The sequence below is a fragment of the Benincasa hispida genome, chromosome 1 (assembly GCF_027475165.1).
Source record: "Benincasa hispida cultivar pf3 chromosome 1, pf3_genome.v1.1, whole genome shotgun sequence".
NCBI lineage: Eukaryota > Viridiplantae > Streptophyta > Magnoliopsida > Cucurbitales > Cucurbitaceae > Benincasa > Benincasa hispida.
The window spans coordinates 21672380-21744468 of NC_143478.1; the positions used below are offsets into that span (position 1 = coordinate 21672380).

General features: G+C 31.9%; 6 protein-coding genes across 11 annotated transcripts in view; 2 read left to right on the forward strand and 4 right to left on the reverse strand.

Moving 5' to 3' along the window:
- Positions 1-7459: 7459 nt before the first annotated feature.
- Positions 7460-13841, forward strand: LOC120084927 (BTB/POZ domain-containing protein). 2 transcript variants are annotated; one of them, XM_039040740.2, is made up of 12 exons: positions 7460-8080; positions 8503-8686; positions 8790-8858; positions 8946-9044; positions 9496-9575; positions 9686-10499; positions 10798-11483; positions 12070-12154; positions 12258-12309; positions 12588-12637; positions 12839-12886; positions 12986-13841. In XM_039040740.2, the coding sequence occupies exons 1-12, from the start codon at positions 7821-7823 to the stop codon at positions 13160-13162; spliced, it is 2604 nt and encodes an 867-aa protein (XP_038896668.1). In that variant the 5' UTR covers positions 7460-7820; the 3' UTR covers positions 13163-13841. The 2 variants fall into 2 exon arrangements, 1 of the variants encoding a protein (XP_038896668.1); XR_016531299.1 differs by lacking the exon at positions 12986-13841 and having other exon boundaries at positions 7633-8080; positions 12070-12182; positions 12839-12868.
- Positions 13842-16461: 2620 nt separating this feature from the next.
- Positions 16462-19016, forward strand: LOC120090990 (universal stress protein PHOS34-like). 2 transcript variants are annotated; one of them, XM_039048747.2, is made up of 4 exons: positions 16462-17027; positions 17430-17521; positions 18326-18447; positions 18675-19016. In XM_039048747.2, the coding sequence occupies exons 1-4, from the start codon at positions 16862-16864 to the stop codon at positions 18769-18771; spliced, it is 477 nt and encodes a 158-aa protein (XP_038904675.2). In that variant the 5' UTR covers positions 16462-16861; the 3' UTR covers positions 18772-19016. The 2 variants fall into 2 exon arrangements, with proteins under 2 accessions (XP_038904675.2, XP_038904684.2); XM_039048756.2 differs by having other exon boundaries at positions 16477-17027; positions 17427-17521.
- A 404-nt stretch (positions 19017-19420) lies between these two features.
- On the reverse strand, positions 19421-21223 carry LOC120070356 (translationally-controlled tumor protein homolog). The gene is made up of 5 exons (XM_039022293.2): positions 21125-21223; positions 20579-20652; positions 20339-20467; positions 20106-20263; positions 19421-19761 (listed from the first exon to the last, which is right to left on the reverse strand). Exons 1-5 carry the CDS (start codon positions 21150-21152, stop codon positions 19644-19646), a joined length of 507 nt encoding a protein of 168 aa, XP_038878221.1. The 5' UTR covers positions 21153-21223; the 3' UTR covers positions 19421-19643.
- A 7917-nt stretch (positions 21224-29140) lies between these two features.
- Positions 29141-30608, reverse strand: LOC120086972 (uncharacterized). The gene is made up of 2 exons (XM_090311722.1): positions 30119-30608; positions 29141-29537 (listed from the first exon to the last, which is right to left on the reverse strand). The coding sequence occupies exon 1, from the start codon at positions 30484-30486 to the stop codon at positions 30127-30129; it is 360 nt and encodes a 119-aa protein (XP_090167848.1). The 5' UTR covers positions 30487-30608; the 3' UTR covers positions 29141-29537; positions 30119-30126.
- Positions 30609-50500: 19892 nt separating this feature from the next.
- On the reverse strand, positions 50501-51837 carry LOC120090052 (phylloplanin-like). The gene is made up of 2 exons (XM_039047542.2): positions 51617-51837; positions 50501-51094 (listed from the first exon to the last, which is right to left on the reverse strand). The coding sequence occupies exons 1-2, from the start codon at positions 51798-51800 to the stop codon at positions 50808-50810; spliced, it is 471 nt and encodes a 156-aa protein (XP_038903470.1). The 5' UTR covers positions 51801-51837; the 3' UTR covers positions 50501-50807.
- Positions 51838-71166: 19329 nt separating this feature from the next.
- LOC120083252 (Transducin/WD40 repeat-like superfamily protein) overlaps positions 71167-72089 on the reverse strand; it is a 9044-nt gene continuing 8121 nt past the window's right edge. For all 4 annotated transcript variants that reach the window (XR_005483392.2, XR_016528457.1, XR_016528447.1 and 1 more), the window contains exon 17: positions 71167-71644. Coding sequence is in view for 1 of the 4 variants with exons in the window: in XM_039038928.2 (XP_038894856.1) it covers positions 71627-71644 (18 nt within the window). In the remaining 3 variants the exon portion in view is untranslated. The remainder of the gene's footprint in view (positions 71645-72089) is intronic.

A 72089-nucleotide genomic window follows, 5' to 3' on the forward strand; every position in this document is an offset into this window, starting at 1 on the left:
CACTTTTCTGGTGTTGTATATCGATGATATTCTACTCATTGGGAATGAGGTAGAATATCTAGTTGACGTTAAGAGATAGCTGGCTTTACAATTCCAAATGAAAGGTTTGAGAGAAACACAGTATGTTCTTGGAATCCAAATAGTTCGGAATCGCAAGAATAGAACATTAGCATTGTCTCAAGCATCTTATATAGACAAGATGTTGTCTAGGTATAAAATGCAAAATTCCAAGAAATAATTTTTACTTTTCAGGCATGGAATTCACCTGTCTAAGGAACAGAGTCCTAAGACACCTCAAGAGCTTGAGGAGATGAATTGAATTCCATATGCATCAGTAGTATGGAGTTTAATGTATGCAATGTTGTGTACTCATCCCGATATATGCTATGTCGTAGGAATTGTCAGCAGATTTCAGTCCAATCCTGGTCATGATCATTGAACTGTTGTTAAAAACATTCTCAAGTATCTTCGGAGAATGAGAGATTATATGCTCGTGTATGGTGCTAAGGATCTGATCCTTACTGGATACACTGATTCTGACTTTTAGACCGATATTGATTAAAGGAAATCAACTTCGGGGTCAGTATTCACTCTAAATGGGGGAGCAGTTATATGAAGAAGCATCAAGCAATGTTGTATTGTTAACTCCACAATGGAAGCTAAGTATGTAACTGCAAGTGAAGCAGCAAAAGAAGCAGTATGGCTCAGAAAGTTCTTGACAGATCTGGAAGTATTTCCAAATATGCACCTTCCTGTCACTCTCTATTGTGACAATAGTGGAGCAGTTGCAACTTCAAAGGAACCACGAAGCCATAAACGAGGAAAGCATATCAAATAGAAGTACCATCTTATCAGGGAGATTGTACACAGAGGTGACGTAATCGTCACCCAGATTGCTTCCCAAGATAACTTAGCTGATCCATTTACGAAGGCCCTCTCGACTAAAGTGTTCGAGGGTCACCTAGTAGGACTAAGTCTACGAGTTTTGTATCACTAGGGCAAGTGGGAGAATTTATGGGTATTGTAATGCCCTAGTTTATTGTATTTGTACATTTTATTCTTTCCATATAAACTCAACATTGTATATATTTGTATATATTGATCCGCTGGAGTTTTAGTCCAAGTGAGAGTATTGTTGGGTTTTATGTTCTGAAACTCGCAGTTTGTAAAATGATAAATATTTTCTATAATCAATATACTTATTATTGATTTGATAAATTGTATGAAATTCTAAATCCAATAAACTAAGACAATGACTATTGTATGAGTACTTGAACTTTATGTGGAGACATAAAAGTGGATCAGATTCGAGCAAATAGTTAAAATGATCTATGGTACATGAATAAGGTTGGGTACCTTATTCTGTTAACACCATTGGATGTGGCTTACTCTGTAGTTGTTACAAAGAGTTGTAAAGTGCTACATACGATGTGATCCAAATTCGTACATGTTATGACATGAGGAGCGGGGGTATCCTATGCAATGAGTTTGCATAAGATCGGGACCAAGAAATTAGTCACTCTTACTTTATAATGTTGTTTACTATATAAGACTGACTATTTCACCTAGATGACCTAGGTAACTCAATCTTAATCCTGAGCTAAATATGAACTCCTGTTTATTCGGGATTATCCTTAGATTTGCATAGGTGAGGGTTGGCTCAACTGCGCCGGCTCAATAAGACTCCCACTTTAGGGGTAAAACCTAATAGATAGTTAGGGATATAGGGTGCAAGACGAAGTTCACGCCTACCCGATTTAGGGATAGGAGAAAGGTTATTCTCTCAAGTACTGAATCCAAGTCTTAAACAAGGGGCCCCACCCTCTCACTGGGCTGAGAAAGTTTGGTTTAGTGATTGGATCACAAAGTAGTTGTTCATTAGAGGATCAATAGGGACTTGAGGAATAAGACGTAATCTCGGGGGTAAAACAGATATTTGACCCAGCCGTTATTACGAACAACTTGTGAAGGGTCGACTTGTTGATTATGGTTAAATCACGTGGACATAATATATCTACAGTGAGGGGAGTGCAACTATGAGTTTTAGTGGAGTGACTCATGAGTTAACGAATGGAGATTAATCTGGTCTAATGAGTTTACCCAATTAATCTCGGATCGTTGGAGCCCATGTTTTATAGGTCTGCAAGGTTCATCTACTAGCTCGTAACAGACTAACTCTAGAATAGCATGACAAGTTAATTTGAAGCGTTCAAATTAGAATTAAGGGAATTAGTAATTATATGAGATATAATTACATGTTTAATTTGAGAATTAAACGGAATAGGAGAATTTATATTTAAATATGATTTAAATATATAAAAATGGATGTGTGTAAAAATTAATTTGATATTTGATATTTAATTAATTAAGTTTTATTTTAAAATTATTTTTCAGCTTAAAATCAAAATGGAATTTAAAATTCAAGTTTTGATTTTTGACAAAATTGGAAAATAGAAAATCAAAACACAAAATGGAAAAACTTTGTTTTCCATTATCCATCCTAATTTGCTCACACAAAAGCCATCTTCTTTGCCTTATCTTTCTCCAAGCATGAGCTGCAACTCATGCTTATGCAACTTTCCTCCTTGCATGTTGATCTGCAATATAATAAAGAGTTTGGAATGAAATTCGGGCATGCAATCAAGAGAGAATTTTAGAGAAAATTTTGGTTGAAGAAAGAGTTCTTCAACAAGATTGCTACAATGAGCATTTCTACTTCATCCCTTGATTCAAACTTGTTTTGAGTCCCACCACTCAATCTAGAGCACCAAGAGAATAGTGGGAAAGATCTTGGGGTGGTCTGCAACAAGATTTGGAGAAGATTGCAGTTGGAGAACAAGCTTTGAAGAAGTTCTACAAGAGGCATGTCTTGAAACTCACATGTTTTCTACAAGAGCATACTTTATATTTTACCAAAATTAATGAATTAGAGTGCTTAAATGATCCTTGTACTTCCGTTGTTGCTAATACATTCCTATGGTTATCATATATATATATATATATATATATATTAAAGTTTTATTAAAATTAATTTTATTTTTTTAAAAAAATACTTTTTTTTTAGGGAGGAAGTTATAACTCCCTCTCCTTCTTCTCTCGATTACGTGGGAAGAGGGGAGATTGCAGTTGAGAGATAATCTTCTTCCTCTATCATCCAGAGAAAACTTACAGAAGGTTTCTTAAGTTTTTTTTCCTGTATGGTTTTCCAAGCCCTTGATCTCATCCTCTATAAAAACTCTCTACTCCTCTTTAAAAAAAAGAGAGAGAGAGAGAGAGAAAAATTCCCTCTCTTCCAAAATAGTCAGATACCACAAACTCTTGGGTTCTATTCTCAGAGAACATAGAGATTTATAACTGGTGGTGCCCAATTTGGAGTTCATGTTATTCGTGATCGTTCTTGGGGGGGGGGGGGGGGGGGGGGGGGGGGAATTACGTGAAGATTAAATCTTCAAAGGTAAGGGTTTCGAACCCAATTTTATTTTTCCTGTATTTTAAGCATGTTGTAAATTTTTGAATTAAATGCATTTTTTTGTTCTTCTTCTATAAAGTTTTATATATTGTGAAAATTGGGAGATTTGGACGATCCTATATTCCGTTCAAGGACCTTTAACTTGGTTCCTTCAATTGGTATCAGAGCGGGCTTTTGATCCAATTTCTCATAATTTTCCATAATAATTTTTTACAGTGTTAGTGGGTTGTTGCATTCTGCATGTTCATTTGATGTTCAACGTTTGATTGTGGTTTGTAATCAATGGATGGTTTCAGGATTGGATTTCATAGATTCATTGTTTATTTACAAAATTGGTTTTGTAAGGGCCCATGTTTTTAGGACATTATTATGCGATCAAGTCTATATATTTGTTTTGAGTCATTCGTGAAGTTTCTAGTTGGATTTTAGAGAAACGAGGCAAAAATAGGTGAAGTTTCGAAGGAGTACGAAGCAGTACAATGGGCGACTGTATTGCAGCATCACAACGTTGTGCCCTAGCGTTGCGACGCTGCGATGCGGCGAACGAAAAAAATCTGCTATTGTGATCAATCAATTTCTCTGCTATTATGATCAACCAATTTCTTTGTCGTAATGTGCCTAAGAATGTGAGAGAATAATGTTATTCCTTAAGAGATTTGGTGTTTGAGTTGATTGAGGGAGCTTGTTCCACTTGGCCACATAAGGTTCAACTATCTACAATTGTCTTAAGTTTTAAATATGCCATTTTGCATAGGATTGGAATTTATAATTGAATGTCCTTCTTCACAAAAATCTGGTTTGTCCATTGCTCTTGCTACTTTGATGTATCAGATTAGGACTAGATCATGTTCAATTATAGTGTGTTTGTAAACATCACATTGGGTCCACATCTCTAAAATTGCCTATTTGTTTTCCTCGCTTTATCTATGGTATCCTATTGTCTTAGAAGCCTTATCTTCTCACCGTTTTAGTTGTTGTTAGCCCATCTCTAAGTCTCTTCTCCATCAATCCTAAACTTTTGCAGGATCACCATGTTCCTGATCTGGATACTACCACGACCACTTATAATCTTAATGGCTCAAGTGGAGATTTAACAGCTTCTTCGTTTGGTGTCGCATTCTTCAACTGTTTTCCACTTAATCTCATGATCTTGAGTCTTTAGTGTGCCAACTTTAGGAGAGAAAGGTTGAACTGGATGAGGTGTTACTGATCATACAGTCTATTTTATCTAGAGATGCAAGTGTTTCCTCTTCTCAACTACAGAGTTTGTGCTTTTGTTTTTTTACAGTCAGAAAGGGGAAGTGGTTTGTGGTTGGTTTTGGTTCTGAATTGGTGGTTATCTAGATTCTATATGTTTTGGCTTGTTTTGTGTTGTAATATTGTTGTTAGTATTCTTGTCAAGACTTTTTTACAGACATCTGTGCTTATTGTTGAATGTTAGTTTGTTTTGTGTTCTGCCTATATATATATATATATATATATATATATAAGCCAAAGGGGGAGATTATTGGAGATTTGGTTTTTTGGCTTTATAATTTTCTTTAAGGCAGTGATTCTGCAGGTGTCTCAAATAAAGTCTTAATATCCAGTTGTGACGTCAGAATATTTTCCTTATCTGGAAATATCCATCTGTGGTATTTAGTCTGATTTGTTCCTTTTGAAGTGTGACTTTTTACTCCAAATAAGGACTTATTTCCTTGATTGGATTCAATTATTTAAAGTGAATTTTGCAAACCTTTTAGGGTAACCGCATTTGTTTAATTGAGTAAGACATTTTATATACTTCAGCCAAACTATTCTATATCGTGTTCTTGCTCGTTTGCGCATTATTTTGTTGTGCATATTCTTCATCCGTTGAATGTAACATTTCAAAGAGTTTCACGGTCTTAGGGGGAACCTAAGCCATTGCTACCAGAGAAGGGATTCTCAGTCTTAGGGGGAGCCTAAGACTCAGCTTCAGATTTGTCAGTGAAAGGAGTTCGTTGATCCAAAAGGAAGATAATCAAGTTGAGAGGAGTCTCACACACTATCGAGTACTGATGTCAGACCCTAATATTAACATACTTAGGGGGAGCCTAAGTTCAGTTGGGAGGAAGTCTCACATTTAGGGGGAGCCTAGGTGACGTGTGAGTTAAGCTCTACGTGAGCCACTATAATAGTTGGTGTGTTATAGATGAGTACTACGTTGTAAACTGTTTAACTCTTTAATATTAGTTGATTATCTTTCCTAGGCACTCTGTCCTGAAGACGTAAGTATTTATCACCGAACTGGGTTACCAACTGCTGTGTGCCTTTATTTGTTTACTTGTTGTTGTTACAGTTGTTGTCGGTGCTTTCTGTTTAACATTCACATATCTAGTGATGAGTCATCATTTTGCCTTTTTCAATGTTAATATGTAAAAGAATTTGATTAATTATCTTCACATATTTAAATAAGATTATCAAATTAATTTTTGGAGAAAATACCTTTTTAGTCTCTTAGTTTTGAGGAATAAGTGCATTTAATCACTATGTTTTTAATTTGCCCAATTTTGTCCCTAAGTTTTGAATAATAGATTTAAAGGATCTCTCTTTTTATTAATTAGATTATTTTTATTAATTTAAATGGAATAAGAATAATTAAAATATTAATTAAAGAAAAAAAAATCTTCTTCACCCTCCTTTCCCTAACCCAACCGGCCAGCCCCCTCCCTGTAAGTTGCCGGAACCTTTTTAAGGATGAGAAGTAAACAATCGTTGTCATCATTGCCGGTAGCCATATTCGCCAAAATCAATGATAGTAGAGTAAATCTCCACTCTCTTTCACCTTCCCTTCCCATCATCCTCAAACACTCTCCTAATTCAAACCCTTTTTCCCATATTCCATATCGTCCTCACAAACCCTTCTCCAAAACTCCCCTCTCCCTAACAGCTATTCTTTCTCAAAAGCCCTCTAAAACCCAAGCCCAATTTCACTATTGTTTCTCCAGATCCTCAGATGGGTTTGTTTATTGTGAGGGAATTAAGGTGCAGGACATGGAATCTGTTGATAAGCGCCCTTCTAGCGTTACAGCAAGCCTCAGATAACTTGAAATGTTGAGGCTTACAAAGAAGTATTAGAGGGGCTGAGTTCGATCATTAGTTATGCAATTAAGGCCAATAATAATTTGAAGGTGTTGGGGCATTTGAGAAAGTTGGGTTGTGGAAGTTTGACTCTTCATAACTTGTTTGTCGAACTTGCATGGAGTGGTTTTGAGAAATCGGCGAATATGGCCGCTGGCAATGATGTTTAATTCTCATTCCTAAAAAGGTTCTAGCAACCTGCAGGGTCGGGGCTGGCGCTGGCCCGCTAGGTCGGGGAAAGAAGGGAGAAAAATATTTTTTATTCTTTAATTACTATTTTAATTATTGTTGTTCCATTTAAAATAATAAAAATAATTTACTTAATGGAAAGATTGACCTTTTAAATCTATTATTCCAAATTTACGGATGAAAATAACAAAATTGAAAACATAGGACTAAATGCACCTATTCCTCAAAACTCAAGAATTAAAGAGGTATTTTTTTTCTTAATTTTATTTATATTATGAAAAACTTATTTCCATGTATTAAAAAACTATTTTAAATTGTTGGTGAAAAATAAATAATCTAAAAAAAATCATGAAATGAAGTGAAATTAAAATTAAAATATATATATATATAATCGTATTGGAAGTAGAAAAAAGGCATACTTTTAAATATTAATAATGAGTTTGTGTTAGTTCTGGTTGACTCAGGTTATTTTTTATGAATTCATAAACTAATCCAAACTCATAAAATTTTTATTTATTTGAATCTAACTCAACCTAAATAAATTAATAATCCGACCCAAATTGTTGAGTTGATCGAATTTTTTGGGTCATCGAGTTTTTTGAACAAGATCATTTATTTAGTATAATTAAAATCTTATTTTAAAACGAAAGTGAGATTAATTTTCAACCATAACTAACGACGGTCAGATAATATGAAGATAACTCAATTCTTTTGTTGGGTTATTCTCACCTTTGTCAGTTTGTTGTATTATTTCTTTTAGTTTTATTTGTTAGAGAGAGGGGAAAAAAAATCAGCATCCTATTTCTCTCACATGGTGGTCAAAAGGTCATAAATAAGGGGAGAAGAAATACCATCTTGTTGTTATTATTATTATTATTATTATTATATATTTATTTAAAACAGAATTATAATTGCAAAAACAAATACAAATCCGGGGCAAGCAAATCCGGAATCGGCCCCCTTACATTCGTCCTTTGTTGTGCAACAATGTCTTGGATCATCAACAACATTCCTTAATTCTTCTTCTTCTTCTTCTTCTTCTTCTTCTCCTCTGAGATTCATGCATATGGAAACCCAGTATTCTGCTGCTTCACATTCCTACAGTTCGGCGATGAAGATGACAATTCCGCCGTCTCAACATGCCGACAATGACCGGAGCACCACCGAGCTTCGCGCCTTGGACTGCAACCTCACCTCCCTTTGCGACCACATTCAGATTGAGGGCTTTAACTCTGGCGCATTCTCTGACATCATTGTCCATGCCATGGGCTCCACGTACCACCTCCATCGCTTAATTCTCTCGCGCAGCTCTTACTTCAGGTCTGGATTGTTTCAATTGGACAAAGATGGAGTTGTTTTTTATATGGGTTTTCGAAATTTCATTGATTTTGTTCACGCTTGAGTGTGGCTTTTGGAAGATGGCGCTTATGTGATACTATTGGGATAAACCTATTCTATTGATTTCGTTGTTTTTATGACGGAGTTAATGTTTTGGTTAATTTTATTTGCCTTGAGAAATGGGATTTTTTGCTCGTTTAGTATATGAGCTTCCTTGATTTGACGTCGTTGCTTAATTTCCAGGCGTTTTACTGGTTATCTTGTAGTTTTGTTATTTTTCAAATTTTCTTGATGATTTGTTGATCCATGGTTATAATTAATGATTGGTTTATTTTATTACTCAGTTATATATGCTGTTATGGGTTTGCTTCTGCAATCTCAGTAGCTTACGTTATGACTTGCAGGAATATGCTTCACGGGCCGTGGAAAGAAGCCAGTGCTCCTGTTCTGACCTTGCACGTTGATGATAAGAATGTCAATGGGGAGGCAATTGCTATGGCTTTAGCATATCTCTATGGACATCATCCTAAGTTGAATGATAATAATGCGTTTCGTGTTCTTGCTGCTGCCTCTTTTCTCGACCTTCAGGTATCATACTGTCTTTGTTACTGATATATATTTTTTGTTTGATATATTTTGCTTTTTGTATTGTGGATTTGATTTAGTATTGTAATTTATTTTCTTTGTTCAGGATTTGTGTGCAATATGCACAGATTTTATTATAGCTGAACTGTGGACTTCAAATTTCTTGGCTTATCAGGTTCTAAGAATGTGAAGGTGCTTTGTCTAATTCCTTCTGTTATTCTGAGCTTCACACATAGTGCACACGTATTTTACTTTGATTTAGGTATTTGCGGAGAGCCAAGATTATGGAATACATGGAGAACGTGTGAGAATTGCTTGCTGGGGTTACCTTTGTCAAAGTGGTGCTATTGAGTTGAAAGAGGTATTTTAAGTTATATATCATAGCCTTTCGTTCTTCTTCTGTCATGTAGACATGGAAATGCATTGAATTGGTGATACTTTTCCTCTTCCTCATGAAAATGGATGTCGTCCTCAAGTCCACTTACTGGTAATTTGATCTAGTATTGAATTTATATTCAAAAGAAATGTATCAAGATTTTAGTAGGTTTGTTGTTTTTAACTCTAGATTTTCTGTGTTTTATATTACATCTTTGGGATGTAGGTAATATAAAACAGACTTTGTATTTGGCACATATTCTTATAAAACAGACTTTTTACTTGACACATATTGTGGTTTTACATCCATTGAACATGAGTATCATTCTGATTGTTAGGCAATAGGTCATACCATCCTTGATTGAACAAATACGTTAGGTGTTGGTTTAAAAATGAGATACATCATTTCAATTTTTTGTTATATTTATTGTGAATAGGTGCTTCCAAAGCTTTCATCTCAGACATTGTATGCTTTGCTGACCTCTGATGAATTATGGGTGCCTAGCGAGGAGAGACGGTGAGACTGAGAGATATGATAATTTTTGCTTATGATTTGCTGTTAACAATTTTGAGTTCCTTTCTAATTCCTTGTTTTATTTTTCGGTATTCTTTTGGTCTTATCAAAAGGTTTGAACTGGCATTATATGCGTTCCTTGCTAAAGGGGCTCTTTGTAAGGAGGAACCTTCTGGACCAGGTTGTTCCAGTTCTGAGACTGAGAATTCCAAGGCACAAGAAAATTCTTCAGTAGATTCCACTAATGAAAGGTTGGAATCAGAGCTTGGACATTTAAGTTTGAAAGATGGCCTAGAGGTCAATAGAACTGCTTCTAATTATCTTGGTCAGCTTCCCGACTCTGTGGTTGACTTCCAAACAGGGGCCTCCAACTCTAAACAAAAGATGCAACAAGTTGCATACTCTCAGTCAAATTTAAAACCACCATTTTTGTGCAATGTGGAAGGGTCATCAGCTTTAAATAATTCATTCTCTGATACGAATGGAATTCTAAGCTCATGTTCCTATATTAACTTGCCAATTACAGTTGGAGTAAGTGGACTTGGTGCAAGTGGAGTTGCCATGGAAGGGCCATCGGAAGAAGGCTGCTATCAATTGGATAACAATACTTGGCTTGCCACAGACCAAACAAGCCATTGTTCCACTGCAAACTCTTCTGCCAATGGACTCCCTTCAAATGATTGGGGAAGATGTGGCATGCCTGCTGTTTCATGGGGTGGCAGGGTTGTAGGTAGAAGGCAACTTAAAAGTTATGCTAAAGGCAACTTAGGTGCAAGGGGAGAGGATTATGATGTTTTTGATAGTCTATTTGAAGGGGGTTCACTTTTGTACTGCAACATGACTTTTGAAGCTCTTCTAAACATGAGAAAACAACTTGAGGAGTTGGGTTTCCCTTGCAAAGCTGTTAATGATGGTCTTTGGCTGCAGGTTTGATGTTTAAATATTACCTCTGTTAAATTTTGCCACATTTTGAGGCTCAGCGATTTATGTCTTCCAAGTAGTTTAGTCAGTAAACTGAAACTTCATATATAGTGAGTTATGAAAATGGTGTGCCAATTACAATGGAGAACTTGGTATTCCTGCTTGAATTGAGCTTTCAGCTTTAGCTCAACTAGCTGGGATATCTATAGGCATCTTACTTTAATTAGCAGGTTTTTGAAGTATGTTGTCTGTGATTCCCTTAGATGCAAACTTAGCTTCTTTCAATTATATAATTTATTTGCAGATGCTTTTAAGGCAAAGGGTACAAGAGATTGTTGCTGATACATGCAAAAATTGCTGCCTTACAAGTTTAGCATGTGCATGCCGACAGCCATTTGCATTTGCACGTGGAGTCAATGCCTCAGGATACTATATCAATGAACATGATCAGAACAGTTCTCCTGGCAGTGTGGGAAACATATATGTTGCTGAATCTTCTCAAGGGGATGGAAATGGCCCATCCAAACCTGTCCGAGTACACGTTAGGGGGCCGGTTGAAGGGCTTGCTGGAATTGGACGTGGAACCACTTTTGTGCCAGCGAGTGCCTTGCCTCCAACACGCTTTGTCTGCTCCCGTGTACCCATTGGCGTGGGCAACAGAAATTGTCATCAGTTGCTGGCTAATGATGATCCAGAGGCTAGAGCTGAGCACAGTGGGGACTTGTCTGGAGATGGATTGACGGCATTGGTTGGATTGAGCCAAGGAGGGGGTGGCAGTATGAATGCTCAGGGAGAACCGACAGAGAGAGGATATGAGATGGAACTGCAAAGCAGAATATCTGCCTGTATGGCAGGTCCAAGTGCCACTGGTATTCCTGTTCAGATGCTTCAATCTGATCATGCTCTTGGAATTGAGTGGGAGAATGAAAACAGTACAATTGCATTGGATATGAAAACACCTTTAAGCCACTTCCCTCCTTTTCGCTTTGGGTAGGTTCTCTTGCTATATTAAACAAAGGCTTCTTTCCTGTTTGATACTCAAAGTTAGTTTTGCAGCTTTCTGAAATTGTCAAGAACTTAGCTTTTGGCCTTCGTGGTTTTCCATCCTGGCTTTAATTTGTGATTGTGTTAGTGCTTTGATACTTGGGTGCCATTAGTTGCCACTGGCTCCGTGTTTAAGTTTTCCCCATTCCTTTAGATGCCTTTAACTCCTTTAGCTTTATCTTGTTTTTATACTAAATGATTCTTATATGCAATAGTAAAAAATTTCTCGAACATTTAATGGCCACTTCTTTCCGTAGATTCTTTGAGAGGAAAGTCTGTGCATTTTCTTAGGCTTCTAGGTTGCTGTTGTAAACCCTAGGTTCCTCCTTTCATAGGCGTAGCAATTCTCTTTCATTCAATTCCTCTTGTTTTTAACATTGTGCACCCAGAAGTGGAGGCAGGCATCATGGTAAATTTCTTATATATTTTGTAACTCTAATCCTTTTGCTCGCAAGTATGCAATTGGGTTTTCACTCCAGTATCTGTTTTTGGTTGATTATTAAAAATTTACGATGGATCTTTGGTTTTCCAGCGTGCAATTTGAGGACGTTCATAGGCTTAATGATGGCCAAGTCAAGCATTCACCTGAGTTTTTCTATGCTGGTTCTTTATGGAAGGTGTAAATACAAGCAGTTACTCTACTCGGTATTTCTGAGATGTCTGATTCTGGATTCCATTTATTTTCCAATATTTTATAGACTTTATTTCTTTACTTTATAGGTTAGTGCTCAAGCATTTAATGACGAAGACCCTCAAGGACGTCGAACTCTAGGTAACCTTTTGCTACATGAAGTTTTGAAAGACTTTATTATTCTGATATGTTTCTCTACAAATACACAACTTTACCTATTTAAAGAGGGGAATTGGCTATGTAAGGAACGAAGGCCAACGGTAACAAGGGAAGAAAACAAAACAAATGGAAAGAATGGAAAATATAAAAGAAGGAAAAAAATAATAATAAATACTGTGAGGAACTTTCCTATTTTCAACACTACAGAATGATGAATTCAATACTTTCATTGACTGAACTTCTTCATGTATTTATTTCAGGATTATTTCTTCACAGGCGGAAGGCAGAAATATCTGATTCTCTCAGAAAGGTCAGCCTCAATCCCCGTTATCTAATCTGGAAATGGTGCAACATGAGTTTTAAAAATCTTCTATTCTTTAAACATCTATCACTTATGATGCTTTGATTTCTGAATTACCACTGGGGAGTTGACCTTGTTTGATTGATGAAATAAACTCTGAAGCGAGTAGATATGCCTACAGACATTCTTAATTGGCAATTAATCTTTCAGGTCCATATGTTTGTGGATTCTCGTGAAAAAGTTACTGCGCGATATCAGGTACCACATGCAATGCAACTGTAGTTTCCAACAATTTGCACAATTGTGTATTGGAACATTTGGTTAAACACATTCTCACCATTTGCCTCAATTATTCAGCTGATATGTCCATCAAAGAGGGAGGTGATGGTGTTTGGCAACTTCAAACAAACAGGAACGCTTCTACCGAAAGCGCCCAAGGGATGGGGTTGGCGCACAGCTCTCCTATTCGACGAGCTTGCGGATTTTCTTCAACATGGAGCCCTGAGGGTGGCTGCAGTTGTGCAGCTTGTTTGAGCAACGGTATGTATGTATTTATTATTATGATGGTACCCCCCCCACCCCACCCCACCCCACCCCACAGTAGGTTTTTCTTTCTCTGAGAGGTGCCTCTAAAAAAGTTGAGCCAGTCTGCACACACATCTTTGGGGGGAAAAAATGCCCTTTTGGATTTGGTCTGAAGGTTTGAGTAAGGGAAATGTCTTACTTGGCCTTTTAAGTTTAAAAAATGAGACAGTTTAATAAATGGTTCAAATTGATCTCTGGTATTAGCTTCTTGTTAGTGACACTAATGAAAAAGTGATATGGCATCCCCATTTTTTAATTAGTTGGCATCTTAGATGGCATCTCTGAGACAGGGGAGAGCTTGTAAGGAGAGAGAATAAGGAAGAAATAAAACGGCACGTAAGAAGTATGTAAAAAACTTGTAGAATACTTACAAATCGACATCAGCACATTATCAACTACTTATTCAGTCATATTTTCAATAGTTTCATTAATGAAAGAGTAATTTCAGAGACCAATTTGAATCATTCTCTTAAACTTGTAAGAGTTAAATGTCACATTTTGAAACTTGGGCAAATTTTGTCAAGGGACCAAAAGAATGTATCTTTCCCACATGTGTATTATTGTAGTCTGATTGTAATCCTAGATTTATAACATTTAATCTATTGATAATTCTTTTGGCTTTGAAGAACTGTGGTCTGGATCTATTTCTTCTTGACAAATCATCATCGTAGTCGTTATTACACCTCAGTTCTTTAAGAATATTGGGATTCTGGATTGTCTTTTACAGTCATTGTTTTCACATTAAACTTTGTACATGATCATTGAACCTAGAGCTCAAATATTATTTGGAAATTTAGTGTGAATTTCCACACTAATCAGGGTTGGAGAGAGGATTTAGGGAGACGTGAGATTTTCTAATTTGATGAATGTATTATGTATTTCCAAAACATTTTTAATAAAATTCACTGTGAGGATGCTTAATTAACTTGTTAAAAATTTTGTAGGATTTTAATATTCTAGATAGGTGGTCTAACATGAAATGAAAATATAATTTTATAGTTGGTATATCTTTTTCTTGTTTCAAAAAACATGAATTTCTAGACTTTAATAAGGCTTTTTTTCCCCTGTTTTTGGTGAAACAGTGAATAAAATTTGGTGTGTATTTATTTTTGTTAAATTTAAAGGTGGCATTCAAACTTTCTAACTTTTAGAAAGATGAGTATTGTTTTGATTTTCATGTCCGCATTTAATGTTTAATCAAATTTCAAAGTTATTGTAAATAGAAAGGTTATGAGATGTTTTATTAATAGATTAAATTATACAAAATATCTCCAAACTTTGTATTTTGTATTAAAAATCTTTTTGAATTTTCAAAAGTTTCAAAAATATTGTTAAACTTTCAAAATGTTTGAAAATATTATTATTGTTAGTTTTGAATAAAATCATTAGTATTTTGTATAAAAAATACTTTGAACTTTTATGATTTAACCTAACTAATATAATGAATATATAGTTTCTTTATATAATTTGGCTCAAAAAGAAGAATATAAATAATTCCAAAATAGAGACATTTGATTTGGAATGGAGCACCATCGGACTTCATTCACTTGTCTATACAATATTGCGCTCTTATCAAATTTTCAACTTTTTTTTTTCTTTTTATGAAAACAATATTTGAAAACAAAAGGAAAAAAAACGGAGAGAAAACTTTAGTTGTTATGTTTGTGAAGGTTTAAGATTTATGTCATTTCAAATAAAATAGTTCGAACGTCATATATTTTAGGGTAATTATTTTAAATGGTAAAATTAGTGAAAATATTTTCAAATATCGTAAAATATCATTGTCGGTCAGTATGTCTATCAGTATTTATTACTAGTAGATATTGACATTTTACTATATTTATAAATAAGTTAACTCTTTCTATATTTAAAAATAATCTTATATTTTAATCTAGATCTTAAGGCATTAATTAAATTAAATAGATTTGTAGACTAATAGTACTAAGGGTGATAGTTCCTTTCATTTTGAGCTTAACTAAGAATCAAACCGAATTGATTGGTTTGGTAAAGATGGAAACTAAACGAATATTTATGATGATTCAACATTTAATTGGTTCAGTTGTTGATCGGATTGATTTTTGTTTTTGCTTATGAGAGAATAAAATTGCAAAAGGCTATGTGGGAACAAAAACCATGTTTAATAAATTCATAAATTTTAAAAATATTTAATATAATGTTGAGGGTTACCCGAAGCAAGGCACAAAGGTGATGGACAAGTCCAAGAGGGAAGTGCACATCCCAAAAGGGAAAATATCATGTCTTGGAGTTTGGGCTGACCAACTGAGCTAGTGAATTTATACCAATAAAAAAATAACCGAACTATACTCGGACCAATACCTTGCAACCTCGAGCGCTAAAAATGGAAGAGGAAGTAATCTCCGAAGGAGAGACCCAATCTTACTTATTTTTGTGCTTAGCAGAATTAGTCACTCCTTATAATAACTTACATAATAGAGTGCAGTAGACTCAACACTACGATAGTGCAAGGATCTCTTACGCAAGTCAACTTGGAGTGTCTCGAGAGTAGATCAGAGAGAAGTAGGTCAGAGGTCAAATCCACCAGAAGCCTACAACGGAGCTCGAGGGGATGAGATCCAAGCGTCGATGTATAATATTTTTCTAGACTTTCATGGTTGCATGTAATGAGTTTTTAAACTCTTCTCAAAACTGTAATAAATTATTTAGAGGGTTAAATTATACAAATGCCCTTGAACTTAGGGGTTGTTTTTATTATGACACTAAAATAATCGTTACCATTCTTTAAGGACAATCATTGTTAGTATTTATTTCATCTCAAAGATCTATTTTATATTTTGTTTTTTTTATTTTGGGCAAAATGCACTCTTGAGATGTGAGATTAGTGTCTATCTGGTTTATGAAATATCAAAACGAACACTTCAATTAATCAAAAACACTTTAGTTTCTATAGTTTGAAAATGTTTTTATATGATCCATAAATTAATATTGCTATCAATTGACTTTTAACATGTTGGGTTGACAAATTTTAATTAGGTCACAATTTTTATGAGAAAAAGGGAAGGGAGTGAGAAATAGATAGAGAAAAGAGAGGAAAAAAAATACATAAAAATTTTGGGTAGAAATGGTAAGAGAAACTAAAAAATTTGTTAAATCTCATTTGACAGAGCTTCTTAGGTTATTTGTAAAATTTAAAATATCGTCTCAATGTTAAAAAAAAAAAAAGTAATGGAAATGTCCATAAGAATATAGTCATATGCCAAAAGAGAATTAGAAACGTAATTAGGCAAAATGACAAATTTTATATTCAAATATTGTGTCAAACCAGGTTCAACCTCCCGGAGACCACCAAGAGTCCGATCAACATTCCGATTCCGTCGCACCCAGAAACCTCTCGACAGTTGCGAACTATGGGGCCATTCTTTCACCAGAATTTCTTGCGCTCTACAACTGATTTCTCCACCACTGAATGTCCTCCAACAACGCCTTCTTCGAATCCAATATTCCTTCTTACTCTAATATTGCCTTTACAAGTTTCTCGCCATTGGAGGGTGACAACACTTTTCTCTCTACACAACCAAAAACTCCTTCTCCAAGTCTCTCGGTCGGTATTCTCACGGTTTGTGTGATCTACGCTTTCGAAATTTCTTAAGTTTCGGTGTCTGTTCGACAATGGCGGAGCAGGTAATGGTGATTGGCGTCGATGAAAGTGAGCACAGCTTCTATGCCTTGAATTGGACGCTCCAACATTTCTTTGGCCCTAACGCTACTCCTTACAAGCTTGTTATTGTCAACGCTAAACCACCTCCCTCTAGCTTTCTTGGAGTCGCCGGCCCAGGTATAAACAAACCGATTCGATTCTCTCGAACTATGCTTTGCATTTGCTTTTTTACCTAGTTTATTGTTCCATTTGGTTCCTCTGAAATTGAAGAATAAGTTAGCATTGATGTCGATTCTTGAATGATGGTATCGACCATAGGGCAAACTGAGTTTATAGATCTTTATTTTGGGTATCAAAATGTGATGGGAGAGCGAAATTATTTTGGAGTCTTGCTATGTGCAATTGCAGCAAATCAAGGAATCTGTATACCTTTTGAAGTATGCCATTTCTTGATGGTTTGTAAACGATTCGTTTAGGGGATGGTATTGAATGAAAATCGAATCTATATACCCTTGTGTTTCTTCTCATAATCGAGTTTAACATTTTCCCCAATGATTGTCAAATGTCGAGATACAGCAGCCCTGGATGTGTTGCCCATGCTCGATGCAGATTTGAAGAAAATAGCTGATAGAACTGTCCAAAAAGCGAAGGATATATGCATCGAACACAAGGTAATTCTGGCTTTCACTTAGAAATTTTATGGTTGCACCATTGATCCCCAGATATCACCGTCAACTTAAAAAGCTGTCTTCCATTCTCGTTGACGAGTGAATTACTTGTTTACAAAATCAAATCTGGACTTGAATCTTGTACATTCTGCACAAATGAATTGTCAAGAATGTTCTTGCATCACCCAAAGAAAGTGGGTGATTAATTCTCACCATCTGCGTACTCGTACATTGTGCTGATCTTCTTACCCTTGTATTGAAAACATGTGTTTTTAAGGACTTAGGATGTCAATCCAAACAGAGTCTCAAACCCTCTAGACCACCTGCCCTAAATATTATGTTAACTTATCGATGGACCAAATAGACCTTCAGACCTTCCCAGACTACCTACTCTGATACTATGTTAACTCATTGATTAACCCAAAAGCTTAAGCTGATAGGTGAAAATAAATTTAATATTATACTATCTAAGACTCTCCCCTACTCGTGGACTTGAAGAAATATGGAGAAGACCCAACAAGTAGAAATCATATTAATTAGGGAAGAAATAACAATGCAGTTTGAACACAAAACCACTTGAATCACCTGCTCTAGTATCATATTAAATCACTAATTGACAAGCTTAAGCTGATGGATGAAGACAAATTTAATATTATATCATCCAACACTTATTGAGTTGAAAATGGTTGAGACTCGTGTCTCTGCTATCTAGAATTTGAGTTGAAACTGGGAGTACCATCTATTGTGCAAGAATTTTAACATAGCCATTTAGCATATGCTCATTGAAATATACTTTCTGCCATGTAGGTTCAAAACGTGCAGACTGAAGTTTTGGAGGGTGATGCCAGAACTGTAATGTGCGATTCAGTAGAAAAATTCCATGCATCCATTTTGGTTGTTGGAAGTCATAATTATGGAGTAGTAAAAAGGTAAAGATTCCCGTACTATACAAGAAATGGGTTGATTTATTACTTAAATAGGTAGTTGTTTGCCGTGCTTTCCAGCTCGAAGTATTAGTAAATATTGATTGAGTTGTAGTTTCAAATTCTCAATTCTCACCCATTTGAATGGAAATACTCTACAAAGAAGAAAAGAACTAAGTGGTGCTCTGATCCAACAATCACAAGTGATTTATGAAATTGTTTTTGTTGAACAGGATGGGACTGGGCAGTGTAAGTGACTTCTGTGCTCACCATGCCCATTGCTCTGTCATGATTGTGAAGAGGCCACCCAAGCCCATGAGCATCAGCTGAACCTGATCTACATATCTTCAGAACTTGGAGGCTCTGTGACTGAGCTTCGTTACTCATCTCAAAACTAAGTTAAAGATATTTCTTGTTATTTAGTAATTTTGAAAATGTATTAAATTCTAGAAACTAGACTCCAATTCAACTATTTTTGGTAAAATGTGATTGACAATATATTCATAAGCCTATAGTGTCGTTACCAACTATATATGAAGTTGAATCTCAATTAATATTTAATTAATTTGTAGACATAATAGATTTTGTAACATGATTTATAATTTATTATATTATACATATTTTACTTTTTATTAATTAATAATTTTTTTAATATAAATAAAAGGCGAGGAAATTTGAACCGTGAATCTCTAGTTTCTCAGCATATACAAAATGTGAATCAAAACCCCTAAAACATAAAACATAAACACCATTTTGAAAATGATTTTGAAAATTGAAGATTTAAGATCCAAATAAATATTTATCTCAACTCACAATTAATCCAAATAGAAACTTATCTCAACTCATAATTCACCCTTGAATTAAGTCAATTTCTGAAAACAAAACTAGTTTTTTAAACACTTCTTTTGGTTCTAAAATTATAATTTAACTTCGATAACAATTTTTTTATACTATGGGAGTAAAAAATTACTGACAGCGGTTGACATAATAAAAATAGAGATTCATTAGGCATAAAAATAAGGTAAACTTTTGCACTCACCAGAACATAAGCTCCCAGTAAACAAGGCCAAAACAAGGAAACCCAAAATAAACGAAAACAAAAACAGCCCAAACCATCCAAATTCAAATGTCATGAGAAAAAGGCAAACATAGTAGGAACGACTAATGCTACATGAAGCATTCTGCTTCAAAGATTTCTTCTTTCAGCACTTGACTTCCTTCAAACCTGGGGCAAGGTATAAAAATGTCGGGTCAGTGGCTCCTTCCTTGTAGTATGCAAATACGATAGAGCTATCGTCAGCCATACTCTCCCCAACGAAGCTGCAAAAGAGCATAAAGTATGTAAGGAATAGTTCTAATGATACCAAAACTTGAACCAAAATGACAGTCCAGGCAAAAAGAGTTCAAAATATCAAACAAATTAAGAATTAACATACATGTGAATTAGTTTTATTAACTATGCTCTGTTAGTGTTGGTATTTGAGTGCAGATCTTTTTTCATATATAAATTTTAGATAAAAAGTCAGTTTAGAACAGACTATTAGAAGGGTAAAAATTCTTCAAACACTAAAAATCACTTAGTTGTGGTTGTTGCCGATAGTTGTTAGAAGAAAAATGTTCGGTTTGACAGAAATAGAAAAACAGACAACTATAGAATTACTTACAATTGCAAGTCCTTGAGCTTTGAAAGCAGATACTTAGTTGCTCCCTCAATGTTCTTCTTAAATGCCTCTTGTTTCTCCCCTTCCAGCTTAGGTGTCACCGCTTTGATATACTTCTTAATGTATGTAATCAACGTCTTCTTGTCCATGGGAGGTTGCTCCTGGAGACCCAAAATCGAAATAAACAAAGTAAATAAATCATCCTTAAATGCTTACATTACGAGAAGCAGGTCTACCTGAAGACGGAAGGTGTCAACAATGTCGACCACCTTCACAGCCTGATCATCAACACCTTCGTCGTCACCAGCACCTTCAGCAGAAGGATTAGCACCAATATCCACATCAATTGCTCCTTGAACGACCCACTATAGTAAAAACGGTGTACGAAAGGAGTAAGGCATAGTGCTGAATACCCATCCAATTTAATAAAATTATTCCTACCGTGAATAAAAATACAGTAAACAAAAATATCTAACCTTTCCATCGACTTCCCAAATCATTCCATTCTCGATTTCCTTGTATGGAAACGAATCCGAGAGAAGCTCATCACCTGTATGAAAATTTCAATAAACCCATGTATTAACTCTCGGTCCAATGGAGAAAAAAATCCACAATGTAAACGAAACCTAAGAAACATTACTACAATCTAGAAAATAACCAATCATGAGGAGAACACTTCTTCAGTCATAGAATGAAAGAAGAACGAAACCAACTCTCAAATCTTCAATATACAAATTTTCTTTTTCTAGTCTCTACTATTCATATTCATAACTCCAACCTCAAAACAAAATTCTTAAATATTCTAATAAAATTTGCAAGGCCACAACAGGGAGCATATATATATATAATCCAACATAATCAGATTGCTAATAATGAAACAAAATCAGATTGCTAATAATGAAACAAAATCGATCTAGATCCAAACGGTAATCACAGATCCAAAAAAGAAAACCCTAACCGCGGAAGATAACAAAAACAGAACTACATAAAATCATTGAGAAAGAAGAGATTAGAAGAATTACCAGATAAAAGGTCGGTGTAAACCAACATGATTGCAAAATTATTGACTCCCGGATCGCTCCTTCAAAGAAAATTTATTGGGCGAGAGAGTACGGCAACCAGGAGCGCAAGAGGGTTTGAGACAAGGTAGGCAGCAAATTTATAGGCCAGGGTTTTGGTTAAGAACTTAGTATAATTCAAGGAATATAACTCTATTTCTCTCTAGACTATTTTTCTATTTTTCTTTTTTAATTCTTGCTCTATCCTTTTATTATTTATCTTCTTTTTTTGTTTTAATATTTATCCTTTTTAATTTTAGTCTAATATTTTAATTAAATAGGATAATTATTTTATTTTTTAAAATATATTTTTCAATAAAATTAAAAATAATATGATTATTATTTTTGTTCAATTATGTTTTGACAACATTATGATTATTTATGATTATTTTAAGATAATTGATTGATAGTATAATTGTTTTTTTAACTCAAATAAAAATTTAAATTTTAAGTAAATCAATATTTATTACTATATGTATAAGAAAAAAATAATGATTTTTTTTCAAAAATAAACTTGTATTCACATAAATTTATATTAATCACATGGTTTTTTTTTAAATGAATTGTTTTTTAAATTTACACTAATCTTTTTATTAGTTTTTTTTTTCCATTTAGTCTCATAATATTTAAATATTTATGTACATGATTTAGCCTATAATATATCTTTGGTTTTATACAATTAAAAGTTAAATCATAAATTAAGATAATTAAATTAGGTTTTATTGAATTATATATATCTCTATAATTTATAAATTATAAATTATATTAGTTATTTTACATTTAAAACTATAATATTACATTTTAAAATATTATTAATTATGAAAGATAGAACTTTAATATTTGATGATTTAATATTATAAAAAATATGTCATGATTTGATTATTTAATTATTTGATATAATTCTTATGATATATATTTAATATTTGTAATATAAATAAACCGTTGTTATAAAAACTAAGTATTTTAGTCCATAATTGTGAAAGATAGCATATTTAGGGTCAATAATTGAGTGAATATTAACATATTAAAAGAATGGCAAATATAACAAAATTTATATGTGATATATCATATACTTTTATTAGCGAATTCTATCAATAATGGATAGATCCAAACAGTAACAGAGAATCCATACAAATCACATATCCAAAAAGAGTAAAGAAAAACCTAACAGTAAAAGATCGAACCCCTAGAACCAAAACAATAATATTCGGATAACTATATAAAATCATTAAGGAATAAGAGACTAGAAGAATTACCAGATAGAAGGTCGGTGTAAACCAACATGATTGCAAAATTTCCTTGTATTCACATAAATTTATATTAATCACATGGTTTTTTTTTAAATGAATTGTTTTTTAAATTTACACTAATCTTTTTATTAGTTTTTTTTTTCATTTAGTCTCATAATATTTAAATATTTATGTACATGATTTAGCCTATAATGTATCTTTGGTTTTATACAATTAAAAGTTAAATCATAAATTAAGATAATTAAATTAGGTTTTATTGAATTATATATATCTCTATATATATAACAATCTTATCAATCATGAGTTAATTATAAATTATAAATTATATTAGTTATTCCACATTTAAAACTATAATATTACATTTTAAAATATTATTAATTATGAAAGATAGAACTTTAATATTTGATGATTTGATATTATGAAAAATATGTCATGATTTGATTATTTAATTATTTGATATAATTCTTATGATATATATTTAATATTTATAATATAAATAAATCGTTATTATAAAACCAAGTATTTTAGTCCATAATTGTGAAAGATAAGCAGTGGGGAATTTTCTCGGGTCGTGACAGTATCTGGGGAATAAGCATCGGCTAACTCTGTGCCAGCAGCCGCGGTAATACAGAGGATGCAAGCGTTATCTGGAATGATTGGGTGTAAAGCGTTGCTTTTTAAGTCCGCCGTCAAATCCCAGGGCTCAACCCTGGACAGGCAGTGGAAACTACCAAGCTGGAGTACGGTAGGAGTAGAGGGAATCTAATCTCACATATCCTGCTATTTTCCACGGTAATTGTAAAGAGGCGAAGAAATGGATTCATCATTCAATTTGAATCACTTCAAGAACGAGAAAAAGAAGTACCACCTCCTTCCGGTATTTCAATTGAAATACCCATAAATGGTCTTTTTCGTAGAAATAGTATTCTTGCTTATTTCGATGATTCTCAATGCAGAAGAAATAAAAATTACTAAATATGGGACTATAGGGGTGCATTCAATCCTCAAAAAAGAGGATTTAATTGAGTATCAATGAGCCAAAGACTTTCCAAAATACCAAATGCAAATGAAAGTGGATCGATTTTTTTTTTTTTCATTCTGGAGGAAGTGAACAATAGTATCATTGAAGTAGTTACACGACTATTAAGTATAAGAAGCCGAGTAGGCGGATTGGTCAGTGGAGAAAAAAAAATTGAACTCAAAATATTTTCTGGAGATATATATTTTCCTGGAGAGATGGATAAGATATCCTGACACAATGACATCTTGATACCCTTAAAAGAGTAAAAAAAATTCTAAGAAATCAAAAAAATAAATTCATATGTGATATATCATATACTTCTATTAGGGAATTCTATCACTAACGGATAGATCCAAATAGTAACATAGGAATCCATTCAAATTACATATCCAAAAAGAGTAAAGAAAACTGAAAGATTGAAGCCCTAGAACTAAAACAATAATATTTGGAGAACTACATAAAGAAGAAGAGACTAGAAGAATTAACAGATAGAAGATCGGTGTAAACCAACATGATTGTAAAATTGACTTGTATTTAAGTAAATTTATATTAATCACATGGTTTTTTTTAAATGAATTGTTTTTTAAATTTACACTAACCTTCTTATTAGTTTTTTTTTTTTTTTTCATTTAGTCTTATAATATTTAAATATTTATGTACATGGTTTTAGCCTATAATATATCTTTGGTTTTATACAATTAAAAGTTAAATCATAAATTAAGATAATTAAATTAGATTTTATTGAATTATATATATCTCTATATATATAGATTGATAAGTTAATTATAAATTATAAATTATATTAGTTATTTTACATTTAAAACTATAATATTACATTTTAAAATATTATTAATTACGAAAGATAGAACTTTAATATTTGATAATTTAATATTAGGAAAAATATGCCATGATTTGATTATTTAATTATTTGATATAATTCTTATGATATATATTTAATATTTATAATATAAGTAAATCGTTGTTATAAAAACTAAGTATTTTAGTTCATAATTGCGAAAGATAGCATATTTAGGATCAATAATTGAGTGTAGAATGACAAAATAACAAATTCATACGTGATATATCATATACTTCTATTTGCGAATTCTATCAATAACGGATATATTTTGTGAGTTGAATCTTAGTTTTGCTACAATTTCTTTTATATCACGCTATATTTACTAATACTTTGAGTCTATGTGTTATATCAGCAACCATCCCCAAACATATATTAGGTTAGACCTGGCCCAACAATGATTTGAAATTGAATTGATTTATAATTTTGTTTGGATTAACTTTAAAACAAAATATTTTTTAAACAAACTAGATTTTTCTTCTAAGTAACTTATAAGAAAAAATAATAATTCAGAGTGTATTTAATGGAATGTATGAATGTGAATTTAGATAACTAAAACTTATTTTTATTTTTTAAAAATCTTAATTAAAATAATAATTAAAAGGAATAAATTAATCTAAAAACTTTGCTTTAATAAACATTTTGGAGGATCAAAATATCATCGAAAATTAAAAATATATATATATATATATCAAGAAGAATCTTGTAAACTAAACTTTTAAATTATAAATGCAAAACATTTACCTGAAAATAAGGCATTTTTTAAATGAAATATATAAAAATTTGTTATCCATTATGGAAATAAAAACAACGAAATAATACTTTTATCTATGTTTTGAAAAAAATATAGAAATAAAAATTAGACACTTATGTCTCTTAAAAAATTAACTCAAAATTTACCTTAATATTAATTAGTTATTAGACTAATATTTTATAAATATGAACTATTATTAGACTAATATTTTATAAATATGTTAGTTCATTTTGATCCATGATCTTTCAAATTAATTTCATAATTCTTTATCAATTATTAGATTGATATTACATAGGTAACAATTTTTTTTTTTAAAAAAATATTAACTGATTTTGATTCTCGATATTTCATATTAATTTTATTATCGTTTCTCACACTTTCAAAAGTTTGGTTTTTTTAATCACTATTGCACATGAATATCATTAAGCTTTTTTATATAGTACTAAAAAACCAAAAAGAGAGGAAAAGAAAAGAGAGAGAAAATCAGAGATGGACTATGTATTTTTCTCTAAAAATAATTAAATGCAATCTAATCACATACAAATAATCTAGGATGAAATCGATTAAAGTTGATAAAGTATTACAAAATACATAGTATTTTCATAAACACAAGCAGCTCTCAAATCCAATCTCAATGATTAAATTATTCTCCAATCCCAAGAAACAGCTCTGTTTAACAATAAACTAACCTCAAAACAAAGTTCTCAAATATTCCAATGAAATTTGCATGGCCACAACAGGAAGCATGTATATAAAATCCAACATGAATCAGATTGCTAATAGTGAAACAAAATCGATTGGTCTAAAATATGTTATAGATCTGGTAATAGAGGAATCATAAAAATCACAGATTCAAAAAGAGCAAAGAAAAGCCTAACAGCGAAAGATCGAAGCCCTGGAACCAAAATAATAATCTTTGGAGAACTACATAAAATCATTGAGGAAGAAGAGAATCTAAGAATTACCAAATTATTAATTTGTTCCTTTTTTTTCTTATAATTTTCAACTATCTCTCCTTTCACTCACAATATTATGTATTATTTTTAATATCCAAACATTCTCTATGAACCTCACTCAATGATGCCTTAGTTTTGGTTCATATTGATCGAGTGCTAGTATGGACAATCATATCAATCTATAAAGTACACCAAAATTATAAGTTTTTAATTTATCGACAGATCAAATGTGACATCCAAAACTAATTTGCACCATAATATGAGACTTGATTAAATATTTATTTAACATATTATCAAAGCAATAGATCATACGTTCAAATTCTTGTTATATGATTCTCTTCCTAATATCTTTGCTTTGTTATCCGCGGTTTATCGAGTATAAATTCATAGAATAATAATAAACTTTTCCACCATTCAAATGAGATCTAGATCTTATTTATACAATATTAACAAACATGCAAATTAAATATATATATTTTAAAGAATTCTAAAGAATTTAGCTCAACTATCATTATCTTTTAAATCCACATTCACTACAAAATTTCACGACTTTCTCATGCTTAAGCGCACCTTTGTAAAAAAACCATAAACTTAAAATCTATTTATATAGAACTATAAGAGAAACTTTTAATTTTCTTTTCTGTCCCTTTTAGATGAGATCATTAGATAATTTGATATTTAAATCATTATATAAATTTTTTTCCTATTTTTAAGTATCACATAAAAACTATTTTTTTTTTAAAAAAAAACTTAGCTTAAAAGATTTTGTTGTTATTAGCATTACACATTAAAGAGATTAAAAAAAGAAGATCACATCTGATTTATAACTAATATCTACTTCGTTAAATAAAGATTTTTTTTTAAAAAAATAATATTTTATCTCTAACTAATATCTACATTTTTAAGAGAAAAGTATTTTTTTTAAAAATACATTTTATCTCTTATCTACTTCTCGTTAAATAAAGGAAATTGTATTTAAAAAAAATCACATTTTATATCTAACTAATTTATAAATAAATAAAATATTTTTAAAAAATCACATTTTTGTTCTAACTAATATATAGATAAATAGTAATTTTTTTAATCACATTTTATCTTTAATTATCATCTATTTTCTTTTAATAGAAATTTGTAATATCTACTTCACGTTATATAAAGAAAAATCACATTTTATATCTAACTAATATATAATAGAGAAAATAGTTTTAAAAAAATTATATTTTTGCTATAATTAATATCTAAAACAAAAAGAATTAAAAAAAACAAAATCATATTTTATCTCTAACTAATATCTACTTTTTTATATATATACACATTTGTAATATATACTTCGCGTTATATAATAGAAAAATATTTTTTTAAAAAAAATACATTTGATCTCCAACTAATATTTACCGACTTTAAATAAAGAGATTTTTTATAAGAAAAAATCACATGAGTAAACTTAAATAAAAAATAAAATCACATTTTATCTCTAACTAATATCAAGATTTTTCTTTTGTCTTTTTTAGAAATTTGTAATTGCTAATTCACTCTAAAAACATTCTTTTTAAAAAAAATCACATTTTATCATTTTATCTCTAACTCTACTCTGTGTTGAATAAAGAAAATATTTAAAAAAAAACATATTTTATCTCTAACTAATATATACTTTACGTTAGATAAAAAAAATTTATTTAAAAAGATTACATTTAATTTATAACTTATATCTAATAAAGATATTTTTTTAAAAAAAATAATCTCTTTAAATTATTTTTAGGGTTCTGTATGGTAGGCCTAAAGAAAATCCTATATTTGATTTTTTTTTTCCCAAAAAAGTCTTTATAAATTTTGGATAATTATATCTTTTTCATTTATTTATATTCATATATATATATATATATATATTCCTATATTCGAAGCTACTTTAATTATGAGAAGAGAAAATACATTTATTATAAAGAGAAAATGCATTTTAATGCAGTTTTTGACATATTATTTTGTTAGGTAGTTGAAAATATTTAAATCAAAATATAATTAGAAATTGACTCCACATAAATGTATAAACCAATATATGAAATACACCACAATATATAAACCTTCACAAATTTCATTTACACCATACTATATATATATCATAATAAGTCTACATAAAAAAAACACTCTCGTTTATATCAAATAAATGAATACATATACCACAAAATATATTAAATTTCTTATAAAAGCTAAAAAATATGCATATATATCACAATATATATAAAAAAATATGAAAAAAATAAAATTAAAAGTTGAATTGAGCGAATCCGTCATTGTCGTTCGTCTGCTCCGAATCCGTCTTTGTCTTTGCTTGTCTCTCATGCTTGCTCCACACCATTCTTCTCCCTCTTGTAATCAGAAAAAAAGAGAGGGGAGGGAGAAGGAGAAAAGAGAGGGAGGAAGAAATGGTTTTGAAGCATAGAGAGAATAATATATATATATATTAGTGAAAATAGGGATTTTTTATTTTTTATTTATTTATTTATTATTATTTTTTTTTTTTGTAAAAAATGAAAGGTTCAATATAGACCTATTTTAAAGGTTTTTAGTTGAAATCTTATAAAACCAAATTAGGATGTCAAATACAAATTTCCTTAAACCAAATCTCTCTCCAAAATTAACCCGCCTCCATTTTAAAATTTGTTTAAGGTATATTATCATTTTTAACTATTTCTTTTTCTCATCATTATTTTTTAAAAATTCGTGTAGGATTGAAATTTTGATTGAATAGGACTTTCATCCTATACATATATTAAGTTTTCGATTTTATATCCTATACATATATTAAGTTTTCAATTTTATGAAACATGTACGGAGTGAAAACAAATGATTTATATTTACTTTCGTAAATATTTATGGACCACACGTTAATATTAGTAGATTTCATCTAATTATTCATAGTGCCATACTCGAAATTTTTCCTTTAAACAACTCCACTTCAATAGTAATTCCATTTCCCTCCAATTTTATTTATTACATTTATTGAGAAATTTCACTTATCTTCTCTCTTTACGTTTTTATATTTATTAAATAACTCTATTTTAACCATCTGCATCCTAAACCCAAACAGAATAATTGTAATAACTTAAATCCAAATATATAATGAGTTTAACATGAACATTGTACCATTGAAGTCAATTCTAATGTATTAAATCCAAACTTATTATGAGTTTAACATGAATACTATTGAAGTGGAGGTCAAAATTTTGATTTTACACCACGTAAAAATAAAAAAATAAATAAAGATAAAAAAAAAACTCACAATTCTAAACAGAGTAAAAGTAACACAGTACGGTGTAGAGGCTTCAATGGGATCACTGGTAGCAGATTCTGTCTCGTAAAGATACAAAACAGTAAAACAATTAATGGGTGAAATTGGACAGAACAGAGAAATATCAGCCTCCCCAGACCCTACACAATCTCTCTTCAACACATACACAAGAGATTCCATCGTCACATGCTTCCCTGACAGTCGCCGGCACCCATCACCGCCCAGCTACCCGGAGCTTTTCGACCTCCGATCGCCTTCAATCAATTTTTTTTTTTAAATCCAACCAATAATAAGTTAAATAAATAATAATAATAATAATAATAAAAGACCCAGATCTCATCACACTATTAGATTCCCAATTCCCATAATTTTTCTTTTAAAATTGCATGCAGAAATCTGATTCCAAAACTCCATAAACAAAGAGGAAATGATGTTTACAGGGACACGAGGATGAAGAAGAAGAAAAAGTAAAACGCCACCGCTGATCGCCGACAGTCAAACAGAAATCTGAACCGATGAATTACTTTCTCAAGGTATACAAAATGACGAAAATGACCTCAATGACAACGACATAGAAAGTCAGAGACCAATAGGAAAGCAAGAAGCCAGCAAAGTAAAGGCAAATTCGAAATTTCAATATTTCATTCCACCAATCAAAATGCTCCGTCTAGAAGGGGCATACATGTAAATTACAACCCACTCCTCGTTCATCAAGCAAGCTTTACACAATACCAAAAAAAAAAAAAAGAAAAAAAAAGAAAAAAAAAAAGAAACTGGGGGCATGGAAGAAGAATAAATCGCAGAGAAGACAGATCTAAGTAAGTAAGTAACTAACAAACAAATTTAGTCGCCGGAATCATCGTCGCCGCCAAAGATGGAAATCCGATTATAGAGGAGAAAGAGAATGAGAACGAGGAAGAGAGCAACGCCGACGGGGGATCCAGTGACGCGGTGGATGGAGTCAGGCTCGCCGGAGGAGAAGATGGCGGAGACGAAGGAGCCGCGATCGGAGGAGAGGAACTGGATAGTGAGAAGGAGGAGGATGGGGAGGAGGAGGAGACCTAAGGGGCTTAAGAGGTCGGAAATGGCTTCGGTGAGGGCCTCGCCTTGGTCGCCGAGGAGGAAAGGGACGACGATGACGATAGCGACGACCACCGCCAGTAGAATGGCGTGGGGAGCTCCGCCTTGCCGTTCTTCAATCATTTCGCTACAGTTCACAGAGCGACCGCGTTTTTCAATTAATTCAACTCAGTGTTCTTTTAGGTTTGAAATAGAGAAGGAATGACTGAAGAGAACGAGGGATTTGTTAAAAAAATAAGTGACAGAAGCCGAAGAGACACTGCTCAAAATAGGGGGTTTTATCTGGTGTGGTCAAGTCTCATATTAGCTTGATTGCTCCCTCGATATTTTTTCTTTTTAATATTGCAATTTTCAAACTTTTTATAAAAGTATTGTGATTTTCAAATTCACAAATGTACCAAATACGAATAGAAAATTGTATGTTGAAAAAATGACACGCTTTTTTGAAACCTAAAATTCTTTACCTTTTGTTTATATCATCATCAGTAATTTTACAAAATTACTCCCACTTTTTTTTTTTCACTCTTCCGCCATCTTCTTTTTGTGTTTTCTTCTTCTTTTTCAATGAGTAGCCATATCCGACAAGCGATGTTTGATTTTCTTCTTCGATGATTGACCAATCAGATCCTACGATGTTTTCTTTTCTTCTTCGACAAGCGACCAGATTTGACAATGTTGCAGAATGAGACAAAACTCAGAGAGCAAGAAAAAAGAGGGAGAGCGAGATCGTGAGAGAAAAAAACGAGATCCTAAGAAAACGGGAATGATGAAAGCTATATGTGAGATAGGAAAGGGAACGAGAGGATGAGAGAGAAGAGCAAAATAACGAGAGAGAGCCAATTCACATGCGCTAGGTTTTTCGTTTTGGTAATTTTACTGGAATTTGACGTCAGCAAATAGTAAAAATCTCCATGTTTCAAAAAACAAGATAAATATAAATTTTTCTTCTTAATTTGGATCATCCATACAAAAACCTCAAATACAAAATCAAAACTTCATAATCGTATAACATAAGTTAATACTTAAACTTTACAAATAAAAGAAAAAGTTAATTTTTAAAATTTTTGAAGATGTCAAGAGCTACCTCTAAAGTTAAAAAAACTTATATATATATTAACTTCTAACCATTTTTTAGACACAAACTTTAAAGTTGAATAACCAAACTTGTTTCTCATGATTACAAATAAAAGAAAAGGTTAATTCTTAAAATTTTTGAAGATGTCAAGAACTAAAAATAACATATGATGAAATGGTTATACTTCCACCACCACCACACTTTAGAAATACTCTTGCAAGTATTTATATATACCCACTTGTCAAACCTAAATCTTTCAATGTGGGATAACTTCTACCTCTTTTCTCTCCAAACTATTTTATTTTTTCTTTTTGCTATGGACCAAAAGCCCAAAGTCATTTCCAATAATCCCCATGAATGACTGGTATAGCAAACAAAGAAAAACAACAAAAAGATTTTGAAAATTAGTTTTTGAGCTAAGAAAGAAGAATAAACTTAAACATAAATATCTTACGATTTGATTGATGCATAGTGAAGTGAGGCAACAACCTTATTAGGGAGATTGAGTTTACCTCATGAACTTTCACTAACTATGGTTGAGACCCTCACAACAAGTTTTTACTCTTTAAATTTTCCTCGATTCCGCGATATAAAGTGTGCTATATAAGACCATACACATAAACCTCAAGTCACAGTGAAAGCTCTAGAAAGAAACCCTTAAACGACCACACTTTCACATTCACGTTTATTGCTTCATCAAGTCTATCACAACATACCACTCAAAATTAAGCTATGAAGACTTTACATATAGTCTATACCTGGACCAACTTCATCAAGTCTATCAAAAGACAAACCACTTAAAACTGAACTAAGAAGATTTTTTCAACTATCCATCAAGTCCATACCAGAACCATCCGAAGAAAGGGCTATGGATATTTAAGGTTTTAGTTATTTCCATCAAGTTTGTATTAGAACCACCTAAAGAAAGGGTTCTGGAGTTTTTACGGGTTTGAGTTCCATGCACAATGAAGATTCCTAAATTATTCTCTTTGTTAGGCCTTTCATTAGAGGATCAGCTAAGTTCCTCTCCAACCTCACAAACTCCAATGAGATAATTCCTCCTTTTAACAATTGTTTCACAACTCTATTTCTTAGACGTATATGCCTCATTTTTCCATTATATACATTATTTTTGGCAATTCCTATCACAATGTAAAGAGACTAGTATTGATGCCCTCCACAATGGTATATCACTCAATAGGCTTCTAAATCACTCAGCCTCTTGTCCTACTAATTATAGAGCAATAAAATTTGACCCCATGTTGGACCTAGCTATACAAGTATGTTTTGCAACCTTCCATGATATGGCTCTCCCTCCTAGTAAGAACACATATCCATTAGTGGAGTTTACTTCGTCGTTGTTTGTTACCCAGTTTGCATCACAATACCCTTCTAATACAACAAGAAATTTATTAAAATGCAAACAATAATCTATAGTACTTTTAAGGCACCTTAACAGATGACGAAGTGCAATCCAATGATCTTTATCAGGATTATGTGTATATCTACTCAATCTATGCACAACATAGCGATATTAGGTCTAATGTAGTTCATTAAAAACATAACACTTCCTATAATCTTTGTATATTCAGTTTGTAAACAGATAAACTGAAACAACTGGATGATAGAAACTGAATAAGCAATTCTAAATCAAAGCATGGTAGATCTAAGTAGGAAGCCGAAACCCATTTATGGACTGGAAACAGGAACTCATGAACTTCTAGGTTGGAAACAGAGACCTTCATAAAGATCTAAAACAAAACCCACGAACTTCTGAGCTGAAAATAGAGATCCACGAAAATATCCAAAGATACAATGAAACAAAGACTCTAGAAAATCTGAAAATGAGCTGACTAAATGAAACCAAACCAAGTTGATTGAACCCAATTGGTCCATCTGAACCAAACCGGTCTGACTGAAATGGGATTGGTTTAAAAACTAAGGCATGAAAGACACAGGGAGAGGAGAGGATTTGGACAACGAAGATCTCGACGAACGAGTGGCAGAGGAGCAACCCATCTGACTCATGGTAGGTCTTCATCGGAGCTATCTGGGTAAGGTGGATGTGGAACGGATCGAACAGATCTATGCATGACGAGCATCACAGATTAGAGCAGAGGCGAGCATCGAGTAGGGGAGCATTGAGTAGGTGAGCATCGAGTGGGTGAGCATCGAGTAGGGGAACATCGAGTGGGGGAACATCAAGTGGGTGAGCATCGAGTGAGGGATCGAGGATTGAGTTCTGGATCGGATCAAGACTTGGATCAAGTTCGATCGAGGATCGAGTTCTAGACCAGATCAAGACTTGGATCGAGTTCGATCGAGGATCGAGTTCTAGACTAGATCAAGACTTGGATTGAGTTCTAGATTGGATCAAATTCTTCACAGTGGGGATCAAGGATCGAGTTCGGGACCAGATTGAGTTTAAATAGCCGAACACCAACACTAGAACGAAGTTTCACACATAAACATTCAAATATGAGTAGAACGCATAATCTGGTCAACGACGAAAGCACGTGCGATTAGACAAAAGGCAGGAAAGCTTTGGATTTGTGCATATGGCAGAGCAGTGTAGATTAAGGGTGTTCATGGGTTGGGTTAAGTTGAAAGACTTTTTAGCCCCAATCCAATTGTTTGAGTTGTAAATTTCTTCAACCCAAATAACCCTTATTAAAAAACGAACCCAACCCAACCCAGTCATGAAATATATTGGATTGGGTTGGGTTGGTTCGGGTTAATCGGGTCATTTATTTAAAATTTTGTTAAAAAAAGAAGCAAAACTTAAATATGTAAAAATCTAATTTATTATTTTCATATATTGAATTAAGTTTAACAATTCAATTTCAATTTATATAGTGAAAATTTTCTTTCTAAAGTGCAAAGAAACTACATTTAAGAGTTGTTGAAGAATAAATTATTCAAAAAATATTGAAATTAAATGTAAAATTAAAATCAATATATGTATAAACAATCGTGTTATGAGTAACAAAAAAAAATATTTTAAAGTTAATAATAAATCTGAGTTGGTTCAGGTTGATTTGAGTTATATTAGGTGAACTCATGAACCAACTCAACCTGTAAAATTTTCATTTATTTGAACCCAACCCAACCCAGATGTGTTGATAACCCAACCTAAACCGCACAGGTTGGGTAGGGTCGATCGATTTTTTTGGGTCATCGGATTTTTTGAACATTCCTAATGTAGATCAGAGATGGATCTGCCTCCGTCAACAACTGTTCGACGGAGGCAGAGAGCTGACAAAAGCAGTGGATTGAGAAGTATAAAACCCTAAGATTTGGGCTCTGATACTATGTGGAAATAATATTTGAATGAATAATTTCCTGAAAAGATATGCATAAAATTTTTAGACTAGAGTTACAGAATCATCAACCATCAGAGGAAACAAAACCCAAGACATAATTACATTTCATTTAGCTAGCTCAATCTCCTTCAAGTGCAGAAACTATAATCGAACAACAATCAAACACAAACAGTAATCAATTGTCAATGGAAAAACGCAAAAAGGAAAATCCAAAATCAAATAAAAAAGAAAATGAAAATGGATCTAAGGATGAGTAACAGTAGTAACAATGAAAATGGATGTAAAGATGAGTAATAGTAATAACAAAATTAAATGGTATTCAAGATCAACTAACAAGACTCAAAGGAAACCAAAACCTTACCCACTGCACAACACAGGAACTGATGACGATCGTGACCCTCATGAAAGAGTAGTGCGAAGAGTCAGCAGATGGAGAGCAAACCAACGGACTGTGCACCTTTTAGGGCATAAAGATAAGAGAGGCAAGAACAATAGAAATTAAAGAGAGAAATGAGAGCAGATGAGAAAAAAATAAAACCACACTCACTAAAGTTGCTGCAACCAACGAAGATGATGAAAAATCAGCCATCGACGATGGAATGCGGGTGCACATTTTAGGGCATTGCGCGGAGTTGAGAATGATAAAGAGAGGAATAAGAACGATATGGGTTTCAAGTGTTGAAAGTTGTGATTTGAGAAAATAAGGGTTGAGATTTGAGAGAAAGAAGATTAGGATTTTGTGTGGAGAGACGAAGAAAAGAAAGAAGAGAAACAGAGAAAAAGAAAATATGGGTTTTGTGAGTTTGAAGAGGGGTGAAGCGCGTGACCCTCAAAATTTTGCATGTGGGCAGATAATTATGAAATTTTGAGCGCACACCCAAAATTTGATTTTTATCTTCTTCTTCTTCTTCTTCTTCTTCTTCTTCTTCTTCTTCTTCTTCTTCTTCTTCTTCTTCTTCTTCTTCTTCTTCTTCTTCTTCTAAGAGTTTCTATAGCCTATTTTTCAAGAGCTATAATAAGTCATATTTGTTATAGTGTAATTTATTAAAAGAATATAAATCAAGTAAAGTTTTCCACCTCATTTAAATTTTGCCACCTTAATAAACCACATCAACTTTCTAGTAGTCAATAATGGTCAAATTAACTCAAGGACTTTTTATAATCATTTTTCAAACCTCCGGGATTAAAATATAACTTTTAAAACCTCAAGAACCAAATAGACACGAATTCCAAATTTCGTGGACCAAAAATGTATTTTACCATTTTTTTTCTTTCATGTCTCTTTCATCTTATAGCATTAAAATTTTGAATGATTTGACATTTTTATAATATCTCTTTTTCTAAATGTGTACAAATAATCTAATTATTAAATAAAATATTTTACAATTTGTAATTTTTTTTGAAGTGAACTTATATTAAAATACTTGAATTGAATTAATAATATTCATTTCAATTTTATACAAAAAAAAAAGTTTTTTCTATACTTTTATCATAAAATCTAAAGAAAAATAAATTTGTAATATAACTATCAAAACTATTAACAATTAACTTATGAAATTCACATATTAATTATTAACTTATACATATTGTATGATATGTTTAATTTAATATTTATAGTTAAGTCAAATAGAATCTAGTTTAAACTTACCAAATATTGTTACCTACTTTTTATTTTTAAATTTGAAATTTATCCAAACAAATCTATTTCATATGAAAACTGATTTTTCTATAAATACAATTGTCAACAACTATTTTAATTTAAAAGTTATAGCAATCCTAAATGAAGCATTAAAATGTTTGTTTTACATTTTTAACTTAAAAAGGAATATTTTGGTGAACTTTTAAAATGCCTTTTAGAGTTTTTGAAGTATTAAAAAAAGGTGCTTGTTTTAACCATGGTATATGATTTGGTTACTCAATAATTTTCATGCAAATAGCACTCAAAGGCAAATTACCAGTTTATTTTTTTTTTAAAAAAAGAGTAAATACTAAAACTATTATTATTATAAAGTTTAAAAACTAAAATATATTCTCGTCAAGAAGTGGAGTTGTAAATTCCATGCAAATATGAAATTTGGGAGTTGTGAACTCTATGCAGTTATGAAGCAGGGGAGTTTGTAAATTTTTGGACTCATAGTGTAATGAATTAATAAAGTATAAAATTGATTTTTTTTTTTTTTAGTGAGACTCTAAATTCCTTGGGTCAAATAAGGATGGAAGTTCCACTCCCTTCGACTCATTGAACTAAAAGAATAGGAATCAAAACGAAACACGCTAAGGATTGCTCAAGGTAATGTCCAAAATTCACATGCGAGCCCAAGCCCATAGGGTATTAAAGGGAGGTGTAGGGGAACACACATCCCAAAAGGGAAATGTCAGTACCTTGAGGTCTGGGCCGACCAGACGAGTCAGCAAATAAACACCTACAAGAAAATAACCAAGCCAGATCTAGAATGATACCCTACAACCTCGACCATTAGAAACGTCCTTAACACCGTTGTCGTCACATGTAACCATAGATGTGTGTTAGAAGACAAACTTATAAATTCGAAAACTCCAAAGGGGAAGAGTAGTAATCTATAAAAGAGTGATTCGACCTTATTTCTTTTGCTTTCTTAACTAAATTAGTTACTCCCTATACTAACTTAAGTATCATAGTGTAATAGACTGAGTACCACACCCACATGAAAATCTCTTACACAAGTTAGTTTGGAGAATAGAGAGATCTCAGAGACAAAAGAGTGGAGGTCAAGGCCACTAGACACAAATCCATACGCCAACAAAATAAATGATGGAATTCATAAATTAAAACAGATCTCTCTTTAAATATATTATCGAAATTAACGTTACAAATATGATTCCTCTTGCTCTTATAATATATGTATATTTCAAACCAATTTGTGATAAAATTCGTTAGATAGCATAAATAATATATGTATTTTAGAAAAAAGAAAATCACAATTTATGTTTTTCATTTTTATAGATTAAAGACCAGACGATTTAAAAAAAGAAAGAAAAAAAGAAAGAAAAAAAGGGAAAAAAAAATTAAAGACCAAACAAAATTAATAAAAATAGTTTATGAACAAATATTTGAAACTTCTTTTAAGAGAGGATTTCTAAAAAGAATAAATCGTATGTGGATGCATTGTTAAAAGAAAGGGTTATAGGTGGATGCATTGTTTTTTGGAAAAAAATGTTAAATAAAGGACTAAAGTTGCCTATACTTCATCTCTTTAAAGATACCACATTGCCTCTCACAATTTTAATTATGAAGTATGACTTTCTTTAAAACTACAATATTTTTGTAATAAGTTTTGAAACTGCGCGAATTGTTATGGTGAAAAATAAAATATTAAATGGTTTTTCTTTATGAAAAAACAAAAGGAAAATTGAAATACTAACCATTATCGTTATCTACAATTTTAAATATTGTCGTAGAATATTTTTTTTAAAATAATAATTATAACTTAAATCCCATCCGATAATCATTTGGTTTTTGAAAATCTATATATATATATATATATATCAATTTCTTATAAAAATTTTCAATTTTTAAATTAAATAGTTAAATTCTTAATCAAATTCCAAAAAATGAAAAGTAAAACGAAAATATTAATAAAAAACCTTGTCTTAAATTAATGGAAATAAAAATACACAACTTAAAATTGAGAAACAGTGTGTAAACTAAGTAAAACCGTAAAGATAGAAAAAGAGATACAAAATAAATAGGATCTTTTATTTGAATATGTAGATTTGAAAACTTATTAGAAAAATATGGTTGTTTTAAAACTAATTAGAGAAATATGGTTGTTTTGTTTGTTCGAGGCTAGATGTCGAGGGTTGAGAACTCGATGAACTCAGTGAAGCTTTCTTGGAGACTTGTCGAATGTTGAACATTCGACCTACATAAGTTGAAAGTTCAACCCTCGACAAACTTTATGTCCCGTCCCATCTGCCATTGCCGCTACCTGCCTAAACATCTGCTGCTGTGCTGCTGACCAAGAATTTGGACAGCTTTAAACGTCTGCCTGCCTTCCCAACCAACAGCTTTTAATTTTCAACCCATGGGTCGAGTGTTGAACACTCGACCTATGTGTTTTTAAACACCACCCAACCATTCTCAAATCATAGTCTTTGCCTTTGCCCATTTTCGAAATCCTTTGCCTTTTTCCTTTACTAAATCTTTCCATTTCTATTTCTCTTCTTCTATTTCGTTTGATACAAATTGTTTCCACACTTCTCCCTTGATCACAAACTATACTGGTTCATTACTCTACTAAATTTTTTATTTTTTAAAAATAATTATAAATTTTATTTTTGTTTTTATATTATTATTTTTTTATAGATTCTAATTTTTTTTTTAAATTTTTTGTAGTTGTTGCCAGATAACAAACAGGAAAAAATGGTGAATGTTATCACTTTGAAGGAAAAAAAAAACTACCGTCAAATTTGTGAGTTGAACTTTAACTTTTATTTATTAGTAGTTTTTTGTTTTTAATATTTGTTTATGCTAAATATATCATTTTTATTCCTTATATCAGTCTACCATGATAATGTTAATTTTTTAATATTATTTTTTAATTGAAGATCAATAAGTAATTTTATTTATTTGTCATTTTTTTAATGATATTCTATATTTTAGTATTGTTTTTTAGTTAACAAGTTTAGTATAGTTTAAAAAGTTTTATTTATTGTTATGTTTAAAAAGTTGATATTTATAGTTTAATATAAAATTATTGTGATAGTTAACAAGTGTAGTATAATTTAAAAAGTTTAGTATAGTTTAAAAAGTTTAGTTTATTCTTATGATATTTGATTTCTTTAGTATTAACTTTGATGTTTATAATGTTAAAATGTTTAGTTTATTGTTATGTTTAAAAAGTTGATGTTTATAGTTTACACACTTTAGTATTTTTAGTTTAATACAAAATTATTGTGATTTTTTAAAATATATTTCTTATGATATTTGATTTTTCTAGTATTAAATTTGAAAATATAGTTTAAAATAGTTTGAAAAAGTTTAATTTAATTTAATTTTTTATTTTGTATTAAATTTGAAAAACTAATTTTAAAAAGTTTACCTCATTGTAATTTGAAAAGTTTAATTTGTTGTTACGTTTAAAAATAGTTATAAAAAGTTTAATTTAGTGTTATGTTTAAAATAGTTATAAAAAGTTAAATTTATTGTTATGTTTAAAAAGTTGATGTTCATAAAATTTAAAAAGATGTTTATAAATTAAAAAGTTTAATATTTTTAGTTTAATACAAAATTATTATGATTGTTTAATATACTTCTTATAAAAAGTATAATACAAAATTATTGTGATTTTTTTAAAAAGTTTAATATTTTTTAATATATTTCTTACAAAAAGTATAATACAAAAAGTTGATGTTTGTCTATGACTAACCACTAAGTGGGAGTTTTAGCATAAATGTGAACAATGGAATTGTATTTAAACAATTCATTGAAATGGTTGGGATGTCACTTAGTGTAGATATGGGAACAAATTAGAAATAATATATAGACATCCTAACCTAGAACCATCAGGATCAATAAGGTTTATGTCATTCCCTATTTCGAATGCACAAGCTATGAACTTGATGTTCTCAATCGCAATGCCACCGCCGAATTTAGTGCCTTTGTATATAAATGTAAATAGGATAGGGGTAGATATAAACTTGAATACATCATTTAGCCAGTTTGAAGATCCAACTGAATGTATTGTTGATCCTGATCCGGAGTCAGTTGCATCGCCATGTGATAATGAAGATATGACAACTAACAACTTGTACAGAGACTTCAGATCTAAAACGGATGATGAATTTGAAGAGTTGGATTTCGATGCTCGTGAACATGAGATATTTTCAGATACATTCAACGATTTGGATATGAATGTATTGGATAACATTCAAGAACATGACTCAATTGTAGCCCCTGTGGACGTTGACAATATTCAATTGTATAAAAAGATTTGTCAAGACAAAGAAATGCTACAACACGCGGTCAAATGTTTTGCAATAAAATGTCACGCACCATATGATTGTTGAATCGACACCGACGATTTGGACAATTCGGTGTAAGAAGTGAGAGGAAGGCTGCAAGTGGAGACTTCGTGCAATAAAGAAAAAATCGCATGGCTTGTTCGAGATCACTAAGTACGATGAACAACATATATGTTTTTATTCAGAATTAAGTCAAAGTCATGTGCAATTGAATTCATCAATGATTACACTAGAGCTCTATGATGCCGTAAGAGAAAAACCATCTATCAGTGTGACACAACTGCAGTCCGACATCAAATCAAAGTTTGGATATCATGTTCCTAGATCAATCTCGGAACACGTGTAGAGTGGAGAGTGAAAGAAACGCTTACTGAAGTCAAGTTATCCTAACTTCTGTATTTTGGGCATTTGGTCCTTGTATAGAAATTTTTAATAAATGGGCCAATAATTCAGATAGATGGTACATACTTGTACGGCAAATATAGAGGAAAATTGTTGATTGCTACATCAGTTGACTCGAACGGCCATCTTCTTCCACTTGCATTTGTCGTTGTTGATGAAAAGTCTGCAGACTCATGGGGATGGTTCCTGAAACACCTGAGAGAAATTGTAACACATGAAGAGGTGTGTTTAATTTCAGATCGACATGCTAGTATAATCGCAGCAGTGAACAATCCAGCAAATGGTTGGATGGGACCAAAATGTCACCATCGTTTCTGCTTACGACATATCGTCAGCAACTTTAATAAAAAGTATAGATTTAATTCATTAAAAAATTATGTTTATCGTGCCTGGTGTCAGTTTCAAATTTGGAAGTTCAATAAAGCAATTGAAGATATCAAATGAATAAATCGGAGCTGTTTGATTTTTTTTTACAACATTAGTTTAGAGCAATGGACTCAAGCACATGGTGGAGGATTCAGATATGGGTGGATGACGACAAATCTATCAGAGTGCATAAATGAAGTCCTCAAAGGAGCTCGAATGTTGCCTATAAATGCTCTTGCTTAGATAACATTCTTCAAATGCGTGAATTATTTCGAAAAAAAAGGAGAAGAAATAGGAGATGCATTGGAGCGTCAAGATAAATACACCCAGTAATATTATATATATATATATATTATTAAAAATTTATTTCAAGCATATTTTATAATACTAAGTAGAGTAAAAATTTATTTCAAGCATATTTCAAGCATATTTAAGAAGAATCCCCTGTTTTGAGAGAACTTGCAACCCTCTCACACTAATATGAGATAGCCTTTTGTGCCATAGCTCATCTTTTGGGGGTTCTTCGTCAGTTGCCATCAAGGCCGAATGTGCCTACAAGCCATTAACTTTAGTTGCCACCAACACTACTTTTGAGTCTTTAATTATTTCAAAAGTGCCTCCAACTCCTCTGTATTCACAGCAGTGGAGTCAAACATCTCCAATGATAGGAGATTTCTTTCCAATGTAGGAACATGCCTCACATTCCTAATCAACTTCACTGAACCATCTTGCATCTTCAAGGATACAGACCTAATTCCAACAGCCATGCAGGTATTGTTATTTCCCATGTAGATCAGCCCTCCATCCCACTTCTTGTAGGTACAAAACCACCCTTTAGATGGTGTCATATGAACTGAACAACCAGAATCTATCACGTAATCTTGAGTCTCCATAGAATTATTCTCTCCACATTCTTCAGTTGCAGCCAAGTCATCTGAATACAAAAGGAAATTCCCCCACAGCAGCCTTAGTCTGTTTTCCTCCCTTGTTCTATTAGTTCAGCTTCCTCTTCAAGGCATAACAGTCTTTCTTCATGTGTCCAAGTTTGTGGCAAAAATGACATTTGATCTTAGACTTGTCACCACCATTCTGCTTTCCCTTCCCATTGTTCTTTGTTTTCCCCTTTGAAAACAAGCCTTCTCCTCCTTGCTGCTCTTTCTTGCTCAACTGTAACTCTAGTTCTCTAATTCTTATTGCTGAAATTATTGCTTCTGTAGTGATTCTTTCTCTACCATACTTCATGGCTGTCTTGACATCTATAAATGATTCTGGTAGAGAGTTAAGTAATATAAAAGCTTCATTTTGTTCCCCAATATTGTCTCATATTGATCTGAATTCTAATGACAGTCTCTTGAACTCGTTTACATATCAGTGAGGGACTTTGCAGCATCCATCTTGTATGTGAAAAATATTTCCCTCAAGAAAGCTTTATTAAGCAAGTCTTTGTTGAGATAAATTTCGTTCAGTTTGTTCAAGAGGTCATAAGCAGTTGGTTGGTCAACAATCTGCCTTAAAACACTATATGTAACATTTAAAACAATAGTTCACCTCTATTGTCTCTTTATCTATATCGGTGAGTGTTTCAGGGTATTTTGCAAGGCCTGTAATGGCCAGAAGGGCCTTCTGCTGTCCCAAAACTGCCTTGATCTTCGCTTTCTATAATTCAAAGTCTGTCTTTCCATCAAACTTCTAGATTTCATACTTGGTTGTAGCCATTCTTTAACTTCTAGATTGACTTATCTTATTAGAAGTATGCAAGAATTAAAATCTTGGATCTATCTTGAACTGTTCACTGAGCTTTGATACCATTTATTGTCCCAGATAATGATGATCCTCTTGTTTGCAGTCACAAACAACTCAGAATTAACAGTCAAGTACACTTCAAGACTCAGGGAAGGCTGTATGCTTCAAGCTTCAAAACTCTTCAATTATTTACCTAAAGACAGCTCAATCGTGTAGACGAAGCTCCAAAGAACTAGACGATAGTTCAATTATGTAAATGATAGTATGAAGCACTAGACGATCATGTAGACGATAGTTATGTAGAACTAAACGATCATATAGACGACAACTGAGGAACTAGATGATCGCATAGACGATGCGATGTGGAACTAAACGATGCGATAAGAACTAAATGATCGTGTAAACGATACTTAAGTAAAAGCTAGATGATCGTAGAGAAAGAAAGAAAGAACACAAGTATTTAAGTAGTTCAGCCAAAGGACTACGTCCACTGTGCAAATCGGAAGGGTCTCTTTTATTACTTCTTCTTTAAACTTTTTACAAAATGAATGCCTTGCTCTCTCTCTCTCTCATTATTCTAACATTCGTTTTCTTTTTATACGGGTGCTCATAGTCAACAAAGAAATTTTGGTGGTTACAACAACATAACAGAAAAAAAACGACAACATTTAACTGCTTGTAACTTCATTTCTTGTCTTCGATTCTTTATGTAACAAAACTAATGTGAGGTACTCACTAGTTATGTAAAGGAAATCTCACTAGTTATGTAAGGGAAACCTTGTTTGCTTGAGGAATTTAAAGCTCCTGCTTGAAAGTTAATTTCTTTCCATGTTCTTGAAATAAGGCATTTTGTTGTGGATATTAAGAACACTTGAATGATAATCCACAATTTAAATACAATATTTGGATCTATATACTCAAAAGTGTCCATATTCTTGAGGTTATTTATTTTTCTTCTCACAAATATTTGCACTGTAGCTAAAGTTATTTCATCTTCTTTACCTTTTTAGTGCATTCAACACATGAATTCATTTAATCTTTAGAAATCATAGTTTAGGTAGATTCATATGCATTTTTAGTACAACAAATGTGAATGATATATTTAACCTTCAAACTTTAATGAAGGAAAGAAATGACTTAATCACAATGTTATATTCATATTTGATTGGTATCAATATGAATGGTGTCATATTTTTGTGATGTCCAAAGATTATCATCATTCAAAGATAACCAAATATATGAAATGTCTCAAACTGAGAAGATATAAAAGTAATGATCGGTAGTGGGGATTTCTTTTCTAACCAAATTTGTATCAGACTCTAATCTATCAAATCTCATTCATAAATAAATACAAGAAAGAATTATTGTCTCGTATCAGACTCTAACCATGACATCCTACTATGTGGGATGTGATTTTTTATGACAACATTGTTATCCTAAGTAAATTACTTCTCCTATTCTTTGTGCCCTTAGTGTTGTTGCTCGAATGTTCACTTTTAACCTTTTCCAACTTTCATTTTTTTCCCCTTCCAAAATGATGTCAATCTCTAGCAAAATTTGTTGTTGCTGCTTAAGTTATTCTTATTGATAGAAATTGTCCTTGATTTGTCTCTGTTTAAGGATGAGAACTATTGTCATCTTATTCTTCCTTGCCAAACCTATAAAGAAAAAAACTCAAAATCAATTTTATTCTTCTCGTTGCTTTCTTTTCTTTTTCTCGCTGTCTTTCCCTATCTCTTCTCTTATGTATAATTTTATAGATGGATATTTTTCACGCTCCATATCTTGACATATTCCATATGGGGACTAGATCAAATGGATGTCTATTGATGATGCTCTTATGAATTTGGAGGCAAGGTGGAAAGGTTTGATAAACATGTTCAAGTCATGTTTAAGCATTTATGTAAGCCCAAGCCAAGCTTGAGTTCAAGATAGTTTCACCATCACCATAATGCCCAAGAATGTGTGTTGCAGGTATGATGTTTGATAAAATTCCTAAGAGGAATGTTTTTGATACTTCTTTTGATGGTTTCAAGATAGCTTGACCATCACCACAATGCCCAAAAATTTGTGTCGCAATTATGATGTTTGGTAAAATGCCTAAGAAGAACCCTTTTAATACTTGTTTTGATGTTTATCTTTTGCATGTTTCCTTATTGTTGGTTGATATTTTGAATTTGAGAAGGACTACCCATAGAAGACTACCCTTCGACTTACTGGTTGATAGCTCTAAAAAAGATCTATTATTCTTTACTTAATTCAGGCTTGTTATTAGATTTTATATGTTTATTGTGTTATTTTATAGGTACCAAGCAATCAAGAGGTAGAATTGGTGATTTAGAGCTGAATGGGATTAATTTGGAGAAAATTGGAGTTGATTTGAGTATTTGGTCTTCAAATGAGTTAAAAGATCAAAATGTCCCTGCCTCAACGTTGCAATGCTCGTTGTTTGCCAAGCCCCAACGCTCGACTAACGCTTGAAGGCAGATGCCCTAGCGCACGCACAAGTGATGAGCGTCAGCCCAAGCGTTGTGCCTTTATGTCTAACGCTCGAAGCCAACTGCATTAGAGTGTTGCAACGCTCTATCTTTGCAACACTGCCACTTTCCTATAAATACTTTCTTTCAATTTTAGGTTAATTTTTGGGATGCTGAAATTCAATGGAGGTCGAGGAGAGGCCGAGCTATCTTCTTTTCCTTTGATGTTTTCGGTATCATTAGGTTAGATTTTAGTTTTTTTTTTTTTTTTTTTATTGTAAACATGTATTGGCTAAACTCTTGAATTTGTCTATGAATTAATGAGTTGATTTTCATCTAGTTTCTTGGATCAAGAATTTGATGTCAATTTTATGAGATTTCTATTTTGAATTGATATACTGAATTATGTTTTTCTTTGAATCTGTTTAAATTCCCAAGCATGGTTATTGAGGTTGATTGTCATGCTTTATTGTGTATGTGCATGCTAATAGGTAGCAATAGTAGTGAGGTATTTGATGGCTATTCTTAGAATGTCTAATTGCTAGGTTCAAAGAATAATTTGGTTAATTGAACATGGCTGTCTTGACAAGTAATCGACATAGTTGAATACTTAATCTTAATGTATGTGTTTCTATTTCTTTATGGTCGTTGAGAACCCAATTGAATTTAGGAACATGTAGATTAGTTAGGGTATGACCTTTCCGACCTTAATTAATAATTAGGATGCTTGATTGATTTCTATTTAGTTAGTTGTCGGTCTTTGTAGAGGCTAGTTGAATCGCATTAATTCAGTAGCTATGCATGCATAATTCGAATACATAGTCAATTACCAGAAAACAATGATTTAAATTGCATTCAATACCTATCTTGATCTGAGGACTAGATGAACCAATTACCGTTTACATTTATCCTTGCAATTATTTTCTTGCATTTAAGTTTTTCATCAATCAAAACCAAAACCTGTTTTTATCACTTTTCACAGTCAAATTTAGCTTAAGAGAAATTATTTTTTTGCCTCCCTGTGGTTCAACCCTGCACTTACCACTATTGTTACGTTTTAGTAGTAATAGGAGTAGTACAGTTTTATAAAAATCTTTAGGCTTTTGAAAGCGACACCAAAAAGGCTACCGTCAAAATGGTGTCGTTGCCGGGGAGACATGCCAATTAATCCCTTTTAGTTGAAATTGACTACTAATTTTAAAAGCCTAAAAATATTTTTCTGTTCTTGTGTCTACTTGTTTTTTTCATGACAGACGATTTGAACATCTATAATGTACTTCAAGCGAAATATGCGACCCAACTTATAGCACAAGAGGTAAGTGAGTTTAATGAGCTTAAAAGTCAAATATCCGAACTAACTTCTATTGTTCAAGTTTTGGCTACTAAATAGACTCAGGTTTCACGTGGTCCTGAGCGCGAATATTATCCTCCTTGGAAGATGCCTAGCCAAACTCAGTGCATTATCGAAATCTACTTCTACCAATATAGGAATTTCTTTAGAAGATTTATGGTTAGGGAACTTTCTAGCCGCTCTTGTGAGAGTTTGTGCAGGAATGTCCCTACAGTTATCAAGAACCCTCGAATTTCCAGTCGGATAGCTTCTATTCCGGACACGAAGCTAGAACTGAGGTTCAGAATCTTTGTGACCCCATTTCCAAGAAAGGATTTTAACCTATAATTTTATTCTATTTCTTTACTTTGCAATATGTACAATTTAATTATTAATTTTACAATCTTTTCCAAAAAGAAAAAAAAAACAAAAGATAAGAAACGAAAGTGTAACATATGAACAAAAATGTTTATATAATTAAATTATATTTATTTAACCTATAAAAATAGGAAAAGAAAATAGAAAGGAAAAAATAAACAAAATAATAAATAATTATCAACCAAGTTTATGCTTAGGTTAGTGTTTAGTAAAAATCAAGAAGTCATCTTTGCATTCTACTTTATCGTCTAATTCAATATGCAATCATTTGATTAGCCTAAGAAAGTAATTACTAATGATTTGATTATTAGTTAATTAGTAGAAACAGGTTATTAGATCAGTGTATTTTCATGATGCACTCTCAAGTGCAATGTTTCTGCAAATTTTGCACTTGAATACTACATAATATTTTTTCAACATCTCTCAAAGATACAAAAAAATCGGTCTTTCATTTCTCCACTCTGTTGGTGATTTTTCATGACAAAAAATATTGTAATTAAAGTGTAGGGTAGAAAATCGAACGATAGTACGAGTACTATATCAATTGAACTATACGTTCATGTTAACGTTCCTTTCTATTTTGCGTGTATGCTAAAAACCTAAGTTATGATAGCTTGTAAGTTATCCATGGGTAATTGAACCAATATTCGGATGAAAAATAAACTTTAAATCATCCTTGTCTCTATCTTCTGCCATGTTAACAATATGATCCAATAACAGTTGGTAACTTGAAACAAATCCATGGGAGCCATAAAAATCTTTGACGGATGTTGAAAGAATATTACGTAGTTTTATTGGATGGACTTTAAAAACTAAATAAAAATATAAATTAAGATTTCATGGGACTTAAGCAAATCAATACTTGTGAAATCTAAGAGTAAAGATTGATTATGGTTGCTATTAGACATATGTTTGAATAATTTTGAAATAATTAGAATCACTTTTGTCAATTTTCAAAATTATTATTAATCATATTTTTAATCATTCAGAATCATCTTTATGATATAAAAATTGCATTTAAAAAGTGCAATCAATTATTGAATTAATTTTGAGGGATTAAATACGTGTTTAAAGTGATTTTAAACACGACAAAATTGATTTTAATAATTTTAAAATCACTCTCAATGTACATTATTTTTATATTATTAGGAAAAAAATTTGGATGCAATTTGGGTTACACTCATCTATTATATAGCCATCTTGTGCCTATTAAAAGTTGTCACATGATAATTCATTTTTTTAAAAAATAATTTTTAATGATAAAAAGATATTAAAATATTATTTTTTAGTGTGTAGTAGAATAGGGAGTATGAGATTTGAAATTGTCAAAAATAGCATTCGGAAGTTTTCATCTTTCCAAACTAGCAATTTTTTTGAAAAATCGTTAAAATAGTTTTTCTTGATGTTCCTCAATCCAAATCAACCACCGAAATTTCGTAAAAAGTTAACAATTTCAACTTATATTATGTAAGAATTGAGAAGTTGGTAAATCAGTTTGAAAATTAGTGGGAACATAAATTAGGCGTAAGATTTAAAAGAATATGCAAGATTTTATATGATATTTATGAAAGATTACAAGAGAATATTTGAAAAAATATGTGGATCTCAGATAATCTCGGCAAAATTGGACCGAGAAAATCCAAAATTGTCGATTTTTTTGCTTTCTCGATACAATTTTGCTCAAAATGAACATAAGATCATGCTTTCTTGGTAAAATTTCATCCGGGATGAAATGAGATCGACATAATTTTTTCAAATATTTTTGCAAAATTTGATCTTTCTCGAAATTTAAAAAGGACATTGCAAGATTCACTTGAAAATTTTATTTTCATAATTGGTAAATCCATTTGACTATTTGAATTTTGATATAATTGAAACAGAACTTAGGTGTAAGATTTGAAAATTTTAATATAAGATTTCGTAAAGATAACAAAATTTGAAGAAAATTTGAGAAAAGGTAAGATTTGATATAAAATTTAAAAAGACTATGTAATATTTAAAAAAATTAGGAGAATATCCGTATTCGTTAAAAAGAGTACCAATTTTGAAAGATGAAAATTTTAACATGCTATTTCTATCGATTTCGGATGATATTTAGGTGTATTTCGGAAGATATTTAGGTGTAGTTGCGGTAAGTATTGCTCTGCACGTCGTGAGGAGATGAGAAAGGTTGTGGTTGGGCTTTCTTTTCTCCATCATGGGCATACGGACCTAAGGGTATGAGAAATCGCCGTACCTATGAATAATAAGTTATGAATTATTTTAAATTAGTTTACCCATTTTGCCCCTTTCGATTTTTCTCCATTAAATTAGTTTATCTATTTTGCCTCTTTCACTGTCTATCATAATTAAACCACGAAAGAAATTTATCAACGCTTGATAGATATGCTTATCATTGATAGAAAGTAACATTTTGCCATACTGAAAATATTTTCAGCCGTTTACCATTTAAAATTATTACCTTTAGTTTTTTTTTAAATGATGTAAATATTTTATATTTTCATTTTATACTTTATTTTCAGTTGAATATATTCAATGATCTTGATGTACTGGATAAGTTAAATTTAGTCCACGGTCTTTTAAAAATTATAATTTTACTATTTAACGTATTAAAAATTCTTAATGATGTTATTCCATAAAAACAATTATTAGAGTGATTAAATTACTCATTTGTTGATATATTTGGACTATGAATATATCATTTAGATGTTATTTGAGGCATAAAAACCAACCTACTCATTTTCAAAATTCAAATCGCTCATTAAACAAAGTCCATTTTTTTAAAGAAACATGTCCATGTAGCTTTCTCATATGTTTTTCTTTTCTTTTTCTTTTTAGAGTATCTAACCACATGTTTAAATATATTAATTATTCTAAATTTGTCCCACACGCCCTTAATGATTTTGATAATTTTAAGCTTATATAAAATGGTAGTTATAACAAATTCTGGTAGCTTTCAAATTTTAGGAAATTAGTTAAAATTATTTTAGTAGTTAGTAAGTATATGTTTTTCTAACCATATGATATAACCAAAATCAAATTATCAAATCAAACAAACTATATATGTCTCTTAAATTGTAATGATATTACACTAACTCCACTTTAAAATAGCTATAATAACAAGCAGCACACAACCTTTTATTTTTGGAATGGAAACAACAACAAACATGCATAAGCACAATAACAAACAACAACAAACATGCAGAAACACAATAACAAACAACAACATAACTCAATCAACTTTGAGAGAGAACTCACAACTGATAGTAACATTAGAAGTAGTAAAACTCAAATACTTGTTATTCTGCATCCCCTATTATCAATATATTTGACTGATGACTGGCATTTTAAAGAGATGGTAGGAACTCGAATCCGTTCGGGGCTACGTTCAAGATGTTGAGGATACCCTCCATCGTTTGTCCGACAAAACCCAACCTCGAAAGTAGAACTCCGGTAGATGGCAACGTCACATTGCAGTTGGACAGCGGTGTATTAACTACGGTGCTGCAACTGCTTGTGATTAAAGAAAGAAGGAACTGGAGAGGATTCAATAATATTGAAAAGACTCCCATATTGTTCGTTGTTGTAGTTGACACAATGTTACCATTTCCACACTGAAGTTGCACTGATGCATCTGCGAAAAATCATATTTTAATCTCTAAACTTTGATGGAGTATTCTTCAAACATAATCATTAATAGTCATTTTAAATTTTATTATTGAAATCTTATTTGTCCATCTTGGATCATCTTTATTATTTATATGTAGTAAGTTAAAATCCAAGTAAAAGTAACATCTCATTACAACATTATTCGTTCAAAGAAAAGAAAAGATTAACATCATCTTTAATAACTATTTGCTTTTTTTTTGTTTTTTATTTTTGAAAATTAATTCTCTAATTAAACACTACTTTTACCGTTTGATGGTCAATAAAGTTAATCTATTTTTTTTTTCAAGTGTTTTAAACAATTACGTCAATTTTTTTTTTTTAAAAAAAAAGGACAAAAAGATAGTTTTCAGTTTTTTTTTTTTTTTTTTTTTTTTTGAAATTTGACTAAAAATCCACGTATTTTTTAAGATTGATGTGAAAAAAAAAAAAAAAACGATTATGAGATAGAACATAAGAGGTAGAAATTGATTAAATAAAGATGGCATACTTGGGAAAATAGGAGTAGCAGTGCCATTGATGCCAATGTTGCCATTGGCAGTGCAAAAGACAGTTCCTTGGATTCTAATAAGGCCAAGGAGACTGCCAACAATCCCAAGCTGAGCTTCCACCATTAATGGAGCTCCCATGGCACCAACAATCACCAAAACAAATAAAACTGATTTCAAACCCATTTTTTTCTTTTCCTTTTTCTTATCAACCTGATCTGCCTTGCAAATTCACATTCCCTAAATGCCATTATATAGGCAACAACCAAACCCAAGTTGCTCCACAATTTTATTTTATTATTTTTTTTTTTAAAAAAAATTGACACTATCTAACAAAAAGACACATAACAAATTACTCGACAAATTTATTTTATTATTACTTTTAAGTTTATGTCTATTAATTTAGTCTTTCAACTAATATAAAAATTACTCGACAAATTCTTGAATTTTTTATTTTATTGTGTTTAATAAGTTATTTTGAACTTTAAAAAGAGTATAACAAGTTTTTTAAGCTTTCAAAATTTTGTATCCAATAATTATCTCAATTTTCAAATTTTTTTATCTAATAGATAGATCACTGACCCATTATTCTACATTTTTTTTAAAAAAAAAAAAAAATTCACCTACCTCACTAATTTTAAAATAAATAAATAAATAAATAAATAATCAAAGTCCTATTAGACATAAAATTCAAATTTATATTAAATCAAATTCAAATATGTCAGACTTATTAGACACAAATTTAAATATTGAGAGAACTACTAGACCTTTTCAAGGTTTAATTATTGACAAAAAATTGAAAGTTTAGTGACATGTATATTAAATACTTTTTGAAGTTCATGATAACTTTTTAGACACAAACTTAAGTTTATGGAGCAAACTTATAATTTAATCTAAATATTTTAAAAGTTCACCGATTAAGATACAAATTAAAGGTTTAGACATCTACTTCAAAAACCTTTTAAACCCAAATTTAAAAGTATAGACTCTATTTGATAAATACTTTGTTTTTAATTTTTTTCCTTTTGAAAATTAAACTAACCATCACTATTTTTATCTATGTTTTCTTACTTTATGCCTACCTTTTAAACATGTTTTTAGAAACTAAACCACATTTTGAAAACTAAGATAAAACTTGATTTTGTTTTTTAAATTTTTTCTTAGAATTCCAGTTGATGTTTAGGCATTGACTTGTGTTGAGGGTTTTTAACTTAACTCTCTAATTGATTTCACAAACTCTAATATTGTTCACTACTGAAATTTGTAATTTATTAAGAGATTCCATCTTCTATTCTTATTCTCTTCCTCCTTTCATCGTTTTCAATGACTCCACCCAATAACCACCGTTGACAACCAACTCTAGCTACATGTACCAACAATTCTCACCGAAATAAAAACAATCATGATTTTAAAAAAGTACGATTACCAAACGAGGCTGTGAAAGACAAAATTTGTAGTTCAACTTGGACAAATTATATATATATATTATTTGTGTTTGTGATGTTAGAGAGTTTGCGCATGCAGTTGGCTGTCCCAACTTCCAGAAATTGAAATTCTGTTTCTTGTTTTGTTATGGGGTGGCCATACCCTAAGAGCAAATTTAATTTGACCCTTAATTTCTACCATGGAATGCAAAATCCAAATCAAAATCCTGATATTATTATTTTTTATTCTGAAAAGTCTATATTTAGGTGGGGGTCCAATTGGCTCCTCAAAATTGCCCACCTGCTATCATTTTTCAACTCTATGTTTGGGTTACGTGATTATAACGAAAGTCGACGTTAAAACTATTCAAATTTTATGGTTATCATGTTTGCGTTTCGATAATAGTTGGTAACATATAACTATTGAATTCAAATTTTAGGATCATAGACCAAATGTTTGTATTAATATAGGATTTATTATAAATATTATGATAATGAATACCTATTAGATACTCATGTTTAGTGTTCATTAACCATATGTCATATCTCCATTATCCCATGTATTGTTCATGTGTCTCAAGATTACATATTATTAGTGTTCATGTAATCTAACTTCTACTTACCAAATTGCCTATAAAGTTTGGAGAGAATTCCATATTTTCCATTTTCTATAATTTTCTTTATTTAATTTAATTATTTAGTTATTTTATTTTATTTAAATATATTTTATTATTATCTTATATTTTCTCTATATTCGGGTTCCCGTTTTGCTTCTCAATTTTACAACACGTTACCAACATGAGCTCTTGTCGCTTTCCTCGCTGAAGGTAGGTTCTAAAGATAGATCGATTTATTTTCTTCTTTAGTATAATTAATAAATTAAATGTTATTTTGCATATTTAGTACATATTAAATTTCTAATATAAATACAATATTTTGTGATAGTATTGTCATGACAAATTTTAGGAAATTAGAATTTGTAGCCCTTGACATTAATGACAATAATTATTTGTCATGGGTGCTTGACGTCGAAATCCACATGGATGCTACGAAGCTTGGGGAAACAATTAAAGAAGAAAATACGACATCCAGTCAGAACAAAGCAAAAACTATGATCTTCCTCCGTTCATCATCTCTAGGAGGGAGTGAAAATGGAATATCTTACAATAAAAGATCCCTTATCTCATGAAAATTTTTGAAAAGAGAGATATGATCATAAAAAAAAAAAACAATAATTCTTCCTAAAGCTCGTTATGAATGCATGCATTTCAGGCTATAAGATTTAAAATCAGTAAATGATTACGACTTCGTATTATTTAAAATAAATCCAAAATTATTGTTGTGCAGAGAGAGAATTAGTGATGTCGATATGTTAGAGAAGACATTTTCTACATTTCATGTTTCAAATATGCTCATGTAGCAGCAATATCAATAGAAAGGTTTTAAACAATATTCTAAACTAATTTCATGTCTTCTCGTGGCCGAACAAAATAATGAGTTATTGATGAAGAACCACGAATCTCGACCAATTGGAAACACACCATTCCTTGAAGTGAATGATGTGAATGTTAATAATCGTGGTCAAGGTCATGACCGTGGCAGAGGAAGAAATAATTATTATTTTCGTGATGATCATTCTAATCATTCAAATTTCGAAAGAACCATACAAAATGATAATCATAAAGAAAAAGCTCGACAAGATAAGAGTTCAAAAAATGTTGAAAATAAATGCTTCCGATGCAGAATGACTGGGTATTGGTCTCGTACTTATCGTACGTCAAAACACTTAGTTGATCTCTATCAAGCCTTCTTGAAGGAAAAAGGGAAAAATGTGGAAGCAAATTTTGCATACCAAGATAATGACCTATTTAACCCATCCCAAGTGACAAATTTGGATGTGGCAGACCTCTTTGAATCTCCTAAAGAGAAGATTGACATGGTTGATGGAACATCAAGTGTTTCTTTTGATTTTGAGAGTATCTAGATTTAATGTTGTTGTTGTCTTTTATCTATCTTTAAGTTTTTTAGTAAATGTTAACCTTTGTATATTCCAAGTGTTGTTTTTCTTATCGTAATCATTTTCTTTTCATGAAAAAATATGATCATTTTCATATGTTGGTTGATTAAAAATGAGAAAAAAAGATCTATTTCTAGCAGACAGTGCAACTACGCGCACAATACTTACAAATAAAAAATATTTTTCCAAATTGACAATGTTGAAAACAAAATACAATACCATATTAGGTTCTACAGATTTAATTGAAGGGTTTGGAAAAACAAATATTATTTGCCTAAAGGAACAAAATTTATAATCCATTGTTCTCTAGTCAATTAAAGAGAAATCTTCTAAATTTTAAAGATATATGTTGCAATGGTTATCATATTGAAATTGATAGTAAGAATAATGTGGAATATCTATATATTATCTCTACTGTCTCAAATGAAAATATATATTGAAAAAGTTTTTTGCTTTATCTGTTGGGTTATGTGTCCTAAAACTCGCAGTTTGTAAAGTTAAACACATTCTATTATCAATAAAGATGTTATTCAACATTTCTTCAATAAAGTTGTTATTGAATCTTTAAATTGCATTCATACAGTCTAAATCCGACAAACTAAGATCTACGGCTATTACATGAATACTTGGACTTTATGTAGAGACATAGAGATGGATCAAGTTCGAGTAAATAACCAAAATGGTTTATAGTATATGAATAAGATTGGGTGCCTTGTTTTGGCAACACCATTGGATGTGGTCTACTCTATAGTGGTTACAAGTTGTGTTGTAAAGGTGCTACAAACGAAGTAATCCTGTTTCGTTAATGTATTGACATGAAGAGTGCGGGCATCCTATGCAATGAGTTTGCATAAGATCAGACCAAGAAATAAGTCACTCTTACTTTATAACGTTGTTTACTATTTAAGATTGACTATTTCGCTTAGATGACCTAGGTAACTCAATCTTAATCTTAAGCTAACTATGAAGTCCTGTTTATTCGGGACTATCCTTAGATTTACATAGGTGAAGGTTGGCTCAACAGTGCTGGCTCAATAAGCCTCCCATTTCAGGGGTAAGACCAGGTAGATAGCTGGGGACATAGGGTATAAGACATAATTCATGCCTACCCGATTTAGGGATAGAAGAAAGGTTGTTTTTTTAAGTACTGAATTCAGGTCTTGAACAAGGGACCCACCCTCTCATTGGCTCGAGATGGATCCAGTTTAGTGATTGGATCATAAACCAATTGTTCGTTAGAGGATCAGTAGGAAACTAAGGAACAAGATGTAATATCGGGGGTAAAACAACATATTGACCTAGCCGTTATTACGAACAACTTGTGAAGGCTCGACTTACTTGTTATGGTTAAATAATGTGGACACAAATATATCTACAGTGATGAGAGTGTAATATCGAGCTATAATGGTGTGACTTGATAGTTAACGAATACTGATTAATTTGGACTAAAGAGTTTTAGCAAATTAATCTTATATCATTGGAGCTCATGATCTGTAGGTTCATAAGGTCCCTCTATTAGTTTGTAAAATATGAACACATTGAATTAATAAATTAAGTGAATTTGGAATGATATCGATTTGAATTGTTCAAATTGAATTTCAATTTGGAAACATTCAAATTGAATTTGGGGTTTGAATTTGAATAAGTTCAAATTCAAATTAGGGTTTGTATTATTATATGATATAATTAAACGTTTTATTTGTTGAAATTAAACGAAATTGGAGAGTTTATAATATTTAAATAATAATTACATGAATAAAATTCATCTCTCAATTTTAATTCTAAATTCATCCCTAATTTAGTCGCTCACCGGATCCCACCATCCCATTCTAAGGCTGGAGAATAATTGGAAAGACCCTTGTGGTGGTTTATAGCCGGTTTGTGACAAGATTGGAGTAGAATCGGTGGTCAATTTGGATCTACAAAGGTTGAAACTCAAATCCTAATTTCAAAGTTATTTGCATGCATGTTTTACCTTGAAAATAAATTAAATTTAGAGTGCTTAAGATCCAAATTGTGTCTGTATGCACGTTGTTTATTCTTGTGGTTGGTATCAGAGCATGTTTTAAGCACTCAATTTACATTAATTTTAGCTTGGTGGGTATTATTTCATGAGATGAAAGTGTGGAGGCTAAAGTGGATATATTACGATTTTGGCATTTTTTTAGGCTTTGATTTGGTTGTAATTATTGTAATTGTCAGTTTTTATGAGCTTTGATGTCTAAAGAAAAGTCTTTAATTTTTCTAGAGTCATTAGAGTTGATATCAGGCTATAATTTGAAGAAATCGAAGCAAGACGCAAGCTTTTTTTAAGTAGTTTTTTGGACTGTGCAGACCAGTTTGGATCGATTCGGTTTAGCCTGATTTTCAAGCTTTAGAGGTTTGGTTCAAGGTTTTTTAAGCTGGTTTGAAGTGTTCAAGAGTGGTTTGAAGCTATTTCTGAATTATTATTGTAATAATTTAGTCGTTTGTTTGCCAAAGATACTAAAATCGGTCCACTTTAATGTGTTTTTATTAATTATGCATTATGGATGTATGTATTAATTATATTAATCTTGATTGTGCTTAAAGTATGTCATGTAGATTTAAAACTCCATCATAGGATAACATGTTGCATGCATGCATTAAAAAGTATGTTATAAGTGTTATAATATCATTTGCATGCTTAGAATTTTATGAGTATTAATATAAGTTGTTATATTAATATATGAAATGTATGTTGTATGTTATAAGTGTTATAATATAATTTGCATGCTTATAATTTCATGAGTTTTAATATAAGTTCTTATATTAAATTATAAAATGCATGATGTATGTTATGGATGAATATCTAAGTTATAAAGTCATAAATTCAATTAGACTTTTAAAAATCTATAACAACGATATGCTCACCTAGGGTTAACAAATGACAACTTGTTTTAAATAGTTAAAATAGGTCGTTATCTTGTAAAACTTTGGTTACAAACTCACCTAGACTAAATCCTATTTAAGACTGGAGGTACTTAAGTTAACGGTTTATGGAACACCTGCTACCTGAGGATTTTAACTGGTTCTTGAGTGTTATTAACTCGATTTTATGAGCATGCGTAAGGGATGTAAGGTAATAAATTGCTTTATAACTTAAATATCGTAGGTTAAATCCAAATATAAACATTGTACTTGGATCAACACCTAAACTTAGGTTGTATTTATTAGTCGGAATATACCTAAGTAAATATTTACTTATAACAAATAAAAAACTTTAGTGGGAGATTAATAATATATACGATAGATTATTTTTAGCTCTCACATCCCTAAGAATTCACACCGTGAGATTCATGCTCGACTTCGAGTCACCTTGGGAGTGACCTCCATTCGGAAAGTGTTTGCATGGGTCAATAGCAAGGTGAATAGGGGAAGTAGTTCATAGTAAGTAAGTGAAGGATGTGTGCCAACATATCCTACGATCTTTTCCATTAGGTTGCACAATGAGATTCTCATGTTCTATCTGCGAGTCGCCCTGGAAACGGCCACCCATTTAGAGGGTTTTTTCATAGGGATCGGAACACCGCAAACTTCAGAAATGAATAGGGTCTTTTAAGTCTATTATCAACAGTTGTCTTCCAATTTGGGAGCTTGTTGATACTAATCTCTGGGATCTGAAAATGGAGGGTTACACTTACAATAGTTACTAAGTGTTAGTAAGTTCTTGATAAAAAATGGTAACTAAATGACTATAGGAATAAAGAGTTATTCTGGTACTAGTAGTTAGTCAAGATTATCTTGCTTCAGTGAAGAAGTATTTGACTGCCTCTTGGTAGCATCTGTTTTGACTTACTAAAGTATCGTTGCAAATAAATAATGAAATTTGGGTACATTATTATTTTTACTAAAATTTTTATTGGGTTTAAAAGAAATTTACTAATAGAAAATGTTTATATTTTCAACATGTCGAACTCTTCTATACAAATACTCGCTTCCGAAGTTTAACGGTCATAATTACTCAACATGGAAATCAAATATAAACATAATATTGGAAAATAATGGTTTAAAGTTTGTTTTAATATAAGAATGTCCTCTAACACTCAGCTCATATGCAAACTAAAATGTTTGGAATGCTTATGATAGATAGATTAAGGCAAATTATGAGGCTTGGATCCATATCTTAGCACATATCCGATATACTAGCTAAAAAATTCGAGAACGTGGTTTCTGCTAAAGAGATCATGGATTCGTTACAAACGTTGTTTGGTCAATCTGTCAGGAATGATATCCTCGATAATGTTTATGACTACAGTATAAAGGATAAAACCTTTGTTAGAAAACATGTTCTAGAAATGTTGAGAGTAAACAATATTGTTATAGATGAGAAAGCAGAGAAAGCACAAGAAAGTAAATATGATTTACTTGTTGTTGAAACATGTTTAGTGGAAAATGATAAATTAACTTGGATACTAGATTTAGGGGCTCCTAATCATATTTGCACTTTCGCTCAGGAAACCAGTTCCTAGAGACAGCTTACAAAAAGTAAGACAACCTTTAAAGTTGAGATCGGAGAGGTTGTCTTAGCTAAAACAGTGGCAGATATGAAGTTGATTGTTGAATATATATTCATTTTGCTTAGAAATGTATTTTATGTTGCTGGTATGAGGAGGAATTTAATATTTATCTCATGTTTGCTAGAACAAAAGTATAAAGTTTCTTTTGAAGTTAATTAAGTGTTCATTATTTCAAAAGGTATTAAAATATGTTTTGCAAAACTAGAAAATAACTTATATGTGTTAAAACCAACTAAGAAAAAAACTTTTTTGAACATAGGGATGTTTAAAACAGCTAAAACTCAAAATAAGAGGCAAAAAATTTCTCTTAATGCCGATCTTTGGCTCTTAAAACTTGACCACATAAATCTCAATATAATTGGAAGATTGGTTAAGAGTGGACTTCTAAATCAGTTAGAAGACAACTCTTTACTTTCGTATGAGTCTTGTCTTAAAGGTAAGATGACCAAAAAATCTTTTACAAGAAAAGGTCTTAGAGCTAAAGAACCCTTAAAGATGAGCTCGTGTATTCAGACCTCTGTGGTCCATGAATGTCAAGGCATGAGGAAGGTATGAATATTTCATTAGTTTTACTGATGATTATTCTAGATATGATTATATTTACCTAATGCATATAAGTTCGAAATCTTTGAAAAATTCAAGGAGTATAAGGAAGAGGTCGAGAACCAATTAGGTAAAAAGATTAAAACACTTCGATATGATCGAGGGGGAGAGTCTATAGACTTGAGATTCCAGGACTATTTGATAGAACACGGAATTCAATCTCAACTCACAAAATTCAGTACATCTCAACATAATGGTATAGTGGAAAGAAGAAATAGAACCCTATTGAACATGGTTCTACGATGATGAGTTATGCTCAATTGTTTAATTCATTTTGGGGACATGCAGTAGAGACTGTTATTTATATTTTGAATATGGTTTCCTCAAAATGTATTTGTAAAACACCTCATGAGTTATAAAGAGGACGTAAAGATAGTTTTCATCACTTCAGGATGTTGAAATGTCTTGAATCTGTTTGTTGGCGTTTCGAACAACCAAGTACAGGGGTCTCGCTTCAGAATGTGAATGTTCATTCGCAACGCCCCCGAAACCTATTCAGAATTTGTTTTCAGCATATTTATTTATTTGTAGTTATTTACGATTTTGACCCTAGGGTTTATTAGTGTGCTATATAAACTCTCTAGCCCTAGAGGCGCCGTTTTTTTGATGTAATTTCTGAAAATATTATCTCAAATAATATTGTTCTCCCTTTGCCCATGGACATAGCTAACACATTGTTAGTGAACCACGTATATCTGCGTGTCGATCTTCCCTATCTCTACGTTCCTTTTTGTGTTCTTTAATTGTTGATTTTGCAACATAGGATTTTGGGATGCCTGACACATGTGTTGGCAGAACCCAAAGAAGTTGGAACATTGTTCAAAAGTATGCTTATTTGTAGGATACCCCAACGAAACACAAGGTGGTTTATTTTATGAACATTAAGATGACAAAGTATTTGTATCGATAAATGTTACATTCTTAGAGGAGAACCAAATAAGAAATCATCAACCTTGCAGTAAGCTAGTATTGAATGAAATTTCTACAGAGGCTATAGATTGATCAAAAAGGGTTATTGATCAGGTTGGTTCTTCAACAAGAGTTGTTGATGAAACTGGTATGTCTAGTCAATCACATCCTTCTCAAGAGTTGAGAGTGTCTCGACATAGTGGGAAGGTTGTTCAATAGTCTGACCATTACATAGGTTTGACAAAAACTCAATCGTCATACCTGATGATGACTTAGAGGATCCATTGACCTTTAAATAGGCAATAGAAGATGTAGATCGAAACTAGTGGATAAAATCCATAGACCTTGAAATGGAGTTTATGTTCTTCAATTTCGTTTGGGAACTTGTAGATCAATTAGATGAGGTAAAACCTATTGGTTAAAAATGGATCTACAAGAGGAAGCGAGACCAAGCTGGTAAGGTACAGACCTATAAAATACGACTCATGGCAAAAGGGTTTACCCAAAGAGAGAGGTAGACTATGAAGAAAGTATCTATATGTCTCACCTAGAGGTATTCATTAAATAGAATCAATAGCAAAAGGTTTGTAAGCTCAAACGATTTAAATAGTTCGAAATCGCAAGAACAGAACGAGCCTTATCTCAGCCATCTTATATAGACAAGATGTTGTCTGGATATAAGATGAAAAATTTCAAGAGAGGTCTGTTACCTTTCAGACACGGAATTTATCTGTCTAAGGAACAGTGTCCTAAGACACCTAAAGAAGTTAAGGTTATGAAACAAATTCCTTATGCATCAGCAGTTGGGAGTTTAATGTATGCCACGTAGTGTACACGTCTAGACATATACTATGCAATTGGAATTGGAATAGTCAGCAGGTTTAGTCCAATCCTGGATATGACCATTGGACTACTGTTAAAAACATCCTCAAGTATCTTCGAAGAACGAGAGACTATATGCTTGTGTATGGTGCTAAGGATCTTATCCTTAAAGGATACACTGACTCTAATTTTCAGACCGATATTGATTTGAGGAAATCAACTTCGAGATCAGTGTTCACTCTAAATGGAGGAGCTATAGTATGAAGAAGTATAAAGCAAAGTTGTATTGTTGACTCCACCATGGAAGCAGAGTATGTAGCTACATGTGAAGCAGAGAAAAAAGCAGTATGGCTTAGGAAATTCTTAACTGGTTTGGAAGTAATTCTAAATATGCATCTGCTTATCACACTCTATTGTCATAATAGTGGAGCCGTTGCAAATTCGAAAGAATCGAGAAGCTATAAGCATGGAAAGCACATCGATCAAAGTACCATCTTATCAGAGAGATCGTATATCGAAAAGACATGATAGTCATATATATCACCTCAAAAGATAATCTAGCCGATCTGTTTACGAAGGCTCTCACAGCTAAAGTGTTCGAGGGTCACTTGGTCGGACCAGGACTATGAGACTCATAAATATAAAACAAGTGGGAAAATTCATGGGTATCTAATGCCCTAGTTTGTTGTATTTGTATTTTATTCGCTCATACTCAACATTGTATATAAGTAAACCCATTGAAGTTTTAGTCCAAGTGAGAGTTTGTTGAGTTGTATGTCCTAAAACTCACAGTTTGTAAACATTAAACATATTCTATTTTGCAATAAATATGTTATTGAGGTATAGTCAGTAAAGTTGTTATTGAATATGTAAATTGCACTTGTTAAAGCCTAAATCCAATAAGCTACGAACCCATGGTTATAGCATGAATACTTGAACTTTATATGGAGACATAAAAGTGGATCAAGTTTGAGTATATAACTAAAACGGTCTATAAGTATAGGATATGGTTGGGTACCTTATCCTGGAAACACTATGGATGCGGTCCACTTTGTATTTAAGACAAACGATGTGATCCTGAATTGTTCATGTAGAGACATGCAAGTGGAGGCATCCTATGCAAAAGATGTTTTCATGAGACCAGACCATGAAATAGTCGTTTTTCTTTATAACATCGTTTACTGTTAAAACTGATTGTTTCATTTCAATGACCTAAGGTAACTCGATCTTAATCCTGAGCTAACTATGAACTCTTGTTTATTCAAGATTATCCTAAATCTGCATAGGTGAGAGTGGCTCAACATCGCCGCTCAATAAACCTCCCATTTTAGGGGTAAGACTAGGTAGATAGATGGGGAAATAATCCTATAAGATGGAAGTCACTCCTACCCGATTTCAAGGTTAGCAAATAGGTTGTTTCCTTAAGTACTAACTAGAGGAAATCTTAAACAAGAGAAACCATGAGCAGAAGCGGATCTTTTCGATTTCATTGTGACAAACCACACATACATTCTAACAAACAGATATGCATTGTAACACTAATTACTGGCATGCTTTAACAAATAAAATACAAAAGACTAAGTAAACGTACCAGTTGAAGACAATCTTCAATTAAACTTAGTCCAGCGGAAGCGAAATCCTCTACGTTCCTTATCGTCCAACAAACAATCGCCTAACAGCACCACGGTCGTCTAAACGATCGACAACGCACCAACCAACAGCAACCGGGGACGACACCACCACTCGAAGCCCTCAGTATTCTGGGAGTGAGAATTCAAAGGGTGGACTTTGATGGAATTGGTAGAGGAAGGAGGAAAAGACGATCGTGTAGTACAATCAAGCAAGTGGGAGATAGTAGAAGACTATCATATAGTTGGGTGCTTGTCGTTTAGAAAAAGGTACACGATTGTGTAGTTTAACTAAGCGATCGTCTAGCAAATGGTAAACGATCGTTTAGGCTACTCGAAGTGCTAAACGATCGTTTAGAAAAAGTAAGCGATGATTTAGAAAACGCAAGTGACCGTTTAGTGCTTGGGTGTGCAATTGTTTAGGACGATGGGCGTTATCATATAGGCTCTCAATGGTAAGCGATCGTATGGATTCACATCGTGAGCGATTTTTCTGCGTGTCTTTTAAAATGAAAAAAAAAAATCATTTTATTCTTTAGACAAGAACCGAATTCGATCTTCCCACTTTCGCACGATTCCGGAGAAATACTCGGCCAATTATCTCATAACTGCCTAATTAATTAAATAATAAATATAATCATATTATATTCTTCAATTATCTCATAACTACCTAATTAATTAAATAATAAATATAATCATATTAAAGGAGATGGAACAAAGCATATTTATATCATATATCTACTATAGTGTTTTCTCCTCTACTTGATATAAATCATATTTATATCCCATTTCCTCCAAAATAATGTATCTCATACATTTAGTCAATTATATCATATATAATTAACCAGTTCAATTATATCATATATAATCTAACTCCCTCTTGTCAATTTGAACATGTCAAACTGACCCAAAAACTGATTCTCGACTTTATCCAAGTTACCAAGGGGACCTTATGGACCTATGGCTCGAAGCTCTAACGGTATGTGAATAGCTAACTAAACACTTTAGCCACGAGATCCACCATCCGTTAATTGCCAGACATTCCACTAAAGACCGACAGCTAAATTCTCCTTACCACAGATATATTTCTGTGTCCATCGGGTATAACCAATCAACAGTACGATAACCCTTCACAGATGCTCGTAAGTAGAACTGTGCCAATTTACCATTTTCCCCAGTAGTTACATTTAACTTCTTAAGTGCCACTGATGCCTCTAATGAACAATACAACATAGTCTAACTATGTGTGAACACCTATCAGACTAAAAGAAAGTGTGTGGCGCCACATCGTTCAAGCCTTTGTATCAGCCCTTAAGGGAGCTATCTATGTACTTACCCCTACTTTGGGGAAGGAGTGAATTCCATCTTGTGTAGCTGAGTTCCCAACTCTGAAATCAGACGAAACCCCAAAGTGGTAGGTTTGAGTCGGCGACTTGGCCACTCGCACCCATGCAAATCAAAGAACTGCCCTCAATGGCAGGAGTTCCCAACTCACTCAAGATTAAGGTCATGTTACCTATGGTCATCCTAGTGAAGTGAAGTCTCTATCATGAACGGTATTATATAGCGAGACATTAACACTTCGTGGTCAGGTCTTATACAAACTCTTTGTATAGAACTTGTATAAGACGCCCCTGCTCGCATGTCCCCTACACGAATGATCAGGATCAGACCATCTGTGACAAGTCACAACACTTGTGACCATTCCACAAAGCGGGCCGCATCCGTAGTTTTACCAGGATAAGGTTTCCCTCCTATATCCATATACTACAGACCATTTTGGTTATCACTTAAGACATGATCCACTTGTATGTCACTATATACATGCTTAAGTTACATAAAGATAACCAAGGATTTTAGGTTTATTGGTTTGTGGTAAAGCAAATAAAACATTCAACTTAACAAAATCAAGAAGTGAAGTAAAATATCATATATTATACATTACAAGCGTTCGTACAAACTGTTTATAAACTACAGGACACAAGACTTTAGGGCATTAACCCCAACACTAACTTCTAGTCTTGAACAAGGGGCCCCACCCTCTCTATGAGAAGGACTCGGTTTATTGGTAGGACCATAAACTAATTGTTCATTAATGGATCAGTGGAGACTTAAGAAACAAGATGTATTATAGGGGTAAAATAGTAATTTTGACCTAGGTGTAAATACGAACAACCTGTGAGTGATCGACTTATTGATCATGGTTAAATCTAGTGGACAAAAGTATATCTACAGTGAGAAGATGCATCTACTAGGCTTTAGTAGAGTGTCCTGGTAATTAATGAATGTTGGTTAACTCTGTTAAAGAAGTTTAGCCAATTAATCTCAGATCGTTAGAGCTCATGATCTATAGGTCCATTAGATCTGCCTACTAGCTCATATCAGAGTAAACCTTAGAATAGTATGACGAGTAAGTTTGAAGCGTTCATATTCAACTTAGGGAATAAGCGTTATATATATGCGTTATATTAATGGCGTATCATTCAATTAGGAATTGAATGATAAAGAGAAAGTTTGAGATATTTAAATATGATTTAAATATCAAAACTATGAATAAGGATTCATCAGGATTAGTGTTGGATTAATAATTGAATATTAAAGTAAATTAATTAGATTGTTTAATGAATTATTAATATTAATTTGATTTAAAATTAATTATTTGAATTAAATGAAATTAATCAAAGTTGTTCAAAGTCAAATGTTTATTTCACCAAGCTTTAAAAACCAAAGGTCAAAAGTTGACTTCACCAAATGGCAAATTTCAAAATTAGTTTTGAACTAATTTTGAATTAAAATTGTATTTAATTAAAATTTGACTAAAGTCAAATGTTGACTTCAAAATAGTCAAAGTCAAAATGTTGACTTCACTTAGTGGAAAGATCCAAGAATGATTTTTAGTGGAAAAACCCAACTTTTAGTGAATTAGTGAGTAATCCATTTGGCAAAGTGTTGATTCCACAAAATGTCACTTATCCCACTAAATTGAGTGCATTTTGAAGTATCAAAATTTGGTTAATTCAATTTTGCATGAGTTGCATGTAATTGCTTTATAAATAGGATGCTTTGATAAAGATTAAACTTTTTGATTATTTTTAGGATTTTCAAGTTAGTTGAAAAACAAATTCTTCTTGGCAACATAGAGATTCTAAAAGAGTTTTAGAATTAAAGTCCTCAATTCCTTCTCAATTTGTATTCTAAATTCATCCCTAATTTAGTCTCTCACTGGATCCCACCATCCTGTTCTAAGGCTGGAGAATAGTCGAGAAGACCTCGCGGTGGTTCATAGCCGGTTTGCGAGAAAATTGGAGTGGAATTGGTGGTCAATTTGGAGCTACAAAGGTTGTAACTCAAACCCTAATTTCATAGTTATTTGCATGCATGTTTTATCTTTAAAATTAAAGGAATTTAGAGTGCTTAAGATCCAAATTGTTTCTACATGCATGCTTTTTTATTCTTACAAGTATATATTCCACTCTACCACAACGAACTAAGATGGGTCCTCAAAGGAGGTTAGGAATATATGTTGGATATGATTTCCCATCAATTATTAAATATCTTGAACCCTTGATGGTGATGTATTTACTGCATGATTTGCTTATTGTCATTTTATTGAGATAAATTTTCTAACATTAGGGGGAGAAATTATGGAGTTGGAAAAAGAATTTACATGGACTGCATCGTTAATATCTCATTTAGATCTCTGTATAGATCAATGTGAACTTAAAGTTCAGAAAAAAATTCATTTTCAAAATATAGCAAATCAATTACCATATGCATTTACATATGCAAAGAAAGCAACTAAGTCATATATACCAGCGATAATTCATCAAAAATTGATATCCCAACATAGCTAGTTGTCACGAATGAGTCTGGAACATGCCAGAAGCTTGGTAGACCATTGGGTTCCAAAGATAAAAATCATCGAAAAAGAAAAATAGTTAATAGAAAAAAAAGCTTGGTTGGGGATGTAAATACCCATGAAGATATTCTTGACATGACTAATGAGGAAGGTGAAATGCCCAAAGATAATAATGAGATTTCAATAAACTATATCATGACAAGAAAAAGATGGAACTAAACTAATATAATTATTGACAACATTTTTATGTATAATGTTACTCTTGATGTTATACATGAAAATGAGGATTTTGAACCAAACTCTTTTGAAGAATGTCGACATAGAAAAGATTGACTTTAGTGGAAAGAAGTAATCGAAGCAGAATTAAACTCATTTTCAAATCGTCATTTTTTTTACTAATAGTCTAAACATCAGAATGTGTTAAATCTGTGGGATACAGATGGGTATTTGTGAGAAAAAGAAATGAAATTAATGAGATGACAAGATATAAATCAAGACTAGTTGCACAAGGTTTTTCAAAAAGACCCGGTATTTACTATGAGGAAACATATTCTCCGATGGTGGATGCAATTACAAATTAAGATATTTAATTGGTCTAACTGTGTATGAAAGTTTGAACATGCATCTTAGGATATAGTCACAACATATTTATATGGATCTCTTGATAATGATATTTATATGAGAACCCCAAAAGAGTTTAAGGTGCATGAAACATATAAATCAAATTTCCGATAATTGTATTCAATAAAGTTACAAAGATCACTATATGAATTGAAACAATCAGGAAAAATGTGGTACGATCGCCTCAGTGGATATTTGTTGAAAGAAGGATATCAAAATAATCCATTATGTCCGTATATAAAAAAATCGTAGTTAGGATTTGCAATTATAACTGTATATATCGATGACTTAAATATAATTGGAACTCCTGAAGAGCTTCAAAGGCAATAAAATATCTTTAGAAAGAATTTGAGATGAAAGATCTCCAAAAAAAAAAAAAAAAAAAAGTCTTGGCTTGCAGATTAAGCATTTAACAAATGGGATATTTGTTCATTAGTCAACCTATACAGAAAAAGTTTTGGAAAGGTTCTTTGTGGATAAAGCCCATTCATTAAATATTCCAATGGAAGTTCATTCATTGGATATACAAAAAGATATATTTCAATTCGAGACGATAATCAAGAACTTCTTGGTCCTGGAGTACCATATCTTAGTGTAATTTGTGCACTTATGTATCTCGGTAATAATACAAGGCCAGATATTGCATTTTCAGTAAATATAGTTCTTCTCCAACAAAAAACATTGGAACATAATTAAGCATATACTCCATTATCTCCGAAGAATGATCGATATGGGTTTGTTTTATTCAAATAAATCAAATTTTAATCTAGTTGGTTATGCAGATTTTGGATATTTATCTGATTCACACAAAGTTAGATCTTAAACATGTTATCTGTTCACATGTGGAGGAACCATTATATCATGGCGATCAGTGAAACAAACCATAACAGCCACTTCCTCAAATCATGCTAAAATTCTTGCAATTCACGAGGTCATTCAAGAATGTGTATGGTTAAAATCAATGACTCAGAACATTTGTGAAGTATATGGCTTGTCTTCTAATAAAAACCTTCCAACAATATTATATGAAGACAACACAACTTGGATAGCCCAAATCAAAGAAGAATATATTAAAGGAGATGGAACAAAGCATATTTCACCGAAGCTTTTCTACACTCGTGATCTTGAAGCAAATGGTGACATCACTGTACAACAAATTTGTTCGAAGGATAATCCGGTAGACTTTTTTATAAAGGCATTACCTGCCGCAATTTTTGAAAAATTGGTGCACGACATTGGAATGCGGTGACTAAAAGATCTTAAGTGATGTTTTCAGGGGGGAAGTAAATATATTGTATTCTTTTAGGAGTATATATTATATGAAATATGTACTTTTTTCCCATTGAGTTTTTTCTAGTAAGGTTTTAGTGAGACATATTTCATATATATAATGGACATCTAAGGGGAAATATTATAAATATTATGATAATAGATGCCCATTAAATATTCAGGCTTAGTGTTCATTGATTATATGTCATACCTCCATTATCCCAAGTGTTGTCCATGTGCCTCAAGATTACATACTATCAATCAATGTAATTCACCTTCTACTTGCCAAATTTCCTATAAATAGTGACATTTGGTGAGTTTTGTAAGACGTATACATATTAGTGAGAAATCCAAAAAGTTTGGAGAGAATTTCATATTTTCATTTTCTATAATTTTCTTTATTTAATTTAATTATTTAGTTATTTTATTTTATTTAAATATGTTTTATTATTATATTATATTTTCTCCATACCATGAGTTCCCATTATGCTCCTCAATTTTACAAAAGGACTAAATTTATTATCAACTTTTCTAATATGGTATGAGCTATTTGATGGGACAATTAAAGTAATACATTGTGAATAAGGGACCTTTTATTTATTTATGACAAATGTTTAGGCATTGGACTGCACCTATTCTTATGCAGTCGTATAGTTTAGATAGTTGTCTAATAAAAATTTTCTATGTGACAATTTTTAAAAAAAAAATGTGTAAAGGAAAATGGAGCATGGGATTAAGTGCAACTTAGGCTACACCTAATTATTGCTCTTTATTATCTAGGAAAGTTTTGTGGAGTTTAATCTTTACTAGTGTTTTTTCACTTTACAAAAGTTTGAGCATTTAACATTTTGAAACAAATAAATAAGGATTCAAATTAAGTTTACAAATAATAATAAATGCAAGAGATTTTTTGTTTCTTTGAACTTAAACAACCAAACCAAACAACAGAGTGAAAAAACCTATAAAATAATATCTCGAGCCACAAGAGTAGAGAACCACTAAAAGTAAGGGGAAAGGAGAATGGACGACACTGCTCCTCAAGAGCTTTCATGCTAGAGAGTGTAACAAGACATTATGATAATGACAAGCATAAGAGATTTAGAACTTCATGTCTTAGCCTCCTCAATAAAGAAATTAGAGATTTCAGAGAGATCGAGTGCCTCACCATTTAGTAGATTAATAATAACTTCCAAACAATCAAATTCTATCACAAAATTTGAAAGACGAATTGAGAAAATACTCTCCTTGTTGAAGCATACAACCATCGCTTCAAGAACCTTCATCTTAAAGCATCTATGAATAATCTTTGTTCCAGCAAGGTAGACATGACTCAGTAGGTTTTGAAGCACCCAACTCAGTCCACCCAACTTGTGATTAGAATTTGAAACAACATCATTATTCATTTTCCAGTAGGACACTACAGGAGGATGTTACCCCTATTGGGAAATGGATTATGGACAGAGTTTTTGCTATGTTTTTGCCATTTGACTCCTCATACCTAAGATTGTGACTTTTTTTTTTTTTTCTTTGCAAGAGCACTACTTGACTAATAAATTTAGTAACATGTGAAGAAGGGAAGATGACAATGGGATATACTTTCATTGTCAATTGATTGCGAGTCAAAAATCTTTTTATTCGATAAAGATTGTGAGGTTTCTTGGGGCTGCTAATTTAATCAATGTAGATGTAGGACACAAGTTGGGGAAGAAAAGGGAGAGAGAATTTTTTTAAAAAAAGACCATTTCCTGGGATTGAAACTTAGGGACAAGATAATTAGAATCAAATTAATTTTAGGGATCTTTTCATATATAGTAAAATGGCCAACCTATTTTTAAATATAGCAAAATGACAAAATGACAAAATGAAAATAAAATAAAATAGTACAAACGTGGATTGCACGTGGTATGTAATTAAGAAGTAATTTACAAATTAGAACAAAAGTTTCAACTTCACTTCATCGGATCATGTAAAATAGGACGAACCATATCAGGTTCTCCATTCCAAAACTAACTTATTTTCTTTAATTGACTTCATATACAATTTCATTTTCATATAATAGGCATTCAAACTAATAAAAAAATTTCAATACAAACATTTAGTCCAATTTACAAACTGGATGGATGATGAAGATTGAATTGAACTTGTGTTTGCATGGTTTGAACTTAAGCTGAAGGTTCCTGCTAGCTGCTGCAAACAAGATTCTCAGAGTTCCTTCTTTAAACATGTAATACTCCACCTTTTGATGCTGTTTTTATATCAATCAAACAAAATATATCATACTGCTACAGAAGGGAAGTCCACAAAATTACTTGCATCTTCTTGCTAGAGGGGGATCCAGCCCTGCAATTTCAGCCATTACAGAGTAAGATAAACCAAACTATAAAATAAACCAAGTAATTCGAGTTACTTAGACCCTCTCCCTTGGTCTCAAGCTCTAATTCACTCAGCAAAATATTGTCTTACCTTCCTCATTCCCTTAACCTTTATTTATAACCAAACTCCATAATGGACTCTCCTAACTAATTACATACTCTTCATATCCTAATAACACCCTAATATCATTCTTATTAGATGTCTACCAGCATAGAAGAATCAATCTTGGATCTAAGAGAGATTACGAAAAATGGAGACTGAGGCAGGCGAGGAAGAAATGAGGCAGAAATAGAAATCAAGAGATCCGAGTGAAAGGGAAAAAGAAAGAAACGTTATCAATAAGGTAGAAGAGATCCAAGTGAATGAAAAGGAAAAAAAGAATGACAGTCTCAATGAGGTAGAAAAGATCTGA

Excerpts from the sequence above, each read along its gene's own strand:
- LOC120090052 (XM_039047542.2), bottom strand. The coding sequence starts at position 51,800 with ATGGGTTTGAAATCAGTTTTATTTGTTTTGGTGATTGTTGGTGCCATG. Across the intron at positions 51,095-51,616 it reads TGCTACTCCTATTTTCCCAA|ATGCATCAGTGCAACTTCAG; the intron begins GTATGCCATCTT and ends GATTTTTCGCAG.
- LOC120070356 (XM_039022293.2), bottom strand. The coding sequence starts at position 21,152 with ATGTTGGTTTACACCGACCTTTTATCTG. Across the intron at positions 20,653-21,124 it reads TTACACCGACCTTTTATCTG|GTGATGAGCTTCTCTCGGAT; the intron begins GTAATTCTTCTA and ends ATTTTCATACAG. Across the intron at positions 20,468-20,578 it reads TTTGGGAAGTCGATGGAAAG|TGGGTCGTTCAAGGAGCAAT; the intron begins GTTAGATATTTT and ends TTTTTACTATAG.
- LOC120086972 (XM_090311722.1), bottom strand. The coding sequence starts at position 30,486 with ATGATTGAAGAACGGCAAGGCGGAGCTCCCCACGCCATTCTACTGGCG.
- LOC120084927 (XM_039040740.2), top strand. The coding sequence starts at position 7,821 with ATGCATATGGAAACCCAGTATTCTGCTGCTTCACATTCCTACAGTTCG. Across the intron at positions 11,484-12,069 it reads TTCCCTCCTTTTCGCTTTGG|CGTGCAATTTGAGGACGTTC; the intron begins GTAGGTTCTCTT and ends TTGGTTTTCCAG. Across the intron at positions 12,310-12,587 it reads TCAAGGACGTCGAACTCTAG|GATTATTTCTTCACAGGCGG; the intron begins GTAACCTTTTGC and ends TATTTATTTCAG.
- LOC120090990 (XM_039048756.2), top strand. The coding sequence starts at position 16,862 with ATGGCGGAGCAGGTAATGGTGATTGGCGTCGATGAAAGTGAGCACAGC. Across the intron at positions 17,028-17,426 it reads TCTTGGAGTCGCCGGCCCAG|CAGCCCTGGATGTGTTGCCC; the intron begins GTATAAACAAAC and ends GTCGAGATACAG. Across the intron at positions 17,522-18,325 it reads ATATATGCATCGAACACAAG|GTTCAAAACGTGCAGACTGA; the intron begins GTAATTCTGGCT and ends TCTGCCATGTAG.